The 66104-nt window shown below is 41.1% G+C and overlaps 4 protein-coding genes across 6 annotated transcripts; 1 reads left to right on the top strand and 3 right to left on the bottom strand.

The window, feature by feature from the left end:
- Positions 1 to 18267: 18267 nt before the first annotated feature.
- Positions 18268 to 32125, bottom strand: cacng1b (calcium channel, voltage-dependent, gamma subunit 1b; the record flags this gene model as incomplete). Its single annotated transcript, XM_080488628.1, has 4 exons — positions 18268 to 18500; positions 19518 to 19655; positions 22417 to 22491; positions 31885 to 32125. The coding sequence occupies 4 exons, from the start codon at positions 32123 to 32125 to the stop codon at positions 18268 to 18270; spliced, it is 687 nt and encodes a 228-aa protein (XP_080344754.1).
- Positions 32126 to 37842: 5717 nt separating this feature from the next.
- Positions 37843 to 53076, bottom strand: LOC308125038 (voltage-dependent calcium channel gamma-4 subunit-like). The gene is made up of 4 exons (XM_080488501.1): positions 52465 to 53076; positions 42516 to 42599; positions 41293 to 41433; positions 37843 to 40362 (listed from the first exon to the last, which is right to left on the bottom strand). The coding sequence occupies exons 1-4, from the start codon at positions 52685 to 52687 to the stop codon at positions 39845 to 39847; spliced, it is 966 nt and encodes a 321-aa protein (XP_080344627.1). The 5' UTR covers positions 52688 to 53076; the 3' UTR covers positions 37843 to 39844.
- A 3201-nt stretch (positions 53077 to 56277) lies between these two features.
- On the top strand, positions 56278 to 59130 carry zbedx (zinc finger BED-type containing X). The gene is made up of 2 exons (XM_080488766.1): positions 56278 to 56585; positions 56924 to 59130. Exons 1-2 carry the CDS (start codon positions 56394 to 56396, stop codon positions 58634 to 58636), a joined length of 1905 nt encoding a protein of 634 aa, XP_080344892.1. The 5' UTR covers positions 56278 to 56393; the 3' UTR covers positions 58637 to 59130.
- A 1614-nt stretch (positions 59131 to 60744) lies between these two features.
- Positions 60745 to 65882, bottom strand: aimp2 (aminoacyl tRNA synthetase complex interacting multifunctional protein 2). 3 transcript variants are annotated; one of them, XM_080488754.1, is made up of 5 exons: positions 65744 to 65874; positions 65630 to 65665; positions 63879 to 64097; positions 63220 to 63454; positions 60924 to 62123 (listed from the first exon to the last, which is right to left on the bottom strand). In XM_080488754.1, the coding sequence occupies exons 1-5, from the start codon at positions 65756 to 65758 to the stop codon at positions 61735 to 61737; spliced, it is 894 nt and encodes a 297-aa protein (XP_080344880.1). In that variant the 5' UTR covers positions 65759 to 65874; the 3' UTR covers positions 60924 to 61734. The 3 variants fall into 3 exon arrangements, with proteins under 3 accessions (XP_080344879.1, XP_080344880.1, XP_080344881.1); XM_080488753.1 differs by having other exon boundaries at positions 60745 to 62123; positions 65630 to 65882; XM_080488755.1 differs by lacking the exon at positions 65630 to 65665.
- Between the last annotated feature and the right edge of the window lie 222 nt (positions 65883 to 66104).

Below are 66104 nucleotides of genomic sequence, written 5' to 3'. Positions count from 1 at the left end.
AAATGTAAACACCTTTAAATCTTAGGCACATGTAACAAAATAAGTTTAATAATATAGTAATTGTATATGCGCCCTGAAATTCAACTACAAGATGGCTGCTTGGTGTGAGACAAAAAAAAACGTGTGTGAAATTGCTATTTGAATGGGCGGCGACCTGACTGTCTTACTGGCAGTGACACAAATAATACATGTGTCAATACATAATGAGTAACTCCAGTAATTACTGTTTTGCATGTTGCATCTGGCTCGGCTATGCACAGGTGTTGAATGAAGATCAGCTTTTCAACGACACTGCCGTCTCTGAAATGATAGCAGATATTCTCCACAGTGGCTGGTGATGGTGGGAAAGGGTAGAGGACGAAGCGTCGAAACCTTCCACTGATGAAAAGATCCCGTTTTGTTGTGTGATTCCAAGAAGGATGGGCAGGTTTTTCTTTAATGAAATGCTCTCACATGCCAAACTGACGAAGGCTCAGTGACCACCACAACAAGTATATGTGCGTTTTCTCCCTTGTCCTCTGTTCCTCGTCTTTCTTGTCTCTGCTTGTGTGCCTGCTGCGCAGGTTTTCACAGATCAAATGTTCTTCCTCCGTCACGGTGGCTGCAGAGATTTTTAGGCCCGTTGATCATCTTCTGCTCACAGTCAAACTGCTGCTTCTGTGTCACTATGGAGACACTGGTTGCTATACGTCAGCCAATCAGAGCGGAGCGGAGCAGAGCAGCGGATGTAAAAAAAAAGTAGTCGGTTTAAAGATGCTCTGTGTTTGTTTGTGTTTGTGAAGTTTGTCTCTGTCTGCATCGGTTTGTGTTTCTGCTTGTTCTTCTCATGGACTGGATTTATTGTTATGCTTCAAAACATGAAAAAAATAAATAACTGAAGGCACAAGTTGTGCAAGTTGAATGAATTAATCTCTTTGTGACTATTTAGACATTTCAAAAACATTGACAACTTTGCTGTTAGTTCACAATAAATGATCTGCTTCTTCCCTTTTAACCGTAAGTAAACGGTGAAAGGATTTCACTTGTATAGTGCTTTTACACTGAATCACATTCACCCATTCACACACGCAGTCACACACCAATGGAGGTGACATCCAAAGTTCAGTGAAATAGTGAAAGAGCTGCTCTTTACTGGAGACAACAGCTTTGAAAAACGCTAAGGCCAAAGCCAACAAATGGCTCAGAAAGGTGTACAAAAAAGGGGAGCAGCTCTATAATTGTATTTTTTTCTAGAAAAAAAACCCAAACCTGTTTCAATCGAAAAAAATGCATATAAAAAAACATCCTGTCTATTAATTAATTTATTTGGATAATATCATTTTTAATTTTTTTTTAGCACCTAAAATAGTGTCAGACTTGGGCTTTAAATAGTTAAAGCACCTCCACTTCTCCAAGGTCCTTGGCAGACACGTGGTTTCCAGCATGTTGGAGAACTTTTTGCAGCTCCTCTGTGGATTTTGTATCTTCTGCTTTCTCTTCATGCGATCCCAGACTGACTCCACGATGGCGAGATGAGGGTCTCGGTGGGGGCCCCGCCATCTGCTGCATGACTCCCTGATCTTGGGTGAGTATCGGTCTTTGCGTCTTTATGTGTACGCTCATGGTCAATGCTAAGCTGAAAAAGAAATGGTTCTAAAATTGTGTATGAAAGTAAAAGCTCATACAGGGAAAGGGCATCAGCCAAAGCCCAGATTTTTACACCCACTGCACCCCTGGAGGCTTTCTGGCTCTCGTCTCTCGTCTGAAAACCTAAACTCTCGTTGATCATGTTTTTCTCTCCAACTTTATTCATAGAACAGTTTGAACATTAGAGACGGACAGTGTGAAATACGACAGTGCAAAAAAAAAAAAAAAAAAGAAGTACACATAGATATAGTCACATCTGAATGTCAACCCCCTACCGGCCCACCTGCCACCCCCGACCCACTGTCAGGCCAAACACTTAGGAAAAAGGGATAAATAAATCAATAAATTAATTAATTAAATTAAAAAGAGAAGAAAAATAAATATATAAATAAATAACTAAAGGGGGGGGGGGGGGGGGGGGGGGGGTACTAATTGCACATTTCAATCTTCTAACTCAGAGAAAAAAAGGTCCATAGAAAAGTCTATATAGTTTAGAAGAAAATCCAAAGTAGCATAAAAGTTGCTCATTTTGATGTGGGGTTGTTCTGATAGTTTTGACTAATAATGCTCTCATCTTGACTCTTGTAGTGACATTGTATTGTTTCCCGATTCCCTTGAGTAGCTTCTGTTATTGTAATTATAGTTTTCTGCAAAGAAATTGATTTACTGATATCTACACAAATCCCTGAAAACTAAATTAAAGAAAGGAGGAAGTGTTCCAGCAAGTGGGGGTGTGAGACAAAGAAAAAAAAATGGGAAAAGTTGAGTTAATGATCTTTCAGATCGGGGCTAATGAGTTCATTTGAGGTGCTGTCTAGGCTGTGAGACGCACACACACACACGCGCGCGCACCCCTTTACTCACCCTCCTCCTTCTCACCTGTGGAGTGGGAACAAAGACACACCATGAATTGATGAGTTCCTTCCCTCAGTATTACTGATGTTAACAGCTCGCCTCTAGCTGTTCTGCTCGGGCACAGAGGACTAGCACTCCTCGTTCACTGAATTCCTCTTTGTTTCTAGTTTTCAAACCCATTTCAAAAAAATTTGGGAGGAGAAAATTAATTCTTTGATATTCACATTGAAAACTTTACATATGACCACAACCTTAAAATGTATTTTTTTTCCTCCTTTTCCTCTGCTCTTTTTTTTTCTTTCTATCTTTGACCTATTAGAGCACCAGAATAGCGTTGCATTTTGCATGACTGTTAGTAGCTTTATCCTGACTTAATTGCCACAATGTAATTGATTTATAATTAAAACCCAAGAGAATAACACATTCTTAAGTCCAGGAAATAACATATGACAATTTCCCGCGCCTAACAATTGTAGGCGCAGGAAAGTGGAGGGAGGCTGTCATCTCGTCATTGTGTGTTTGTTGTCAAGTCTCACTCACCTGCGCCTGACCCAAATGTGAGAGGATTAATAATGTCGGCGCCCTGCTCCCTGGAGGAACGCCATTGATTGAATGGAAATCTGCCCCAGCCCTCAAACACATTTACATGCAGACAGGCATGTATGCATAAGTGGGAACGTATAGCGATGTGGAGAAGGCGACGCACACAGTTGCCGAGACACATGCGAATGTCACCGTCTCTGAGGTGTGTCTGTTTCCTCATGGATGTGCTCATCGTTTGTCTGCAGTCTGATAACAAGGCATAGCAGAACTGAGAAGGTCTCATTTGTTACACAATGCCTGCCTGACCCTTTAATTTGATTTTGGAGAAAGTGGTGATAGTGGATAATCGTTGGTCACGCCGGAGAAACTCAACAGATGCATGTAATAACCAACCTTGAGAGAACGTGCATATCAGCATCTTCGTTAGTCCATGTAATTTCTTGTTAACATTGTAAGCAGCGTCCGAAGGCAGCATGACACAATGCAAATACAAGAGCAGTTAATCAGCACAAAATCCCAGAAATCGAGAAACTGTGGATCAGATGCAACTGTAACACAGAGATAACAGAGTAACACACCATCATCAACAAATACACACCTTCAGCCAATTCATTTTAATCCATGAAATAACTTATGCTGCCACATGAATGACATGCAGACTCAACACAGGGAGGTTTAAAGTCTATGTATTGGTCTATTAAATTAAATTTAAAGTGCCTTGTAACATAGAAGTATCTTTGCTTAACTCAGATTTAGTCCGAACTCAGTTATTTCAGTTAATGAACCTCCGGCCCAGAAATAAATCAGGATAGAAGATGAGTTGCATTTATTTTCCCTCACTCATTAGTCAAGTTAACATTAAGTCCTCTTCGTCTTCATCTCAAACTTAAAATGTCTGATTAATATCAAATCAACAACTATTGTTCAGATGATTGGAATATCATAATTGGATGACAATTGGGGTCAAAGCAGCCCTTTATACTGGCAGGTAAGTTGAGGGGCAAACAATACATCACAGCATGCAGACCAATACGATTATCCTCCATGATAGCATTACTAAAAGCAACTACCTTTTGGTAAATTTTGGTAAATTTTGCTGTTGGACTGAAACCAATTGGCTTTTAAGAGTAAAAAAACAACAACCTGATGTCTGCATATGAAATGTGAGTGACTGTACAGAACCGCTCAGTGAAATAACAGAGCTGCATCTACGTGATGTGCTTGAATAAAGTTATTTTTGAACGGCTTTTTTAAATGTCACGAATCTGTAAATTGAAAAAGCCATTTTATGCCCACAGATGGAAATAATTTTTTTTTTTTCCCTTGACAGCCAACATTTAAAATCCCAAAAATGTCATAGCAGTGCTGAGTTTTATTTTTGTTCAAGGTGAGACTTTTCAAATGAATTTCAGCGTAAAAAAGAAAATATAAATAAAAACTAGGAGTGAAAATACAGAAAGCTGGGTGAAAACATAATTCTGACTGCATGCATGCAGACAGAATGAAAGTCATATTAAATGAAGAGGTACATAAAGAGCAGATAATCACACTGTTAAAACAGTGCATTGTCCAAAAAGAAGTAAATAAACGGAATTTAATCTTCAAAACCAAACGGAGGCACATCTTGCCTTTCATTTTTCTAAATAAACTGCTCAAGTTCTTCTCTTGCTGTTGTGTGCTGCTTCGCGTGTTCTCATTGGGGTGACTCATTTCTCCGAAGTTGATTATATATCATTACACTGGGCCATTTTGCACCTACAGTCTGAGACAGGAGCTATGGGGTCAGATATTCATCAAGAAGAAAAATTGGACACAAAAAGATTCTCAAATTTGTCCATTAAGACACGAATTTGTCTATATTCGTCATGACACTCCACCTGGTGGGATTGTTTATTCAGAAGAAAAATTGCCTGAAGGTCTTCATACCAAACATGGCCACCTGCTTCTGTGACGTTACTGAGAGTGGCTTCTAATGGTGCATAATCTAGTTTATGAAAGCTTTTCTCTCTTCAGTTGTTGTCGCTGACAAAATTCATGTAAATGAACATCTCCAATTGTTGTGGGGGGGGGGAAATATGTTACGCCGACTTCTTTTTACTAAGATATTCTGGTTTCACTGTGTGTGACGCACAAACCTCATGCAAATTAGGGCAAAGTAAAAATAAACGAATGTCAAAACAGGATTGATCATGAGTGGGTGGACAACATAGCGGGAAAAAAAAAGCAACCTGATACTGAGACAGCATTAATCTGAGTCACTTTTTTTTTTTTTTTCCCTCCCCTCATTTGACGTTATATAACTAACAACTTTTGTCAAGCCTGAAACAGCTCGGCATGTGACGGAGGAAATGTCCTTTAGCCATGGTTGCCATGGCCTGGCCGTGGCTGTGGGATGGCGAATGGAGGTGAGGGGAAGACGTCGGGCCAAATCAGCATCGGCTCCACTAACTAAATCTGTAATGTTGAAGGCAGGAAGAAGCTGCAGCGTTGACTCTGACCCTGAGAAGAGTTAAGTTTGTGGAAGACCTGAGGTGAATGTGTGGGGAGGAAGTATCTCTCCTTCCCTCTCAGGCACTCAAAACAAAAAAAAAAACAAAAAAAAAAATGCAAATGAATGAGTCTTGTAGTGCTCTCTTAAAGCTCACCCAGCACATTGTCTTCTGCACACAAATTCACAGTTACCAGAGAAACAACATCCCAAGTGTTTATTCCAATATGTTTTCCTTCTTATAATTTATTTTACCAATAAACAGACAAAAGCTGGAGTTTAAAACAAGTGCTTATTTCATTGAAATATGTTTGAATTGAATGTCAAGAAAATCTAATGAAAATGTAATTTATTCATGGAGAAAAATCAAAAGTGTGACAGGTGCCAGAGTTGCTGAATATATATAAGGCAGGGGTATCAAACATAAGGCCCGTTGGCCAAAACCAGCCCACAAGAGGCGCTAATCCAGCTCGACAAAAGCACCAAGCAAAGTGTCCAAATGTCAAAGAAAACAGATTAAAAAAACAAAACAAAAAAAAAAACGTATTTCTTAAGAGTAGCTGACGCAACACGACGAACACGAGATTAGCAATCTTGACGATAAAAACAATAATTTTTAAGCAACATATCTCTATGCTTCTATGTAGAAGTTGTTTCATCCACATAAGTGAGAGAGAGCGGATATATTTCCCTCGTGATAATAAGTATCCAGGTGAAGAAGGGATGCAACATTAAGATTGGAGGCTATATCTTCACCTCGTGTTTCCCCCCCAAACAAAACCCGTACGAATAAGCAAACGTGTACTGTATACCGAGGACGACTGAAATGAAGACTGAGATAACTTTGGCTGTACTTGCCTGCTCTCTTCCCACGTTGTCCGCGAGTGAGTCACCGAACCGCTCGATGGAAATGAAAGCTTTTACTGAGCAGCAAGTGAGAAAAAAATTGTCACTCTGCGTCATTCAAAGGTGCAATTAGTTGTGTGTCTCTGCGTGCAGTTTTCTAGTGCACTGTGTGTTGGTTGTGTCTCATTATGTATAATTTCTAGAGTATACATATACAAATAACAGCTGAACTAATCTTGACTATAAAAACTACATTTGAAAAGTCATACAGGCGATCAAATAGCACAGTTCTGTTGGTACAAAGCACAAGGCTTTAAAATAGAAAAGAAAAAAAAAAAGAATACAGTCGTTTCTTTCATGTCCCACCTGTGTCTTTATGCACAATGGTCACAAACTTTTCGCAAATCCTCTGAGGTTTTGGCAATGACACGCTTTCTTGCTTTTAAGACAAGAGATAACAGGAGTGACACACTGTAAATAGTGAATTCCCAAAAGAAAGACACTGGCAGAGTGAGCGAGGACACCTTTGTTTCATTCCTAATATTCTCACAGAGTCCTCCATCAACACACACACACACTATCAAAAGGCTCCCATCATTGCTTTTGTTTATGAGGTGCCGCCTGTTATGAATCTTCATTTTCCAGATGTTTTCAATCTCATCCTGGTTCCTTAAGAGCAACAGAAAGACAGAAACTGTGTGGGATTGTTGAAGCAAGAAGTCAATGAGAATGTAAATGACAACAGTTGGAGGAAAATTAAAAACGTACAAAAAAATACTAATCATATAGCGAGGAAAAATAGTCGCTGACACACTGTTATTGTCTGGAAAAGTGTTCGTCGGGATATTTTGGCAAACATGTTGTTGTGTGTGTTGATTACCCGTGGCTTGCTTTGTCACGCTGTTCATTTTCCCTCTTCTTGTCATTGCTATTCTCTTACATAACAGGGAAAAAAACCCAAAAAACATAATGAAAGTACTCAAATCTATTTTTCCCACAAGGGTCGGACTGAATAAAAACGCCTCCATGCTCATCAGTCTTAACAACTGTTTCCTGTTGTGTGTGTGTATGTCTGTGTGTGTGTGTGTGTGTTTGGGCAATTATTGCCTGACCTTTTCTTCCTCCTCTCCTCCCTATTGATTGTGAAAACAGACCTGGATTAATAAGCCGCCCCCCCCACCAAAAAAGAAATATATATATATATATATATATATATATATATATATATATATATATATAAATAAAAGAGAGACTCCTCGTTGCCTGTGGCAGTAAAAGCCTGTAATTTCACGTCTGGAAACATGAGTGTATCTGTTTATCTGGGTTGCGGTGTGTGTGCTTGTTTTTCACTCTATACTTCACAGCTCCTCCAGTTACTGTTATCACAGTTTCTTCTGTTTTTTTTTTTTTTGTTTTTGTTTTTTTTTAATGCGATCTGCAGTTTAAAATAAAAATTTTGAATTGAAAAGTTTATTTTGGACATGTGGGCACAAGTGAAATTATTCAAAACAACAAAAACATAAATAAAAACACACCAAATATAAGTGAATAGATAATGCCCCAATATATCTTTTTATAATCATACATAGTGGCATGGAAGTTTGAGAATGCAAAATTATTTTGGGGGGTTTTCTTTAATCACCTTTGCATCTTTTTTTTTTCTTTTTTTTTTTAGCTTAATTGATGATCACAAGCTGTTCATCAATTTGAATGAGTGTGTTTAAGATGGTCTGTCTCAGTGTTTTCCCTGTGATGTAATCTAGTGACCTGTCCACGACATACCCTGCATTTACACAACTTTGTGGGCTAGGATAATTTAGATAAAGTAGAATATTCTCTGGGTTCTCTAACTTCATCCTCCTGTCTAGACTTGCTTTTCGGGTTTAATGGTATGATTATCCAATCAGAAGAGTGGAGCTCAAGCTATATGTAAATAAGTTCAAAAGTAGCTTTGATGACTTTAAATGCGTATTCAATTTTGTTATGTTTGTATGCAAAGTGCTTAAATATAAAAAATTTTCTTCTTGTCCACATGGACACTAAAACATCCATTAATCCATTAATGCATACATCCATTATTACATTCATTCATCCATCCATTCACTGTCAATAAAGTAACCATATTTTATATGTTGACTATTTACTGTAGTTCCTATATACAGTATATATACGAAATCTTTTTTTTATTTATTTTTTAAACATTTTTCTTTTTATTCAATCTCATCCTGTTGTTTGAGTTGTATTGTGGTGTGTTATTTTATGTGGCTGGCATCGGCCTGCCAAGGGACTGAAGATGGAAATACACTCTGGCAGTAACCTTGCATATTTACGTGTGTATAGTCATTACTATGCTCTTTTATTTTTATAAATAAAGTAATGTAAATACGAATCTAAGTATCAAGATTTCTGTTCCAGGTGTGCGCCCGTAAAAAAAGTACGTTAATCCAGTGTGGAGGAGAATGTAGTCATGTTGGTTAAATTACTGGTGGTGAGTTTAAATCACATCATATCAAAGTGAGAATCCATCAGTGTGACAGTTAAGTCAACGTCATGATCAAAATATATTCACAGTCTTGGAGTATGCTTTGGATTCCAAACGTACTTTAATTGGTCATTTAACTGCTTACAGATCACAGAAAGGGCTAAATAATAAAACAGTGACATGTTTTAGATTAAGGCAGACTAAAAAGGTAGTGAGGCATGAAAACCTGCACAAACATGAAGACTATTTGACATCAGATATTTCCTCTGCATCTCCTTTCTCCTCAAAGCTGCTCACAAGTGAGCCCTCCTCTGTCCTTCAGTGCTGGAATCATATAACTGACCCTGAAAAGAAAAGAGGGCGATCAAAGAAGTAAACACATGTCATTTAGTAAAGCACTCTCAAGCCAGAGGACCCTTCATTTCTACATACAGTACATGCTCTGTCAGCTCCTCTTCCTCCAGGCTGCCACTACGCCAGAGTGCGGCGTAAAGTAAAGTACAGATGAAGCACGGGTACTGCTTTGCACTCCGGCACCGGGTTGGATTGCCTTATTACAGGTCTATCTCCTCTCAACAGTCACTACCGATCCAAGTCATTAGACAGCAGAGTGGCTGCTTGAGAGAGCACTGGAGCAGAAAGATAGGGGGAAGGGGGGGGGCTGATAAAAAGGAGGAGGAGATGAACCAATGCCTCACTGTCACCACTCACCGAGGAAAGTGTCGGAGAAGGGAAAAGAAACATGAGTGGATGGGGGTGGGGTTTGGGGTGGGGGTGGGGGGTCGACGCCAGTTCAGCGGAAGAAAAACAAAGGAAAAGGGTGATTAATGAGAGAAATACAGAGGAGAAAAGGGGCACCTTATCCTGCTGCCATACAGCGAGGAGGCACAAAGAGATAGAGATGAAGAAGATCAGGCAAAATATTAGGAAACAGATTTGACAAGGAGAAAGCAGGAAAAAAATAACTGTGGAGTGTGGGCAGCGGAGGAAAAGAAAAAAAAAAAGTGACATGATGATGAAGAACGATGGCAAACGGTCGTGCGTCAGAAAGAATGAAAGGCAGGTAAGAGGAAAAAGAAAATCCAGTCATGCTTAAGCAGAGTGGAGGAAAACAGAGAACTGAGGTGAAAGTAGTACTTCAGGCTAAACTGGAGTGTTGGTGTCACTGTCTCCCTGAGGTGAAGGCCCCGTAGCTCAGGAGAGTAAATGAGCTCGTATCTTAGTGAAAAAAAAAAAGAAAAAAGAAGAAGCTGCTCTACCTCCAAGTGAAGTGTGCAGTCGCATGTAGCCAAGTAGGAGGAAATTATTCCCATGTCTGAAAGATGCCTGCAGGCAGGCACTGCAGTTATGCCATGTACATGTCACAGGGGATGGGTGGAAAGAAATAAAGAGTTGATGGTGCACACACACATCCGAGCAGGTCGATATAGATGGCAGATAATGTAACATACTCCTGCGTGCTTGGCTGAAACACATATTTCTAGCCGACACGTAAAAGTTAACAAAAGCAGTTACAACCTTGACGACTTCTATATAAGAGCATACATCCTTCATGTGCTGAAAAAAACTTCATTGTGACGGAGTGACAGTTGCCTATAATGGCAGTCTATTGTGGGGAACTCATGGACATATAGTTGAGCAAGACATGTCAAACTCTTTTATTTTATTTTTCTATTTTTAATCCAACCTTTTTAATATAAATAAAGTTTTGACTGCTACTCTTGGGTTTGTGTTTTCAACTCTGCTTATCCCTGGTTCCAATCAGCCTACTGTCATCGAGAGTCCTCGGGCTCCTAAAGCAAGAGTTGTTGACCCTTTGTATCTTTAAAATCTTTTACTCCATTTTAGATATTCTTACACTGTTTTCAAAATGATCGTTTTTAGCCTTATTTAAGGAGCCGACCTGCTGGTCGGACTGGCTGCAGGCCCCACGACCAAGCGGCGCCTGCACATGCCACGGCGCCGTCGACTTTAAACTAATTCTTTTGCCGCATTCTTCCTCACAAGATTGTGCTTGTTACTGTAACTGTGAAGCTCTGCGGATAACTTTGTGGAAATACCCACACATATCGAGTCAGAGACGGAGTGCCTACTTGGGTGATGTATTAGCAGTAATTCCCCCAGCGCGTAAGTGCCTGTTAAGCCTGTGAGATGTGTGGACATCTAGCAGAGCCGACTGAGACAGGGTTGTGTTGATAGGGACAGCTTGTGGCTCCCACTGATACGAATACTGTGCATGACACAATCCTATCGCCGAAGACTGTCTGGGACAAATAAGATGCACAAATATGCAGCTTTACGGTCTCAATCAGGTTACAGTTAAAATCTCATAAGCTGTATCAGATGGAGACTTTAGAAGATTGTATTCAAAAAGGTGGCACAGGCTCCCTTTCTTTTGCATTAACTACTACAAATGTTGTGCAGTCTCATGGACATACAGTGAAATTGTGTACAGAGGAGCTGTGTGGAACTTTATTATGAAGTAATCATGATGAACCCAACAGGTTAAAAACTTAAAACTCCATTAAAAATTTTAGAAATGATGTAATTACCCACACAAAATATATTTTTTTAACTATTTGTTTCTAAAGAGGTCTCAATTCAAATTAAGATTATTTTTTATAATAAAAACCTGCCCAAGGTAACTACCATGTTACAATCACAAGTTTTGGAACAAAGAACTCTGTTACAAATGAAATAATAAAACAGAACGATAGAAAATTACATTAACTTCTTATTTGCATTCCCCTTTCTGCATGATCCTAATGGTTGCTTTGAATGAATTAATACAGATTAGTATTTCGAGCAGGAGATATGAGTATATGAAAGGTGAGAAAAAATATCAAATCATGTCTTAGGACTTCCTCAATGTACCTGCTTTGTACACTCAAGATAGATTGTTAGAGTATTTAATGTGATTTTAATTAACCATTATATTTACCATAAATGTCCACCACACACCCACTTCAGCTTATAATATTGGAACAATGACTGCTGATAACGTCGCTCAGACGATAGTCAGTTTATTCAGCATTGACAACAGATAATCCATGAGTTGCTGTACTCACTCGTCATAAGCCACGTTTCCACAGAGCCCCTTGGTGCCGGTACGGGTCAGGTCGTAACCGGTTGTTGTGCATTTCCACTGACTCAGAACCGTTACCAACCGGTACCATTGGTAACCATTTCTCGCTACCCCTCCACTTGGGGTACCAGGCACAATGTGCCGGATATGAGGGGGAGGAGCTTCAACACTGCCGTCTGCTCATTGGTCCGTGACAACCGCTGTTCTCCCAGCAAGCAGCCATTTCCAATCAGTTCTTCTGCAGCAATCGGGTAACTTTTTTGAAAATGTCCTCCCGTTATGGCGTCACATCCTGCATGATTACGCAACCGTTCATAACCCCGCCTACATTTCAAACCGAACCCCGTGTAATGGAAACGCGGCACTGATATGGGTCTGGTTACGGATAGCCGACCCCACCCGGCCGGCACCGGCACCAAGGGGCACTGTGGAAACGAGGCTAAAGTTTGGCAAACTAACCAGATCACTGCAGAGGCTTTAGTAGCTGCTGAGCTCCATTAATGCTGGCTGGCTTTACTGTGCAGTTCAAGCAAAACAAATGGACTCACAGTGGTTTAGTGGTTAGCATTATCGTCTCAAAGACAGACTATCCTTGATTCCAGCCCAATCTTGAAGTACTTCCTGTGTGGCGGCGAATGTTCTTCCTTGGGAAGTGGCCGGCCTTCACATATCGTCAGCTGGGATTGGCTTCAGCCCCCTGTGATCCTCAGGTCAAACGCAACATATAACATTATTGAAGACAGGCTTAAAACATTTATTTTTGTAAAAGTGGAGCAGCGTTGTGTGATTTAAGAAACTGGTGTTAAACCACTACGCCGCCATGTGGCTCTGCGCCTCCTGTGATATATTCTGAAATTGTGCCTCAGTCTGCTAAAACACTGCTTGCTGAGGGCCCCTGCTGACTCGCGTGGAGTCGTGTTAGTTTGAGATTTGTCTTCACGCTCCGTGTCACTACTGGCAGAGCTTCACGTCTCTTTGGAGATCCACGCCTGCTTCTGCCAGTCAGTTCCTGTTGTCCATCTTGTTCACGTTGTTAAATGTGTCTGTTGCTTGGTGTCATTTTTTCTTTTTCTCCTGCCTCCACCTGACTACTACCCTTGGATTCTAAACCTTTTTGCCAGCTCACAGCCCCTCAGAGGGGGGGGGGGGAGCTGAGCGCTTGTACTGTATGTTGGTGTGTAGGGAATAGTAGCAGCTTGGACAGTGCTCAGTCAGAGGTCAGGAAAGGGACTGACAGCTTTCACATTCACGGCAGCGACTCAAAGGAACATCTGACTCCTGCAAATGTCACATCACCTCTTCAGCAAAGTGAAATAAAGGTGAGACAAACCAGCGGTATTGTTAGAAAACACCTGCCTGTACACTCTTCATTCATTCTGTCCTATGGTAGTTTATAATAATATAATCACATGTAATAATACAGCCAAAGTGAATTAGATGAAATGTTTATACGCATAAACGCAACAAAAAAGCTCAAACTAAATTCTAACAATGCCATCTCAAGCCTCTGTAAATAATAAAGAATATGAAGTGGGTTTTGTTGTGTTTTCTTCACAAACTCATTACCTATACTATCAATACAACTGGCTTTTCTCTGACCTTTTCCTCATGTTAAACAATTACAGATTGGATCGGTAGGAAGTGTGAGACACTGGCAACAAAGTTCATTCCTGCTGGGTAATTGTGTTTTTTTTTTCCAATCAAGTGTTTGTTGTTTTTGCATTTGTTTTTAATCAAGATGGAGTTATTACCAGACTATTCAAATCATGTGTTCAGGTCTGCTTGCACACTCAACGTTCGCTCAAAATCCCTCGCAACCCTCCGGCATATAAAATTGCATTCGTAGCCAATTTCATTCAGCCAACTGTTGTGTTAATCAACAAAAGCCACAAAAAAAATGTGTCATCCATACGCAGAACATTTTGTGTGTTATGAACACATTGTTTCTTTTCTGGATGGAGGCAGCGTTCTTTTAATTTTTTTTGCAAAATCAAAAGAAACAAATCTGGTGGGGGTCTTCCAGAAATCAGTGCTGGTGTAGGCTAGAGAGAGCACATGCATGGCGTGTGTGAGAGCGCCTCCTGCTCTCGCCGCTCCAAGGTAAAGGTCTCATGAATGATTTAAGGAGCTCCATGAATCTATTACAGCCACTCCTGAAAATCCCTGACTCGCTGCGCGTGAGGTCTCCGGAGCGTTTTCAATAGGTTTGTCTTTCAATTTCCACCTGATGGGTTTTCCTGGACTGAAGTGACTCTGAGTGTCATGAGAAATGACATGAAGGCAGAGGAAAGGGTTGGAGGGAGAGAAAAAAACAACGGCTTTTTTGTTTCTAAAGAAATGAGCACTGATGGCCTTTCTCTGGTTAGAAAGAGAACGTCTGTTGTTTTGTATCTGAGTGGGGCGAGAGGAACTTTATGAGTTTATAAGTTTGCATGTTCTCCCTGTGCTTACTCCAATTTCATCCCGCAGTCCAAAACCATACATTTGCGGTTATCTGAGTTCGTGTGTGTGTGTGTCTCTGATTTTGTTTGTCTTCATCATCCATCCATTCTCTCTTTGCAAACTTTGTCAAAAAAAACCAAAAAAAAAACAGTCCAACGACTTCATTCACCTTTCACCAAAATTTATTTAGATTTCATTCGAAAAATGACATTCACAAACATAGTGGACCTTTTACAAATCAAAATGACAAATTATAATGTTTATAGCGATGTTAACGTCTGACCAAATCATGCACACGTCGTGTTGCGTATGTCATGGGTACATTCTTCAGGGGTTTATACGTACATTCTGCAGTCTCGTGTTCAGCTGAATATGCAAACAGGATCCATTGCAGAAGATATCAAAGAGCAAAACAACAAACCATTGAGGTCATATTCCAGTTTTGAAGAACTTGTTTGTGTGTAGTAAGAAAAATGGATATACGAAATGGATTTCTTTCAGAAGGACGTCAGAAGTAAATGTAATTATTTCTTCTTGCCCTGATATAGCGTCATGTAAAAATCTTTCATTTCTCTGCACTTATTGAGAAACTCCAGGCAAAGAGGGACCGACTTGGAAAAATGACATGATATTTGGAGAGCTTGGTCTTGTTAACGGTATGCAACAATTGTGTAAACATCTTCAAAATTACAACTTGCAGGGAAAATCTGCTTTTCGTGTTTTATTTTTTTTTATTGTTTAAAAAGGTCACCTGTGAATTTAGGATGATAAGTCATTTAAAAATCCACTGAAAATGAAAACATTTGTTTTCATCTCACAGCAGCAATACAGACAAGAACAATCTCCTGACTCTAAACTATAATTTCACAATCAAAGGCAACGTAAAATAACAGCTTATTATCGTTACTATTTCAGCTTTAAGCATTTACAGCTCCAAACAAGCAAGAAGTTGAAACAGGTTTTTTTTTTTTTTTGTTCTTTTTTTTTATAGTACTGCAAACAAAGTGACCAAATGTGTTTAGTTTTATTCAAGGTTTGGAAAAAGAAGTCTCTTTACTTTGCATCAACATTATGTGGCAAATATTCCACAAAACCATTCAACTTGCCGTGAATCTGCAACACCAGATCTAAATTTCATTTTAACTAAAAGAAAAAAGGAAAAAAAGTGTGAAGAATGAATCCTGGGGCAACACATCAATACACTCACTTTATTATTATGTTGTGAAAGTGACCATATTTCATAACTGCTGCATTTTGTTTCTTTCCCATTTATTTCAAGGCTTTTTTTTGTTCTCGCCAGTTCATCACATCAATGCATTTAACTTGAAAATATATTACATAAACTATGAAAAACGATGTTTGAGTAAAGCATTGTACTGTACATTTAGAACCAGCACAACTTTTCAAATATGTGCCCGATGCTTTTGGTTCGAAAACCAGGCATACATAAGATAGTATTGAAGCATTACTCAAAGAGACAACCTCACACAGAGACTCTGTGAGAAATGAATCCAATGTCAAGTCTTTTTTAAGGTAGAAATTAAAAAAAAAAAAATTCAATCTTGGTACATATGATGTATCTTCGATGTATTTGAACATGTGTAAATAGCACACGAGAGCGTGACTTTAGAAGATTGAGATATACTTACACAACACTCTAGGGTGTGTCATTTCAATGAATACCACATTGTTCGGATGAAATCATGTTTTGAGAGCATGAAGTTTCCCTTGGTGCTGAGTTTTACGGCACTTGTCACAGCAGGACAAAGCTAGTAACTGTACTTTGCATATATGTTTCAAATGATACCAACAAAACTTGCCGATTGAGAAGCACCATTAATGACAATATTGCTATACCTAATATTTTTGCTTTTTCCTACACATGTATCTCCACATTACACACTTGAACACCCAGACAAATATTTATCTTTTTGATTTTTTTCATCTTGCTCAACAATATCAAGACTATAGTTCCTCAGAAGGGATATTTAACAAATCTTTCAGTTCTTTCAAAATTGTGCTATAATTCAACGTCACCCCCAGATGTAGTAATTATCAATTCGAGACAAAATCATGAATCAGAGTCACTGCGGGTCTTATACAGTGATTCCAAATCGATGGATGGCGGTAGCTTAGGCGCATCAGGCAAGAGGTGTCTCTCAATCAATGACATGAATTCAATGTCGGAAGTCAGAGGAAATAAGAAAAGACCACAGCCCAAAACACTGATTCCTAACTCCAATTAAAGGAATGAGTTATAATGTGATGGCTCACTCATTCTGCCTGGATACATATTCAGTCCAGTAATTCATTTTTGGTCAGTTTTGTCTGGTCCTTTATTCATATTTAATGTTCATTAAGACAAGAAGATGGTTTTCTTTCTTTAACAAACCAGGTTTTTGTAGACAAGAACTAAGAATTGTTTTTTAAAAGTTTCTCATATATTCCATATTTATTCTTGTAAGCCGCTAACAACATATCTGTGGCATAACAGTGTTATTAGCACTGTCTGAAGTCTGGCTGTATGGTGGCTTTTAGCACCCAATGTTGGATTATCACCAGGTCTAGTCCAGGATTAGGAGCCTTTCTGTAGTTTGCATGTTTGTTTGCCAGTGTTTTCTCCTGGTAACCCCAAAACATACGTCTGAGATTAATTTGTGACTCTAAACCTTTGTATTAGGTGTGCATTTGATTGTAAAAACTGTTGGACTGTCCAGAACCTTTTTTCCACATTCAACTGGGACCAACTCCTGTGAGTCTAATGTGTGTCCAGCTGTTGAGAAAATAGATGGATGAGTCCAGGGACAATTATTCTTTGCATGCTTTCCTCTGTATTTTTTCTTCCATATAATACCCTACCTCTCTGAATTGGTTTATTCTTTACTTTCAATTCACAGATTGCACTTGGTTTTAAAATTAGCTCAGTAAAGATGTTTTTTTTTGTTCTTTGTTTTTGGCACCTGGGTGCTGTTTCATCATCATCCCTTAGGGATGCACAAATGAATAATTTATTACAGCATTTTTTTGGGGGGGGGGGGATCTATAGCAACACAGACGCACCACAGATATTCCTGATTTCCAATGAATGCAGAACCATGAAATATACAGTACGTATGGACTACAGATTTATGCCATGGACTCATGCCCCTCTTGACCAATGGCATTTCTGATCATGTCAGTATATATCTGTGATTAAAAAAAAAAAGGAAAAGAAACTCAAGAAAAACGTCCTACATGTAATTGCTTGAAAGAAGCTCCTTGTTGTCGATGAAAATGACTTCAGCAACTTTCATGTTCAGTAAACAAACAAAATGGACAAAACAAAAGAGATTTTAATTCTTTTTGCAGGTGTTTGCTTTTTCTACTTGAACATATAAACAGAGATAATGTAAATTATTCATCCATAATCAACATATTGATAAAATCCAACCGTAATCTAGCAAAAACGTTTTGAAAAAAAAAAAAGTACTGGTCTGGAAGACGACTTGGATTTCTTAATTATTCAACGAGAACATCAGAAAAGAAAAGTTTTCAAAACTGTGATTAAAAGATTGTCCATTCTTTTTTCTGAGGTTTTTCACCATTCTCTGAAAGGCTGTATGAATATCTCTCCAATGGAAACTAATCAGGTTCAAACTTTTCTCTTTTAGCTTTGGAAAACATGGTTGCAGTAACAACAATAATAACACAATCAAAATCAATTGCTTTTGGAGAAATTGCAGCAATTATGCTTGCAATTACAGTTATTAGAAGTATGCTTTTATATTTTTTCTTCACTGATTTCTTTTCAGTTCTCAAAGTGGCAGAATGTAAGACGGTATTTAAAGGGATAAAACACGGAAAACCACTGGCATCATGTGTCATCTTTTTCACCAGATCCGCTCTTTACATCACCTTTGGCTAATCAAGGGTGTCAGGCTCAGCGTCCATGCAAGTCTCCCAGGGGTTGCGGGGCATGTGTGGCATTGAGATGAGGAGCAGGGCGCCTCCACTGAGGATGAGGAGGGTGAAGGAGGCGCAAGCGCAGGTGAAGGACCAGGAGTAGTAGTATTCAATCCAGATGGTCTCGTCACTGTCGATCATGCGCTTGACAGACTGACGCATCACCTCGACAGAGATGATGATGCAAAGACCTGCATGCCCCCCCCAAAAGAAATGGAGAGCGGGTTAGAATGGACATCAAGGACGAGGCCTGTGGCCCAGAAACTGTGAAAATCCTGTACACAAACGGCTATTGTTAGTATTAGAAAATAACTGCAATTGTTTTTGCACCTCAGTTGCACATCATTCTGAATGTATATATATATATATATATATATATAACAGAGCATTGAGATCATAATCATTCCATTAAAAGAATAACAGTATCTGCTGTTCCTATTCTGTCTAACCAAGATAACAAAGCACAAATCTGGTAACTGAAAATTAAGAGAGGTTACAATATTATTATACAGAAAAATACAAACAAATTCAAAACAGAGTGGGAGGAAGTAGAAAGTTGTTAAGTCTCACCTTTTTTTCCCACAATTTATTGAAAAGTAATCTAATTTATTGTGACATATACCCTTGATGTACAGCATCTATTCTGAAAATGTGCAGAGGAAATCAACTTGTGCGACTCCCTATGATGTAAACGTACCTTTATGCTTCGTCTTCAATCATTTCATATTTTAACCGTCACCAAATGGAGCAAAATTACATTTCAGGTTCTTCCTGATTTGTTTAGTACAGATTGAAGTGATTAAACCTGAGATGGAATAAGCTTTCCAAAGCAGACGCTTTGTTTATCGCATTTATGTTTTCAAAAGTGTTTGATTAAATCTGTTTCCAATTCATACGAGATGACAGTTTTTTTTTCAACCTTGTAAAAAAAAAAAGTGGTGCTAGGTTTCAGCTCACACTCATGACAGATATTTTATCACTTCTAGACATTTCAAATCGTCACCCAGCATTAGAACAGCTCTGCTTTGACACCTCAAAACAACACACACAAACACACACACGAAAAAACAGCTTTGTCAGCTCCAGTAAATTAGCCTAACTGCTTTTAATTAATTTTTACTATGAGAAGTGCAAAATGATGATGGTAAAATTCTACTTTGTTTCAGACGAAGCCCGACCTCTACTACTCGTCTTCTGCTAGATCTGACCTGCGAAGGCGAAGAACATCCCAGCAGGCCGTAGCAGGTAGTCCCGCCCCTTCCCGAAGGAGAAGACGACACACAAGGTGCCCAAGATCATGAAGAACAGGCTGAAGATGGCAATGGCTGCAGCTGAGATGTTGTACTCTGAAGGGAGGAACAGGAGAGAAGAAGAGTGAATCAAGAAAAAGAGAGACAGAAAGTGCATGTGATGATTAATTGAGATAGTCGGCGAAAGAGGCATTACGGCTTACGTTGTAATTATTTCAATATTGCACTCAGGCAAGTTATGACACAGACGATCAGCCTCTAAATTAGCGCCACTTTAAAAACAACAGTCATTTATCCAGTCTGGCAATGACGGCGTCTGCATGACAGATAAGATGCTGCAGGCTTATAACGAGATGATGATAATGTGTCTCTCTCCCTTCACCGCCTCCCCTTTTGTCTGCTTTTCAGATAAAGATAATCTAGTCTTTCCCTCTCTGTAACACTCCAGCTGTGACAGAAATGATCCTCAGAATATCCCATTCCATTTCGGCACCCCCGGCGGCGGAATAACGCCGAGTGTAAAATAACCCTACAGTCAGTAGGGTTCAGTACAGTCCTGTGCAGGTCAGACTTATTCTGTTTGAGCACTTTGAGTGTCGGCGTGTCTGAAAATTGTCTGGGAGTGTCCGCGTGGCCTTTACTCGCTCCACTTGTTTCTCTGTCTTGTCCCATCTGCAGATTTACTGGCTTCCCAGGTTTACATATTAATTTCTTGCATTTTATTCTGGAATTTTCATTGCTGCTTGAGATAATTTCTCTTACTGATTTATCTCTTCCCCACTTTTATAAATGAAATGGAACGGTAAATAATTAGCACAAATGAGTTCAAATCCCGGCTGGACCGCTCTGTATGGAGTTCGCCTGTTCTCGATATGGATGGCGAGTATATTCTGGAAGACGGTTAAATTGATGAGGTTCCCTTGTTTGTGTGAAATGTTGCAGTAATGCCAGGATGCCAGCAGATTAAATGATTAAATGAAAAGAACAAAGCCAAGTCAGTGAAGAACAAAATATCATCCTAAACTCAAACAACAGGAGGCAGAACCAAACACTAAGAGAAAAGCAGCTTAACTTATAAAGCTGAAGGCTGGGATACAGCCAGAGGACGAGACAGCAGATGAAACAGACACTCCTTTTGTTTGATTGGAAAGTCACAAGCCAGTGTTGAAGGTGCATGTCGCCAGCGTATCGGAGTGTGTAAAGTAAAAACTTTACAATAAACCCACATCATAGATTAAAAACAAATAATATTGTAGGCGCTGTTGTTTACGGTAAGTGCACAAGCAGAATCATTTGAATCTGTTCCTGATTCTAGCCTAGAAACACTCTGATCTTTGTCATTTATATGCTTCTTTGTGACCGGACTGTCCTTCTCTTTTGTCTTTACTGTAATGCAGACTTACAGCCTCACAGTGACAGGTGGCTGAGACACAGAGGAGGGGACGGGTTAATCGATGAAGGAGCCTTAAACACACACATGCACTCAAACGCATTCACGAAAGAAAACACAAGGGGATGAGACGCAGCTGTGACTCAGGGATATCAGACGAGAGACTGAAGAGAAAATTACTGTAACAGATGCAATTCAAATAAACTCTACACAAGTGGGAAAAACTGGAAACGAGGCGGTAGTATATTACTGAAAATCACAGATTGCCATATTTTTTCAAATTCAGAACAATGAAACAATAAATTTTGCATCCGTGTTGTTTATATTTTTAAAGGTACACTAGGATGTAAACATTACGGGAGGTTGTGGACCAGAAGGAGAAGCCATTTTGCTTACAAATCAACAGGTTTTGCCGTTCAATTCCCACCTTCCCCTGTCACTGTTCTGAAGGGGGAAAGATTGCTCCCAGTGGTGGGCGAGCACCTTGCATTGGAAACTTCACGACACATGGGTGACTGTGCCCAACAGTGTGAAGTGCTTTGAGACTGCTGCAGCAGTAGAAACACACAATATAAGTAAAGTCCATTCACTGTGTCAGGAAGTGTTTTTATTACTGTTGTGGCAACCGATATCTGTTTACACACTGGGATTATAGGGAAATGCCATTCTTGTGGAGACAAAAAAGCAAACCCTTGCGAGAAAAATTGGTCAAAGTTAAAAGTCAGACTAAGGTTATAGGGTTCGATTAAGAATTAGATAACTAGTCGTTGTGACAGACGTTAATGTGTATCAGCAGGAAATGAATTGAAGTCAAAACAATGTCCCTGCAAGGAGTCCTATTGATACTTCCCACAAATACACGTTCCTGTTGACTTTGCACGTGTATGCAAATGACGATATTCACAAAGTTTCCTTCATAGATTTCGCCCGAGCGTGACTGTAAAACTGCAATTCGACTCTTTATCTAAAACTTTGACAGCGATCCGTAACCGTCTGCTTTCATGACAGTGTGACTGTGTGTTCTTCTGTTTCTATCACTAAGCCCAAAGCCTCGGCGAGAAAACATGTGAACAAAGGAGCTGTGTCCTGGAAAATACATCTCCTTTGAAAATCGCTGCCTCACTACAGCAGGGAAGATAAGAAGAGGATAAAATCAGAGGACACAGTCACAGATTAATTTTTTTTCTTATCTGACATGACAAATGGTGTGGGTTCTAGAAGTGTTTATATGAAACTTCACATCATTATTTAAAAGAATAAAGGCGAGTCAGGCTGTCCCCATACTACGTAATCACAATTACCGTTGCCTGCGGGATATGTGAGGATATATCCCCATGTTTTCTTGATTGACGGTACACTTTTGTTCCTTTCACATCGCTAGTTATATATTTTTTCCTCTTGTCACCGACAGGCAGTTGGGTGCTGTTGCAACATATGGTCTATGTTTCGGGGAGATGAGGCACCCACCTTTCTGGGTCTTGACTTCAAAAACTTCGGCTTCCTCCCCCGATGTGAAGTGTTTGAAGTAGGAACAGTTCTTTTCTGTGGAAGAACACAAGAAGGGCGACATGGGGTAAAGACAGAGGGGATAAGAGAGAGAAAGAGAAGGGGGAGATCAAACACAGGCTCAGGTTGCATTCGCGTGTGTCTGCACTATTAAAGAACGTAATTTAAAATCTCCCAGAGGAGCCTGTTGAAACACTCGCACATGTCCATACCGCAAAGAAGCACACATGAAAAACCACATATATTTATTCCAGAATCTATTCAAGACTATAAAAATAATAATGTTAGTATTATATAATTGTTCAAAAAGAAAGCTTGTTTTACATGTAGCATGTAGCATTTAGCATTTAGCAGTCCAAAATTATTTAATCGGCACACTTTCCTTAGCACCTTGCATTTTATGCATGTACAATTCATACGTTTATGACAGAAACTATTGTCAAAAGATGAATCCATGAATTAAGTGAACTCCAAATGAATATCAAATTCACATTTACATTCTATGGCTGTAGCGCCTCATTTGGTTTCATCATTAGTAATGCACACATACGTGTTCTGTCAATGCTAGCTTTGTCTTATCATCGTTACAATTATCGTACTGCATGTACAAGCATCATAATTAGTCGCAGTAATTACTGTTATTATAATTCAAAACCCCTCATAAGCGTATATGTCAAATTCCTAATAATTGCTCCATTACACCAATACAGTGTGTTCAGTTTCATGCATGCTTGATTGTCTTGTCCAGTGATCCTGCACATGTTGTCGGGGTTGCTGTTGCGACGTTGAGCCTAACCGCACACTCAGACGGTGCATAAATAAAAGGAGCTTTTAATGATGGCGTTAAAGTCCAAATAAACAGAACAGAAGGTGAAGCATCCAGAAAGACACACTTCGATTCGATCTTGTGGAACACGGAGTTGCACACAGTCAGGTGTTTGGCAACTTTCAATGCATAAGAGACTTCAGGATGAATTTTCTGTAGTCAGTTTCAGATCGATCTCTCCACAGTCTGGCAGTAAAGTCCAGCCTCCAAGATGACAACGCTTGACTCTAAACATACGAGCCATTTCAGGACTTTAACAAACAAGAGCCTCCGGAGGTAGTCTGTGATAATCCCCGCTCTGTAGAGTTCAAGCATCCAATAGACCAAACAACAGAAAACAGGACAGAAGAAGTTGTTTGCCAGCTTTGCTTCCCATCCCACAAATCCATGTTACTTTGCATGTGGCGCCAATCAGGAGGAAAGTGAACACACTTTGTAAAAGATGAATAAGCTTCACTGACACATTATTATGGCAAAGAGAGAATTTACCAAACAAACATGTCCTGCCCAGTTTTAATTTGAGTGCTTTAAAAGATTTGACTTTACATAAAAACACAAATAACTAGTGAAAAAACACAGACCAGAAGTCTGCAATGACCAAAAGAGCCATTTTTAATCACATTCCACCAAATGAAATCCATTTGGAGCCACAGAACATGTTTAACATTTAAACTGAAGATAACACAGTGCATCAAGTTGTAAAGCTTTGCCATATTTACAAAAAGTGTCTTATCTTATGAATTTCCATGAGTACAATGAAGAAGGGTGAAGATTTTATGAGATTTTTTTTTTTTTGCTGAGTTATTGTGGTTTCACTTCTTTCAATAAATACTCATTTTGTTTGACATGTTTTGACTTTTTTTTTTTGTTATCTTTTCTTAATGCTTAATATTTTAGAAATGTAAACAGTTTTATCTATTCAAGTCATTTTGGTCTTTATTTTTTTTTAGCTATATATTTTTTCTAGGTGTTTTTCCTTTTGGCCCTTTCTGGCAATTTCAGCTAATTTGGATGTTTTTTCTTTACACATGTCTGTTTTAACTTTTTTTTGGTGGGGGTGACAATTTTCTAAAACCTTCAACCTTAAAGATATGAGTCATTTTGAAAATGAGTCTCATGTGTAATCAAAGATGTTTATTTCTACCAAATGTTGCTAAAACCTTTAGGGAGCCACTACAGGAAGGCTGTAGAGTCACATAAACTTAACTTGATATATTTTAAGGATATTTGAATGAAACTGAGTCTTTTTCATAATCTGATCTCTCCTTGGAATGCACTTTGTTGTTTTCATGCTCAAATTAGTTTTACGCAGCTCAGATTGAACATCTTCTAAGTCAAAATTTCATTAGTTATCAGTAACAAAAAAGAAGGAGCCTGATTTAGTCACAATTCTTTTGTACCCACAATCCCTGAAAATGTGTTTGAGATGTGTCACTCGGTCATTAAATCCATGCACATACTGCATCTTTCTCACTTCTACCCTGGAAAAGAACCAGCATGCACAACTGTTGCCGTTCCTCTTTGGCTGTTTAATCACAGTATGCTCAACACCCCCTCCAAATCACAGCAGTGGTCTGTGACTTGCCATCATCTTAAAATAAACTTAATCCAACGTCTTCCACTGTCCTCCACGCCAGCTCTAGTCATGCTTGGGGAATCGGTTTGTTCCCGTTTCCATGCAGGAGCGAGGTTTTTCTGCCCTTTGCTCCCTTAAACTCCTGTCCTTTTGACCACAATCTTCAATATCGCCTCATTGCCGGAGAAAAATGATTTCTGGGTGCCGTCATTTCCCACACATCCGTCTATCTATTTGCTTTTTGTAAAGGCAGCTGGGCAGAGGAGGGGTGGCGAAGACCCAAAGGCCAAGTGTCCCTCACTTTCTCCGCTCACTATTTTCTCCCTGAGATTAAACCCATAAAGCAGACATGCGGGTTTTCTGTCCATGCAGACATGGTGTGTGTGCGTGTGCGTGTGCGTGTGCGTGTGCGTGTGTGTGTGTGTGTATGTGCGCGTGTGTGTGCTCCCAGCAACAGAAGAGCTGTTTGTTACCCAGGAAGAGAAAGAATCACTAAAGAGGTAACCTAGCAACAGGCTGCTGCAGGTCTTGGCCAGTCCTATCTATTTACACATGTAAAAGCATATCAAGAGGATTGCGTGCGTGTGTGTGTGTGTGTGCGTGTGTGTGTGTGTGTGTGCGTGTGGATTGGTACATTTGTGCTAAAGAGAATTGGAGGCAGGGTCATAGTGCAGCGTAGATCTGCAAATATATTATTTTCATTAGTCTTCTCTCATTAGGTCTCTGTACCTCTGGGGCTCTGTTGTTCTCAGCTAATATGTGTTTGGATTCAGCTTCACTCCAGTCTCTGTAAAGACTTGCATTTTCCAACCACCGAGACAAAAAATATCCGCAGTTTAAACATGCTTGGAAAGGCTTTGTTTACTCCGTCATGGTTAATTAAGGGGAAAAGATCTCGGAAGTGGTAAAAGCAGTTCAAACCTTAGATATTGACTGATTAAGTCATTAATTCGACATAGTAGTTTTCACAGCTCGGGTACAATAAGCTTTGTAACGTGGCTGATTTTTACAGACTACAAAGAGCAATCCAGATAAAAGCTAATGATTCATGCAAACGTCAATAAAATGATTTAGTTTGATTTAGTATTTTTCTTGATGCAGTGCAATGGTAGTTATCCTTTAAACAAGAATGTATATAATCAAGGAAATGCATTAAAAAAAATTATTTATAAAAATCAATCGTTGATTAATTAGATGTCTTAATATTTGTATTCTTGTCTTATCTACTCACTAATTCAAAAATGGAGAGGGAAAAAGTTGAGCCGGGCTGCCAATTCTTATGGATTTAACAATGAAACGATGCCTTCAAACAACACATCCTTTTTTCATAAGGTGAGCATCAAGTTTGACCTGAATGCTGAACTTCACATATAAATATAGTTTAGACTGTTCCTTTTATAGGCCATAATCCACAGACTAGGATCTTAACCACTCTGTTGCTTCTTCTTCTTCTTTTTTTTTTAGGTTGCTCGAATAGCTTGGATCAATATGAATTTCACGGTTTCCTCGTAGGCGGTGACTGTCACTCTACTGCTTGAAAGAATATATATTGTTGTGACAAGTGCACGAAATAGCATGAATACAACGTAAACACCCTTATTTAATGACGAGAGTGAAACACGGTGCCGGGAAAAGGTTAGAAACAGCTCTGGCGTGATGGCAGCTCTGACCAGTGAACATCCAGCGAGGAGGAGAACATCTGGGTGCGTGTCATTGACCTTGCAGTCCAGCTAATGGGGAGATTTAGTTCCAGGGGAAGAGTGATTAGAACGCGGTATCGCCTGTCATCTTAGTTTCACCTCTTTCCATTAAACTCAGCTTCTGCTGCCTTTGCTCTTTGATGTGCGGCTCTTGATTTGCCCTTTCCCCATTCTCTATCCTCCTCGTTTCACCTGTCGTTATTTCAGTTTCTCTTATTCTCCTCTGTCTTTTTTTCATTTCCTTTAACAACCCTTCTTGTGTGTCCAGTCCTCCGCCCACTCATTATTTCAAAGTTCAGAAGAAAGCTAGCTCATTTGTTGCTGTATTTCCATCTTTATTGAAGCATGTTAATCCTTTTTTTTTTTTTTTAAAGGATTGTTGTCTTTTTGAGCCGCACAGAATGTCCAAACAATTTTTGGGTGAATGTGAATAGGATGCGTGGTGGTGGTATTCGAGTAGCTCTGATAACTAGGACACAACAGCACCGCGCGGGTGAGTCCTCATGAGCCCTTGTGATTCTGCCTCCTCCCCGTGAAAAAATGGAAAACAGAAAAGTTCCTCAGCCGGTAACCGATAGCGGCCGTTTGCGATGAGTTTTTATTGCGTATCTTTAATGTACTTATTATGGAATGACTCAGTGCAATTTCAAAGCGCCGGCTTGTATTTTGAATGCCAAAAGTCTTGTGCACAGCGCTGGCTTCGCACTCCAAGAAAGAAGCCGGCAGATCGTCGAGAAAAACAAACTGGGCTGAGAGAAAGTGACAATAGCAGTTCAAGGTGACATCTGTGTTTGAATCGGGGGCACCAGCAAGGCCTTGTGTTGTAGGGGGGGGGGGGGGGGGGGGCAGAAGAAGGTGGTACACTTTGTGGGGTAGAAAATAGGATGCTTGATTACTTGGAGGCTCCGAACCATTTTTAGTAATCATGCTCTCTCTTTTGCACACATACCACATGTGTAGGAACACACACACACACGCACACACACACACGCACACACACACGCACACACACACGCACACACACACACGCAAAAGCACTATCTACGCTCTTTATTTCCCAGCCGAGCTGCATGATGATGTGATCCATAAAGGCTTTGTTTGATTTTTACAGCACTCAAGCTGTCATGCGTCGTTTGTGGGAAGCTAATTTCAAAAGTCATTTGGGTTCACTGCCTTGCAGCCGTTGTTATGAGACCTTTGCACAAAAACAGTGTGATTGTGCTTATATGAAAACGTGGTTGCGTACGATCCTCTTCACGACTGACTCCCCCTCTGTTTGGGAAAATGCAAATTTGAGTTATTAAGTCCAATCACCGCTGCTTGCTCGGGTATAATTGTTCATCACGGATGTAATCTGTTACACCGCACTCACCTGCAACCCACTTTTTTTTTTCTTTATCTTTCTTTTTTTTTTACACCAGTGTGCTTTGCTTACACTCAACACATCCAATTGAGGAACGCATAAAGTGTCTCTGGTGCGGTGGTATCAGCCAGTCAGCCACTCTGTTCAGCTCTAAATTAGTGTGAGAAAATACATTAGAGCCCCGTTTGCCTCCTGAACGTCATCGGCTTTCATCCTACAGTATAAATTAAAATCTGCCCGTGTTGTTGAAGTGTTTGAGACCAGTGCTTTGCTGCTTGCTTCAATGGATTCAAATTGATTAAAGTCTGCATGAAGCTAAATTCATTTCACTTTCTACATAGTTTATCACATGTTGTAAAATGGTTCAAGTTCTGTATTGACAATTAGAATTATATTTGGAACTACTACAAAACTTAGTACAAGACTTTAAGGTTTACTGTGCTCATAGTTTACTTTTGCCCTTCACTTTCTAATTGTACAACATCAGAGCTGCTGTCTCTCTCTCTCTCGCTCTGCCATTTCGCCACTCATGTTTTTATAGTATATTGGTCCCGAATTAACTCCATCAGCAAGTAATATTATTATTATTTGTTTCTATTCACTGTGACAGTGACATATTTGCAGCATGATAATTGTTCATTTCTGGCTGCATGTTTTAAGTTTCTCTCAGAAGTATTTCATCTCTCTTTTTTATTACTGTATAAATCAATGTTAGGGACCACCGAGGACAAGATCAGAGAGCGCTTTTCTTAATTCACAAGAGGAGGCAAGTATTTAAACATTTCTTTTTGTTTTGCTTTATTTTAGTTGGTTATTTTTTCAGGTATTTGGCTATTTATTTCCTTGACCTGAAATCTGTCCTTTTCTAATGCCTCACATATGAAAAACAATGTCTGTACATTATCCACATTACATTTATTAAACTCTCTTTTTACTTGAAGAGGATTCAGAGATCTAATACCTGAATTTTCGTAAACTTTTTGTTTTGCATTGGTAAAATGTGTTTAAATAAAAGTGTAAATAACATGTGATCTGAATTCTGAGGTTGACCCATTTCACAGTTTGTCATTGTTCCGATTCACAAGGTCACGGTTTGAGCATTGCAGCAAAGGTTATAAAATAGCCCTTTGAAGGCCATTCTGGCTGTTTCTGCTGTTTGAGCATCAAACATTTACCTTAAAACAATCCCTGGCAGCGAAAAGAGTCTGGCTGCTTGAAGTCTGTTTTATCATCGGTGTTATCAGGTCACTTTCCTTTTCTTTTCTTTCTTTTTGTTTCCAGTTTTGTGTCTCAAGGTCATCCATTCATCTTGGAATCAGTCAACATGGGAGAAAGCCACTCAGCAATAAAAAAAAGGGCACGGTTAATTTTAATTTATCTAAGAATTTAGAACATTAGAAAATGTAAGAAAATTTTTGTAATAATGGCAATTTAAAATGAAACACACTCATGGAGAAAGGCACTTAAACTACTTAAATACAATAAAAGAACATGTTTATTTTCCTAGACTCAACATCTTACCTGATGTCATGTTCACGTTGCATAAAAAGACAGCACGATGGACGACAACCAAAAAAAAGAAAGTTCACTGAATGCCTCCTGACGGCAGCAGGGTCACAAATGGAGAGAAATGGGCTTGTGTAACTAAACCTATTAAGTTTGATGTGGGAGTAAAAATGGCAGAGCAGCCACGCACAGGAAAAAAACCCAAAACTTTTTATATATAATCATGACAGAATTACTCATATCCTCATTAACCTAATGTGGAAACATCATAGTTCATTTAGAGATGTATTCTTGGGAGTCTTTGAAAGTACAACTGATGCTCCTCTAAAAAGATTGTAAGATTTTAGGAGGTGGAAGCCTGGTACATCAAGCCGAACTCCCATCGCCGCACAGAGAAACAAGCCCTCGACAAGTTCAGTCTGTCAGGAAGGTTCTTTTCTAGTCGATTTTGTCTTCTTTTTTTGAATTTTTTTTATGTTGTGTTGAGTAGCAGAGAAGCGTTTGGGATTCTGCACAGTTACAGTGCTCCTGTCAGGTTATAACGGGATCGTTCATAATACTGGAGTTGTGAAGCTGCCAGCCTTTTCTACAATCCACAGGTGACTGACATGTCCATGAGGAGTAAAATCTCCAGTGCTGTCCATTAAAAAAAAAAAGAAAAAAAAAGAAAAAAGTAGTTTTCTATCCACTAAAAAGCTCTTCTATGACTTGGTTTTGTTCTTTTTCAAAGTGCCACATTCCTTATGACAGACAGCCGTCCCGTCTCACCTCTTGTCTCTCTGTCTCCACCAGAATGTGACACATAAAAGTTTGCATTGTAATGCCTCTCCTCACCATAACCCCTCCTGTCCTTGTTCTTTGGACACCGCCCTCTCTCTTCCTCCTCGTTCCTGCCTGTTCACCCAAGCAAACGTGTGCTTTCTTCTCTCTATCTCCTTCATTCCTCTCGAGTCTCCCAGGTGTACTCTAACTCATGAGCTGGAGCGGGAAGCCACACTTCATTAAGACCTGTACTGATCCTGTGGTGCTGGAGCCGGGGGGCTAACTCAATGACAGAGGCAGAGTGAAATCTCTCAGTCAGGCTGCGAGGCACGCACACACAGCCAGAGGCCAGCGAGACACCGCTCACCCCAAGGCTCGCTCTGTTCAAAGAGTGTCTGTAATTAAAGCTACAAGGCTATTTTGGAGGGAGAGACTTTTAAATGTAAGGCAAAAAAAATGCTTTTCGCTTGATTTTTCAGAATTCCTCTTTATGCAATGTCATGTAAGAATGGAAAACAACTCGAAGATTGAAGATTACCTTTTGCTTTGACGTATTCTGGTCTACAGCTTTTAACCCCCCCACCCCCCACCCCACACACACACTTTCTTATGTATTGCATGCAATTAGGCAACGTCTTTCCATATTGGGTGTTTTTTTTTTCTCATTGTGCAAAACAAGGTCTACCAGTGGCATCAGAAAATGCACTTCATAGGAGATACTTATCGTTTGATCAAAGCCAGTCGCAAATCTGCTTTGACACAGTGGATCAGACGTCACATAAGATGTAGGAGTTAAACAGCACCTTATGATCTTGCAGTTTAGTTTAAAGTGAGTCAGACGGTACAACTGACAACTGATATGACACTTCCTGTTAGATAGAAATACATGGGTTTTTTGTTGTGAGGTAAAATATTAATTTCTTACTGTACACTGGGAGCTGATAAGCCCAGTCAGCGCAGATTTGTGTTTTTTTGTCATTCGAGCTGTGAAGTATAGTACATATACTTATATATATATATAAGTATATATACTCCTCCATTACGCACTTGACTTCTGCTGCTTGAGCATCTTTAATTGGCAGTCTGTTCAGTGACTTCCTCAGTTGGAGATAATGATAGTTCACTGAGAAACTGGTCATAGAACTGTCAAGCATTCACTCCAAACACGAGCCGACACGAGTTCTATTGGTGCGAAGGCACACGCATTTGCCATCACATGCCAACATATGTGCTGCCATGTGCCGCTGTGTGTGCGAGGGGACAAAACACAGCGACGCAAATGTGGAAACCGCTGACCAGCGCTGCCGCACACTGACAATGGAGCTTCATTCCTTCTTTGACTTCATTAGTTCCACCGAGATTGTTTTTAAAAGATTCTTTTTTCCAAATGTTAATCCATTGATATTTCAGCTTTTGATGTAGGATAAACGGGGGAAAAGAACAACTTTCAAAGCTAATTAAAAATGCACTTTGATTTTCTATGCTTTGTCTGTTTTTTTTTTGTCTCGCAACAGACAATACTTTTCTTGTAAGGAGAAGAAAATAGAAACTGTTGCTGCACATCCAGGAATTTTTTTTTCTCCCCCCAGCCTGTTCGCACCAGAATATATGGCGTAATCAACCAACGCATGCTTTTCACCTTGACATGCGCCAAGCACAAAAACAGTTTCATATCCAAGAGGAAAAGGCTCCATACCTCCAGGTAGGTTGATGGGGCCGCAACCTTTGCCCTGGGGGTCCTCCTCCACAATGAAGATGGTCTTCTTGCAGAGCCTCCAGAGGCCAAAGTGAGCCGCCTCACAGGTGGCGTTGAGCTTCTCCACTCGGGGGCTGAGCACAGCCCAGTGGTCGGTCACCACCGCCGCCAGCATCGCCGACATGCCGACCACAATGACAACGGATGTGATCTTGACCTTCGTTGCTTGCTCCTCAAACATGTTCCTGCTTGATGAGTGTGTGTGTGTGTGTGTGTGTGTGTGTCCACGCGCACGTGCACGTGTTTGCACGCGTGTGTATATGCGTGGGACCCCAGCAAGTCCTTGACGTCGGATGCTGACTCCGGAGGTTCCTCTCCTCTCGTCTCGTCTAAAGCTTTGCGCTGGTAGCCTCTCCTCTCCTGCTCTCCTGTCCAAAGCTCTTTCTTCCTCTGCCTTTTGCCTGGTGGTTGGTAAAAAAAAAAAGGGGGCCAGATAACAGTGCCCTAGATTCTACCTCGCTCCTCTCTTCCTCTCCCGCCCAAGTTGCCTTTGGTGAGCTGAGGCCATTCAGCCTCAAGATGAAGTCGTTCTAGGGTTTGTTTACATCTTATACACGTCTTCCTACACCACTGCCATGTTTACTGGAGTCGGCTCAAGCTTGGACACTTTCATTTAAAGTTTATATAAAGTCCATTCGCTGTGCATATTCCACTCGGACACGACTGACTACAGCATCAAAAGCGATCTAATCAAGTCCTCCAGCAAAGTTCTGACACAAGCTATTCAATATTTTAAAGTCGTGCCAAACGCTGATCAAGCTGTCATTTAACTGGAACGTTCTCTGTCGGATCTCTCTCATATTCTTATTCAGTCCAATCCATTCGAAGCTCAATTGTCTCAGGCGCGTGCCAGGGGACTCCTGGGTGGGGAGATTTCCTTTATTAGTTGTCATCTGATTGAGCTGATCTACTTATTCAGCCAATCAGCAGTCACGGTTTAGGACAAGGGTCCCACCTGATGCCGGCAGATGATCCAGATTCAGATGGATAGAAAAAGGCTTGAGACATGACATCTCTAACCACAAAGATTTACTCCTCTCGTAAAGCTGAAACATGTCAGTTTTTGGCAGTATTTATGATTTGTTATTGATATTATGTTGCATTTCAGAACTGTATGCATTTTTGTATATCAATTAGTTTTAAGGCTCATTTTATTTAATCAACTTGGGTATAAAAATCGAAGATCTAGAAAACCCACAGGTGGCTGACGTACTGCATGGAAAAATATTTACATCAGTCTTTTTTTTTTTTTTTTTACTATTCATGCGCTAACACATTAAAAGAGATCTATTTTTAGGCACAATTCTGATGCTCTTAATCAAATAAGATCACCTATCATCCAGCTTGAGGAGAGAAAAGAAACCTTGTCGAACTTAATGCATCTCAAAGGTACAATGAACCATTTCCCTATGAAATGCTTGAGTAAATGGACATGCTTTTTATAAACCAGTGCGCCCCACTTTAGACGGGACTCTGGCCCATTTTCAGCCTTGACAACACACACAGCTCTGACACACGTAAATGGCAAGGCGTTTAAAGTGAGAGTACGACGCCTTTCAAAAAGATGCAGGACACAAAGAGTGGACAGGCGTATTTATGTAAGAGTGTAATATGATTTGCATCCAAGTGTAGATGTGACAAAATGAGAGAGGCTGATGTAAAAGGACCTGCTGTATCCCATCGATGACTGCAACGTGTGACGACCACGGTACTCCGTATGAAAATCACCAGCAACTATCTGAACCAAGAAATTGATCATCATTTCAAGATAAATTATTTCACACTGCTTAAAAAGCCCCACAGTGGGGGGGTCTGAGAGGAGATGAGAAACACTTGTGTTCATTATCACATTCCACCTGAATGCATTTGCAACAAAACTGCTTTTCTTTCCCAGAAGGCATGTCCCTTTCCAAGGCTGTGAGTGCAAGCACTCTCCTCTAAGAGTGTAATAATAGTGGCTTTTGAAGCTACCTGTCTTACTGGTTAACCCTCCGACCCGTTTCATTTGCTCACAGTTCCCAGGTGACAGTGTTGAGACCAAACACCTACCTATTGTGTGATCTCTATACTGCAGCTGTCAGTGTGGACAACAGTGGCGTCGCCTCACCAGAATACAGTGTGTCACAGTGTGGGGATGAGAAAAAAAACATTCAGAACCGATAAATGCATCCGGTAAGAAAGCGAGTGTAAATTTCAAAATCGTTATAAATCGTAGGCGAGAGTGCAAACTATTTCACCTACATCACCACCAAACTGGACAAAACCAATAATAAATGTATTATTCAATCAATCGGGGTGTCTGTCATGCCTTGAGTGTTTGGTGGTTTATCTTTAATCAATATTGGAGTATATCAACTTGAAGGTTGTGCTTTGTCTCCACTGTTTGTGATCTTGATAAATGATGTAGAGACACAACACAGGTCAGGAGGGGAACATGTGGTTTGTATTGAAGTATGACGTGTTTGGGGCATGGCTCAACACCTCCAGGTTTGACCAAACTGTTTTCCATGGATAACCATAATGAATGGAATCATGGATACAAATAATATAAACGAGTTTTCTCCACATTGTGACCTCATTCTTACACATGTAGTGACAGGCTTAACTGGGTGAAACTTAAAATAGAACTACTTCAAATTAAGAAAAAGCCTATTGAGGTGATTTGGGCATCATTTTGTCATTAAGATGCCTACCATTGAAGCTATACCTATTCAAACATGGTGATGCAAAAATCTCCATGAAGTGGAATTCAGAGATATCAAAGTCACAATTTAAAAAAACGTCTCCTGATGAAGGACGTGGAGCTTTTAGGTTGTGGCTCTTTCAAGAACAAAACAGCGAAACTAGCTGGCAGAAACAAAAAAACAAGAATGGCAGCAGGGTTCCATAAGAGACATAACCAGACATAACCAGGGACTAGACAGGCAATAAGGAACTGAAACTAAATGGAGGAGCCGATAAGACCTGGAGGGCAGACTGGTGTCTTGATATCGCTCATGGGGTGAATTGTGAGTGTGTGACTGGCCTTAAGTGTCCAGTGGCGCAGTGGTTATGTTGTTGGACTGTGGGAGGAAACTGGAGTACCTGGAGGAAACCCATGCACGCACACAGAGAACATGCAAACACAAAGCAAGGCCCGGTAGGAGCTTTGACCACTGCACCACCATTGGCCCCATCAAAAGATAATAATAGAAGGATATGAAAAGTAATAAAACACTATAAAACAAAGAATGATTGGGGAATCAATCACAAAATGAAGCAATACACCGTTCTTTTTGTCATTATGAAAAATTACACACAGCTATTTACTTTGCAAATGACAACTTGACACCCAGACAGAACCAGAGAAAATCGTTCTTTCATTTATCTTTTATGCATGCTTGGTCCAAGTTTGAATTGTCGGAATGGGGGGGCGGAGGTTGGCCCTCATTGCACTGAACGACACACTGGGCGGACCTCCCGTTCATCCACAGACTAACACAGAGAGACAGACAATTACTGACGATCAATCCTTCAGTCAATTTAAAGTCTGCAGTTAACTAAACAAGCATGTCTGGACCATTGGAAGAAGGCAACAGAGAGAACATGCAAATCTACACAGAGAGGCGAGAATTAAACTTGCGTCTTCTTGCTGTGAGGTGACATTCCTAACCACTGCTCCGCCCAGCTACCCTCTGCTCAAAGCAGGATAGACGCCTCCAAACTCAGCAGTGATTAACTCCAATTACGGCTGCCAGCTTCCTTGTTGGAAATTTTATTCCAGGATGAAAAACAAGTTTAATTGGTGGCTAATTTTACCCATCGCTGACAAGATTGCAGCCTTCAGAGGGACCCTACTGTATTCATTTGCTAATGACAGGCAACATTACTCAAGCTAAATTAGATTACCCACACCCCGGGGCCATTCCTATGAGGGTCATGTTAATATTCCTCTCTAAAACAACAGGATGAGTTACAACAACCGCTCGCCTCGCCGGCGCCATCAACACTCGTTTGACCCGGTCTAGGAAACGCTTTGGTCATAAATCCATGTGAAGTGGAGGTCACGTGATGTGGGATTGTCAGTTGTGACTTAATGAGCACAGATTCCAGAAAAAATTTAATTTTCTGAGATTGATGTAGCTGCTGTGCTGCAACATCCGATAATTATATCAAAGGATCAAACCTAATAAGGGTTATTTCCACGTAAGCACTTAAGCGTGGCACCCACCTTTGTTGTGGCACTTTTGGTGTAGGTATGTATTTGATGCAATAATGTTGAGCTCTGCCTCACAGCCTGTGACCTGAATGGAAGGCCTTTAAAGAAAAGAACACATGACTGTAGTACATAAAGGCTTCTATTTTTTTTTAACAGAAAGACTGCAACTGCAGTACTGTATTTCTTTGTCCACAATCTAGTCATTTGTTTGGTATGAACACATGTTTGTCATTCACTATGAAAAGCACAGCTTTAATTCCTTCACAGATTGAATCTGGACAGCAAAAATGAAAAAAAAAATAAAAATGGCTACTTTCAGTCAGGTTGTTTGACTCTGAATGACTCTGATGCCTTTTCTGATACTTTGATTGAAGAGCTACGTCGTGTAATGCCAACTGATTTATTTCTTTGTCAAACAATGAGGAGACTCCAGGACTGAAGTGGCTCATCGCTCATTCGGAGCTGACAGTGATTCAGTCTTACGTGAAGAGGCATTCAGGACTCAGAAGGACAGACACAAAAATAGGAACTGAAGGACTGCAATCGAAGATCTTTAAAAGACAACCTCCGCTGCGATGATTATGCGTGGCTGCAATTATTTAGCCGAAGTCCTATACATAATCGGAGTGAGGCTACGCTGCTGTTCATAGATAATAGGTAGGTTGAGAACCAATGGTGAGAGCCCTGCAGATGGTTTATGAGAAACAAGACATTCATGATTCCCAGACGATGAACCTTTCTGACATTGGCAGCTAAGTTTTGCTCCTTGTGCCTTTATATGAGTTTGAAATCTGTTTGCGAGTTCATTTTTTTCGTTTCTCTTTTTCTTTCGGGTGCTAAATATAGACATACAAGTTAGCATATCTGTAACGTGAATTAATGGAGGGCGTCTCCACAAGTCCAGGACACAAGATAAAACATCCAAAATCAAGAAGAGTTACCAATGGCTGGAAAATGCTGGACTGACTGACAACCCAGAGTCACTAATCATGCTGATTCACATGTTGGAGACTGAAAAAAAAACTGACCGTTCTCTAACCGTGAACCGAAGTGAGTAAAACTGTAGTGGGAATCAACACTACAGCACAAACGACATAACCCTGATTCTGTTTATTTCTCTATAGACAGTATATCCGGGGGCAATATTTTAAAAAAAGTGATGAAGGCAAACACAGTGTGAGCAAATTCAATGAAAAAAAAAAAAAAAAAAGATTAATTTGATTGGAGCAACCCAAGAAGGAAATGCAATAAATCAGGAAGCAAAGGCACTGAAAACACATTTACGAAAGTGCTAATTATTTGGCTTTTTTTTTTTTTTTTTTTTTTTTTGTCTTGAATCACTTTGTAGAAAATTACTAAAATTTTTTTGGTCTTTTTCTTATTAAAGACTGAACAAATGAGTGTCTTCATTTCTAAAACTCCAAGTTCAAAACTGAATCAGTGCTCACCTTAAAACAACAGTAAGCCATTCATTATTTAAGCACATATAATAAAGTACATCTGCACATAAATTCTAAAATAATGTCTAATAAACATAAATACTGTACTCCACTAAATATTTCATAATTCTTTTTTTTTCATGACATATCAAGTTCCGTGTTTATCTGAATTTAAAAAGTTAATGGAATTGAATGTCTAGTGTCAGTTTTAACAAGGCATTATGTTTTAAACAACTGTTCATTAAAAGGATGCTTTGAATTCTCTGTTCACATCTTTTCACATTCATTGTTTTTTGTTTTTTTTATTATATTTATGTACAATTTTACAGCTTTACCTTACATACAAACGGCTTTTTCCACACATATAAAAAGTGAAAGCTCTACACTCCGAGTGAATCACACCGATGGCTTTCCCCTCATATGTGCTCAGCTGGATACATAAAGTATTATCTGGAGGGGAATATCAGACACTCCAAATACAATCAAATATTATTCGGTGGTTGATTGAGCTCACCTCTTCAGAAACACATCTCGGGGTGGTCCGCAGAGCAAGCTCAAGCAAACACACAGCTTTTAATATGTACGATAACAGCCTCTCTTTTCTTTTTCTCTCCCAAAACATTTTTCACCAGGTTGATCTTCATCACCGATCCAAAGCGAGGTGTGGACCTCAAAAGTGTGTCAACCTGCCTCCTGTATTTCCTGAGAGAACTAAAAGAAAGAGCAGTGAGGGATGAGCGGCAGGACGGAGCCATATTCTTGTACAGGAGGAGGAGGAGGTGGAGGAGGTGGAGGAGGAGGAGGAGGAGGAGGAATTCCTGCCAGATGAGCTCCCAGGCCGTGTGACAGACAGACGTTGCATTCTCCGCCTGGCTCCGATCCTTATCAGCCAATACACTGGATGTTGAGGCTCTTTTCAGAGCACAAGGAAGTCCTCACCTGTGTAGTTTTCACAAATGGAAACCTTTTTTTTTTTTTGTTCTTTTCAAGTCAGCTGCTCTTCTCTTGTGACAGGCACATACACAATGTCACATCCATCGGGGGTTGTGATGGAAGAATGGCAGACTGATACGGAAGTGAATAAATAAAAAAATAAAAAAAAACTTCGAGCAGCGGCGCTCTCGCGACACAACAGACATTTTGTTCCATTGACAAATGTCAGAGAGGAAAAGGATTAAGGACGAGGCAGCAAGGGAGACAGAAACCTTTCATATTGTTTAGAGCAGTAGTTTCCAAAGTGCAGGACGTGCCTCCCCTAGGGAGCGACAGAAAATCTTGGGGGCTTTGGTGGGGTGTGTTTTGCTGCTTCATTCCCAAAGTGTGATATTTGGAAAGAATTGCCAGCAAATGAAAGTACAGTCAAGATGTTTTGACGGTGACCAAATGTCCTCTTTCGCTGTTTCATGTCCTATTATGATGTCCTGTCTGGGCCTCCCATGCTTTTTGTCATGAGAATTTCAAGTTTCCATTGGATTTGAAAGTATTGTTAAGCAGCTATACAGAATATTACAGTACTTTCTTGCATGTGATGTAAGAGAAACATGGTATTTAACAGGTGTGAGGGGGATTGACAGGATGGACACTTTGATCATTGTTAGGACTGAAAAAATGTCCTCTTCACTACCTGAGGGCCTAATTTGTGACTAAACACAAACCTGATGAGTTAGAAAAGTTATGGCAGCTAATTTATTGAAAAAGACTAATTATTTAAAATTAATTTCAATCAACAAGCATGCATTTGATATTTTGAGAGAGCGAGAGAGCAAGAGAGAGAGAGAGAGAGAGAGAATAGTGTAAGGCAACATCAAAAATGAGTACATGATTAAACATTTGGAGTTCACACTTCAACTTCACACACAAATGGAGCACTTTCAAGTTGTTGTTTCGGATGTCATTTAGCACCTTGATATAAATACACAGGTAGAATACTGTTGTTTAACAAAACTTCAATGCATCACTCTCAAAGTTTTACCCACAAAGTGCGATGACTGCTGCACAGACACGGGTTGCGATCAGCACACTGTTCCTTTAAGCATTTTGGCACGAGTTGAAGGATAACACTGAATTTGTATTGGCTACAGCAAGGACCATTTAAAAACTCCTGCTTTGACGATCTCTAAAACAGATGCTTACATCTGATTTTGTTTGCTTGCTCTGTATCCAGCTGAGGGTCAGCTTGTCTCCGTTTGGTTCTGCCCCGGTCCCTCTGTAAGCAGGCAGGTTGTCAGAAGCACAGTCAGTTTCTTCCAGGTGAACCTTCACCTCACACCGGCGTCGTCCTGCGATTCACCCCATCCTTTAAATCGTTGGGGAAACAATTATGGACCTGGAGAAACTCCTCATGCTCTGGACTGTACGCGTTGTCTGTCACACTGTCTCTCGCTAGAGCGTACATGGAGAGCTCATCCAGGGGTCCACTGGAAGATGGCGCGCCCTTCATACCAGCCACCGGTGAGTTCTCCCGGGAAGCCTCTGTGGAGTGGGAGCTGGCGTGCGACGCCCGCCGCCGGTAGCGGAAGCTCGGTATCCTCGAGTACGGGGAGGAGGAAGAGAGAGAGCGGATGAACTCGCGCCGTGCCCTCCAACGTACTTCCTTATTTCTTTCGATGTAGATGTTGATGGCCAGGACGGCCACAGTTTCAGCGACAATGAAGGACAGGGCGCCAAAGTAGAAGGACCACCCGTAGGAGTAAGTGTACTTCTTGTCGTCATCACGTTTGTCATTGGGGTCCCCGGCGTTGCTGGAGATGTAGACGATGATGCCAATGATGTTGCTCAGACCTAACGGGAAACAGGGAGAAAATATTTTGATGCTTTAACCAAATAAAGAAAAACACAGCAGTCTGTCACATGGGTTCTCAAGCTCTTGAGGCTCCGGCTTACGCATGCTGTACAAATGGATTGTGTGATTTTCGGGTTCACTGTAATATTTTGGCAAATCAGAAATCAGAGAGGGGGGTCCATAGTCTTTCTTGGAGAAAATTCAGCGGCCTCCGCATGAATCGTTCAACACAACTGATGAGTCTAAACACTCAATCTGTAAAAAGCCAATAAACTATTTAGTAGTGGGTAAAATGAAGATACTGATTGGATGAACTGGAGCTTCTTGGGCAAATGATTCTATTGTGGTGGTCTTCTAAAGGTGTGGGCAAATGGGGCCTGTCAGGAGGTCACTTCAAGAAACTTTAAGATTATGTGCAGATCACCTCAGTCAAATATCATGGAGTTGCAAAATGGCAAGATTAAAATCTTAATATCAATCTTGAATAATGATTGATATTAGCACCAGGTGGCTGCTTTTGGAACCTTGAAACTGCTTAATGTGTTTATAAATTCTTTATTGATAAAATTTTCTTTTAAATAAATAGGTTACACCACTGAAATACGATAAAACTATGAACATAGACTCACTTTACCTGTGACTTTATTCCTAACAGTGATGAAACCTATGAATCCTCTCTGTACATCGGTCAGTGATGACATATATCCTCATCACTTGTGTGTGAGGTGTGTGATGATGAATAGAGAAGCCAACCTTCATCAGGAGACAAAGGAGCTCATTTTTGTGATTGCACCCTTGTTGCAGTACGATACGGTACCACAGGTGCATGATGGAGCCTCTTTTTTTCTCTTTTTGAGACCCCAGCCCACACGATCGCTCCTCGCCGGGAGCTCCCACAAGCTGACAGGCTGCGCTTCATCCTGACTCACCTGCAGCAACAAACAGGATGCCGGCGCTGAGGAGGACGTTGTTCGTCTTGTTGTAGACTCGACCCACCCCGACGCACAGCCCGCCGAGCATCAGCAGAATGGTGCTGAGGATGGGGAACACGCTGGAGGCACGAACTATACCTGCGGGGGACATGGGAGGAAACGCTCTTGTAAATAGGTTCAGTACAACTCTATAGGCCATATTTGATTTCCCCAAAAATTATAAGTCGACTTAATAAAAGATAAAAAAAAAATTTTTTTTTTAAGTAAATAGAAAGGAACAGAAGAATCCAGCAATCAATACTGCGTGAATTGATAACAGTGCAGTTTTTGAAATTTTTTTCATCAACCTCACGAGACCTCTCCTATCCAGCCGGATCTCCTCTTTCATCCATTTTTGAGATCTCCATTATCATTTCTACTTTGAGGGTTTGTTGTAACAAAGCTTCGCTAATCAGCTGTGGGTTGCAACAAGAGCTCTGGCTGGCTACCACCACCCCCCCAAAAGATGAATCACTGCACCATTTTACAACTTTCCAAGGGAGGCTGAGCTTATTCAGCTGTAAAGTCTTTTATTAAGCCGCCCTTTCATTTAGTCTGGCTAATGGGCTGAGTTTGAACTTTGTCCAAAAGTCTGATAAGTCTTCTTTGTTCTTCTTTGCATATTAGAGAGATACAGCATCGGCTGTGCTTTGGATGACAGTTCGCTGCTCACTGAATATCTATTGTGTAACACACCAATCACAGTTCATGCATAAGCTCGTTTTTCACTTTTCTATACCTAGAATTTTAATAGAAATTGACCACTTAGGTCAGTTTTACGAAGACCGATTCCAGGCAGATTAAAGTCAGGAGTTTGTTTTTGATTGCACGCAATGTTCTTCCTCGCTACACATCATTTTCATTTTACATTGTGTGAAATGCAAAATATAATTTCCTATTCTTCTTTTTATTTATTTTTTTGCTCATTAAAAGAGAAATCACCAAGTATGATCGTAGTTTAATGATGCTCATAATGCGTCACCATTGCCATCGTCACTTCACTCACTCCAAGCTTTTGTTCTCTATTTCAAAGTAGCCTCCGTATAAAAAAGCATTGTCTATTTTTGAAAAGCAAATACAAAAGGCGCTGATGGTCGGCAGTCTTCCTGGTTCACCTGCACAGCAAAGGATCGACAGTCACGGCAATGCCACAGGAAAAATTATGAGCGAGGGGCACTTACGTAGCAGGTATTCAGAGCTGTCCGTGTCGTAGTCATTGTCATCAGGGAAATGGTTGATTCTGTAACAGCTGCCTTGATTGATGCCTGCAGGACAAAAGAGACTGTTTGGGTGGAGGTGGCTGAAGGATGTTGTGGGTGTGCAGTCGGAGTCACTGCTTCACCCCAATGAGGAGTCGGTTTAACTACAAGAGTGAGACAGCCCAGTCTTCATATCGTAACCCTTTTAATAACTAAGACACCTGAGTTTATGTTGTTCAACAAATGCCACGAGTGAGTGCCTCTTCTATTTTTTTCAAAGATAAATTCCACTTTCATTATCTTCCAGTCTTTTCACAGTACTGATAGGACAATGTTAAAAATGTGTGTACCATAGGTCAACTGATGTTTTGTGATTGGATGGTCCTACGTCAGACGTTGTGGCAGACACCTAATGAGTAACATATTGGCAAAATGATTTATTTCTCTGTTTTGTGGAAGTTTCTGAATTTTCTAGTTATGCGACATACGCAAGCAACTGTTGAGAGTAAAAGGGGTAAACAGGGCTTATAAAGAAGAAGCAGCAGGGCGAAAACAGATTTTGTTTCTCTCCTATTAATATTTCAGGTTTGTTCGGTCAAATTTCAGCTGGGTGTTACTTATACTGGTTGACAATCTGCTGAACACAATGCTGAAGTCGTTGTTCTTCCCTCTATTTTCAGCGTTCAGCAAACACATTAGAATGAATCAAGTGGGAAAACTCTACATAAACTAATTACCCTTTCTTATTTTTAGCCATGGTTGAGACTTTCACCTTTGACCCAAACTATTGTTGAGAGCTCAATGAGCCAAAGCACGGATCCTACAAACTGAAGATCACAGCTCAGTACACACATATTTGAAGCAGGAAGATTGGTGGAACTATACGGTGGTATGATTAAGATTGCATTGCCTTCAGAGATTTGATGGGTTGTGGTGCGTGTCCAAATCCTGCTCAGGTGGATTCCTGAGTGCTCCAAGGAACAAGAAGTCTATTTGAACAACAAAAGACAGTATGCGCTGGAAGCTTTTAATGCCAACGTGTGAGAGGGAGATAGAGTGAGTGAGGAAGAGGTTAAAGCTCAGAAAAGCCTGTAGCTGTAATTGAGCCGGAGTATAAACAACACCTTGTCTAGAGAGAAAGGGGTGAGGGGTGAGGTTAATGGATGTGCTCATTGCAGTAGTGGTGATGCTGCTGGGAGCTTTTTGGTTATTCATTGACCATTTGAGTGTTGCGTATTTTTAATACGCTCATTTAGAAAACAATATATGAGGTATTAAATGTTGTTTTCTTTTCCTTTTTTTTTTTTTTTTTTTTTTTTTTGCAGAGGCCAAGTTTAAAGATTTTTTTTTTTCATGAACATTTCCACTTCATGCAATGTTTTCCTGTTTGTGTGTCAGATCCAAGATATTGAACGCTTGCAAACACTAAAACACTGAGAGTTACTGTCAACACATCAGTGTGTTTCTTTATTTGGGGAACTGACAATGGCAAGTGTATACTTTTTCAGGTTTTTACAGCGGAGGGTGGGACAATGTTGATTTATTTCCAATTTTTTAATTACACATAACTTAAACAGTGTGCGAAACTTAAATGTACCTTACAACTATCAGTAGTGTTTTCAAGGCTAAAATGCAATCCTTGAAAATAGCATTGCAAAAAGATCTAGGTTTGAATCTGCGTGAGGTTTGTGTGATCTTATGGGCCTGTTTTCTCAGAAAAACTAAAACATGCTTGTCAGCTCATTTGGTGGCTGTGAATGTGGACGGATGGATGGATGGATGGATGGATGGATGGATGGATGGATGGATGGATGGATGGATGGATGGATGTCTCAACCCAACTTATTAGCAAAATTGGTTAATTAGGAGCATTTTCTTTTATCCTCTCTGTCTCCCTAAGTTCCTTCAGTGAATGGTAGAGATTTCAGCCTCTGATTTGGCAAATAATAAATGGACCTTCAAAATCCAGGATAGTCTATTATTTCTTAAATGATATTGCGATTTTATAATGGCATCCCACATTAACACTGGATAAAATAAGACAGCTCAGTAGATAAAAGCAAATCAGTCACAATGGATGTGAGAAGATAAAAGCAAGGGAATGAGATAAATGTATAAAATATTCATGTATAAAGAAGGCATCTTATTTAAAAAAAGAATATTGCACTTGAGTGTATGAGATACAATTACTGCATGGAGGTTTACTGCTTCAATCATCAATCCACCCATTCACTCACTCATACGATGCATCTCAGGGAAGAAGCGTCTCACTTGTCTTCTCTGATAACCCCGGAGAGTTGACCTCTAAGAAAAGCTGCAGATCCACCTCCACTCCATCATTTGTCAAAACTTGACAGCGACGCTAAACGCTCTCCATCACACCAACTCTCACAAACACTCACAACACGATGAGTTCCTTAGACAGGTACAGATTGGATTTTCAAAATCTTGTAACAAAGTCACAAAAAAAACCATAATAAACATGAACGCACCAATATTCCCTTCATGTAATATTAACAGAAATCAGTGCCTAATTACATTACCACATGAAACTGATATACAGAATACTTGTTACCTGGTCATTATGTTTTGCATCTGTAGTGAGAATGATCATCTCTGAGAAAACTATAAAACCAAAGACTGATGTTCAAAAAAAAGGCCTGTGACCTCGATTCCACTGCAATACATAACATTAAATAAATGACACAGAGACTAGTTGAAAACTCTCTGCCACACTCATTAAATTATGTTAAATGCTGGGTATCTCCCAACGTTGTGATTCCTATTCTCAGGTTAAACTTGAAACCAATTTTGTTAATTATAGGATTCTTCATTTACACTGTAATTAGCCACATGTGCTAACAAATCCCAAAATAGAGGAGGTAAACATGGTTTAATCTTTTCCTCTGTTATCTATATTTCGGTTTTGAAAAAGGCCACACAACGAGACTTATCTTTAAAACATGTCAAGCTTTCGATCTCTCTTTTGAGCCACTGCACATTACTTTTGCATGTGAGGAAAATCAAAGTTTAGTAAAGGTTAAGAGGTGGAGGTCATTTCTTTATGAGTGGAATAATTACCGTTCAGGTTACTGAACGGTCAATTGGATGAGCCACAGTTGATCTTCTCTTCCCTGTAGAAGCAATGAACTTTTATTTTTACGCAGACCAAAAATGCACCCCTCTTTTATCTCTAATAACTTAATAAGCAGCAGGGATTAAAGCTGACCTATTGTATAAGCGGCATCCCTCCCATTACCAGAGTACAGACAGATACCTGTCAACTCCATTTCCCAGGTGCCAAAAGGTGAGTCACGCAACCAGCGCTGTCTGCTGCGTAGCTTTTAAGGCCAAACTTGCTTCCATTAACGAGGTCTGCTGCTTAATAAGGGACATCAAATTAATTAGTGTCAAATCAGTCAGTGGATATGGAGGGCAAGTTTCTGTGTCTAGTCACTGATGGAAAAAAAAAAAAAGAAAAAAGAGAAGGGAGCTTTGGACTATTTTCAGCCGCGATGTGAGACTTTGTACCTCGTAACTCACGTGGTTCGATGAGAAAAATACAGACACCTTTAATGCTCTGTTAAATGCCATGTAAACACCAAACCATGCTGCAGCGCTCGGGTTGTGTGCTATCATTTTACAACTAAAGCAAAATGTACATGCCTCTGTCGCGATATGAGTGCACAAAAGGTGGAGAAATGGTTCAACGTTGAAGCTGATTGGAAATGTAATTATAAGTGGCCGCCTCGAGCCTTGTGATTTATGAGTGACAGTTATCAGCTCAGTGTCTACGTGTGTGTTTCTGTGCATGTCCATGTGCGTCTCAGTGTGTTTGCGTGTGTGCGAGTGTTGAGCTGGACCCTTCATACAAAGCCTGAATAGTGACAAGAAGGGAGGGAGGGAGGGAGGGAGCAGAGATTAAACAACTGAAGAAGGTACGAGGAAATGAAAGAACAAAAGGACTGAGAGCGGAGGAATGGTGGGGATGGAGAAAAAGATTGCAGCAGACCACATTAAAGGGGGAGCCAGTTGGCTGAGGCGGGAACGGAAACAGCAGGAAAAGGAAATCAGGAAGAGTAGAGATTGCATTGAAGGCCAAAGTGTGAGAAAGTGGGATGAAAGCTGCATAGATTCGTCAGGCGACAAATGATATATCAAGAAATTAGCAGGATGTTTGAATGTTGTGACAAACTGGTAATTAATCGTACACAGTGAACACATTACATGGGAAATGATGGGTTCCCTGGGCTGACTGGAGATGTAAAGCCCCATGCTGTGCATCTCCTCTTTTTCTCCATGGCAACCCCTGTTAGGCTTTGATAAGCTCATTTACATAAACCATCTCCAAGGAGCCTTTTTGGCATTTTCATTGTATTTTCATACCCGTTAAATAAAAGACGGCTCGTCCCCAACACACCCACTTCCCCTTAACGGATCTGTCACTCCTTACCAGACGTGTGCCCTTGTAGGCACACAAACAGGAGAACGTGGAAATGTGTACACACATGCGGCACTAAAATCAGCTGTCACAGCTGCGGTGCCACTGGCAACAGGATGATGCACGTCGTCATTACTTTGAATTAACGCAGCTCAGCCAATAGCCAATGAGGGCAAAGCCTCCGTGGAATACATCCAATAACGTTGTCTCATCAAGTCGCCTCTGCCTCTGTCTGGTGTCTCCAGGAGTACAGTGTGTAATGGCAATAAGCTCCGTGTGACACATGGCCTCTCTTCCTCATTTTCGCACTTCAGTTGCTCTGCAAACAGATTGATGAATAAATCAATCAAAAGTGACATTAATATTACATTTCAGCGGAGCTGTGGAGCCTCCAGTGGGTGATTTACTCCATAGTTATGTTACACATAACAGCCATACAATAAACAGGAGTTGCGGCGTACTGTCTTGCTTTCTTTTTAACTTTTATCCTCATTTGCTTTAGATCTGCAGAGACTGTGCACACTGAGCTCTGAGGTTTACAGCAGGTGGGATGATTAAGCTTCAAAAAGCTTCAAATTGCAAGAGCTTTGTTACTGTGGCTTGGTATCAAATGCAGACATGAACGCGCTTCTCAGCCAGACTGAGCGGCGCATACATTTATTATTACTCTGGAAGCAGGGAATGCCAGAGTATGAAAGCATCTGTGTAATCAAACAAATTCCTCCATTTATTTATTTATTTTTTTCCCAATCCAAGTGAGGATGAAAGAAAAGCAATTTGGTGAATACATCAGTGATTCACTGTTGATATGACTGACAGTTGGTTAATTAAATTGTCACCAGGCTGCAGTTGCTTCAAACACAGCTCTGCTAGGGTTCGACTGTGAGTGCGTAGCCAAGTTGCCGGATGAGGGCTGAGATCTGTCGTCAGTTGTGGCGGTTGTTATGCATTACAATTTACTTAAAATATATAATGGGTTCTCAACATGACGCTTAAGACAGTGTCATCGAGGTGTGAAATAAATCGCAAAAACATTCAGACAATTAGGGGGTTTTCACACATGGTAGGACACTCGTCATGTCATACATTCACTTTCCCCTGATTAGGACTTTCATCATTCTTTTCAATCTTTTCCTTTTTTATTCATCAAGTCCCACAGATATTTCTGAAGTCTTTAGAGTTACCAATTGCACAGACGTTCAGTCCTTCCATCTTCTATACTGCTTTATCCAACTTGAAGTGGCATGTTGGATGAGGAACATGACAGGTCTCCACCACATCACTGGGTAAACATAGTGAAACAGACTGCTACACACATTTTTGAGTCAAAAGTTTACGTCAAACAAATGTTTTTTTTGGACTATGGCAGTGAACTAGAGTCATCCAAGGAAGCAAACACTCTGAAGTTAAAGATCATCTCACTGTGAAGTGAAAGTGTTTCAATATCTGTAATATCTCCCCATGATACAAATTAAATCTGAATGTTGGGATAATGAAAAAAGATCGTCTCAGCCATGACCTCAACAGTGGGTGTGCAGCTTGTCAAAAAGGGAAGATTAAGGAGGTGGTAATTTAACAGGGGCACTGCTTTGATAGAAAAATCTGCATCACTTTGGGGTCTGCACATAAAATATGATACTACCTTCAACAACAGCTATTCTAGCTCAGAGCAAAAACTACAAAATGGGTTGTGGAACAAAAAGAAGAAGCTTGGATTGCTGAGGCAAAAGAAGAAGAAAAAATCTTGACGCTGGCACCACTAAAGTCTACTAATTGAAAGACAAGTTTGGAGGCTTTAGTGGCATTCGGTTGGTTGCAGATTGCAGCCACATGGATCCCACTCAGGTCACCCTCTTCAATCGTTGCATGCAAGAGATTCCACAGCGGCCACCAAATTCAGAAAAACTGGCAAAAGCTCTGTATTCTGCAGAGCCAATGCTGATTTAATCCATTCTGGGACTCTGTAGAAACATGATGGGATTTGGGGAGGAAGGCCAGCTCCCTGGGTAGATGAGACAAGCTCACTCTATATTGCTATTATTTGTATTAGTCCTCATACCCTCTTCATTCTGTTGTCTCTCTCTGTGGAGTTTGCACGTTTCCATTTGGGTGTGTCGGTTTACGCTGGGTATTCCAACCTTCCCAAAATCCTGCATATGAAGTGAAGTGGTTAAATCAAGTGTCTCTAAATTGTTAAACTTTGTATATGATGTTTGTACTGTTTGTCCCTCAGTGATGGCCCTGAGATGGACCTTTGACCTCTCTAGAGTGTATCCTGCTTTTGGCATAATGTCGGCTAGAATTGGTAGGATCTAAGTTGGATAGTTGTGTATAGAACATTGGTAGATGGATGGACATTCAAACTATCAATAAAATGTAATTTTTTTAATCATAAAATTTTCACATTTTAGAGTTGTTGTGTTTTTTTGTGTGACAAAATTACCCGAACAGTTGATCTACTGGCCATTACAGTGAGTCATCACTGGCCCAACAACATTTTTTTCCCCGCCACAGATTCACGTGGCCCTCATGACACATCATCAGTTCAAAACATACCAGCTGAAAGATAATATGACAATAAAGGATTCGCATCTATTGCACCAGAGGGAGAGAGCGCATCAAACAGAATGAGAGAATGGACTGACCGCTGTGGAAATGTGGAGCCTGTTGGCTAATTAGTGCCCCCACATGGCTCTTCAGTTGTTACATTTTAATTACAGACTCCTGGTGCATAGAGAGAACAGTAAAGCCACCCCCAACCCCCACCTACCCCCACCCCCCAAACATAACATCATAAGAACACATCCTTGCTAAACACACGCATCTATTGACCTCAAGAACAAGAGATGCCCCCGTACTCACACCAAACTAACACCAGCTTGAACATTTACTGTAATATGTAACCGCTAATTGGGTTGTTAAGATTGTTCCTCACTCTCAGAGCTGTATTTATTTTCCAGTGTCATGTACTTCCCATGCACTTCCAATTCTGATGCAAATTATAGTTGTGGGTGCTGCCCTTGTTTAACAATATTCGAGTGAGGAAAACAAATGCTGAAGCAAAATGAAATAAAAACAAAAAATCTGTTCTAAAATGCACAGAAGCCAGCACATGAGAGGAATGTTGAACTTGTGCATAAGAAGCCTGGGTTGGATAAATTCCTGTCTGCTCTGTAATTGCCATTCAGGCCTGCTTGAGAAGAGGTGATGATGCTTGATGAACAAGGTAGCGAGAAACACTAAGTGCATTCATTACTGGGTTCTGGGAAGAGGAGGAAAAACGGGGCGGTAGAGTGCTGAATGGTCGCCACGTGTGTGTCAGTAATGTCATGTCACTGAAAGACATGTTGGTGTAATCTGTTGAACAAAATGTGATGATGGTTCCCCCTGTAGCTGTGATACACACAGAACCGGCCCTGTCAATAACCTGTGTATTTGTCATCATGACCGGAGGGTGGGTGTGTGTGTGTGTGTGTGTGTGTGTGTGTGTGTGTGTGTGTGTGTGTGTGTGTGTGTGTGTGTGTGTGTGTGTGTGTGTGTGCGCGCGTGGGGTGGTGGGGGGCCTTCTTCGCTTGTCTTCTCCTCTACACTTATGAGTCTCCATGACAACAGAGCCACATGCACCAGCTTGTGGTTTTAGAGACACAGAAGTGAAACTATCTCACAACGCACCAGGACGCTCTTCACATTTGTCTGACGTGTCCACCTTCACCACGGGACGAGTCCAGAACAATGTCATCATAGGCACCAGCCCCATCTCTCACTTGTGTCTATAGGCACCGGTGAAAAGGTTGAAAATGTGAATCAAAACCAAGCTCACAGACCCACAAGACACAGCAAACACAGGAATGATCCAACACAAACAAATTTCACAAAGCAAAGAAAGGCAATAAAATGCCATATTTTTCTATATACGGTGAAAACAAAAGCCTCAAAACAGAAAAAAAAATATCCAAAGCCTTTCAGTGTATTCCATACAAATGTGTTAACATAAGCAACAAAACAGTTAAAGGGAAACTGCAAACGAATATTTCTGCATACATTTGTCTGGATTTGAATAATAATGACTTAACAAATAAGAAAAAAAGGTTTCAGTTTTCTTCTTGTAATTGCACTGCCTATAGGTCGATCTATTCCTTTCTATCTTTTTCTTTATATGAAAAAATGCTACAACACATGTGAGGTTTCAGGGCTGCTCTGCTGCTCCTGCTTGGAACACAATGTGCTTAGTTTTGGGTGGACTCCTCATCCTGTCAATTTTACATTTCACAGAACTGCCTGCCTGGGTTTTGATGAAATATTATTTTCATCACGACTTAAAATAACAGCACAGACATTGTGGATTAAAACTGTAGAACCAGTTGCCATGCAGATTATATGCAGAATACCTCACCTAATTGATGCCAGCTGTGCATTTGGAGAAACACTGAACTATATTCTAACATTTTTTCTCCTGTCAATAACACCAGTTGCCTACTTCATATCGGTAAAAATATGCGAGCTTTATTAATGTGTTAGTAAATTTTTACTTTGCTGTTAAAGCACATGTTTAAAACTGTCACTGTCAGCTTGTGCGTCATGACACGTTTGGTTCTTTGCACATATCCATGCAATCACATCGACTCTCACTGGTAGCGGTGGCGAGAAGTCAAGGGGTGGTCGGAAGGAAGATTGGTCAATGAATGGCTGTCTGTCTGCCTCTGAAAAAAGACGTCACTACCAGCGCACCTCCTTTCCAAAGCCGTAAAATGCCTCAGAAAGACTTTCTAAACCAACGACACTAAAATAAGGAATATTGATATGATGTCCTGTAACGACAAAATATTTTTTTCTATATTACTTGGACATGACGTGAACTCTGAGTCATCTATTTTTAAATCACCGGGCATGTTTCCATAGCAATTTCAGAGATGTTGCCAAGCAACAGCATCGGATACAATAAAGACATGAATGAAAGTAGACTAATAGCGCGCGCATTTCCTGGCAGCCACCGGCTTAAAAGTGAATGGGCTGGGACGCGCCGGCTTGGCATCACTTTTCCTTCGTAGACAATAAGGGTGAATTCACTGTGTATGCATGTGTGTGTGTTGGGTATGCTAGACGAATGCGACGTAACAGTTGGCCGGCAGCTGGAGATGAGCATCCAGCAGGACGCCGTGCGTATATTTAACATGTTAATATGCCACCTAAATCTCCACATGGGTACTCTTACACTTCCAACATCTGACTTTGCTCCCTTGAAAGTTGTTTTACAAGTATAATCTCTTTTCTTACAGTGCACTCTTCACTAGACGGAGACGCTTATCGTGCGTAAAGGGAGTGCGCCCTTTTGTGCGCTCATACGACTGTGCGCACCGAGGAACAGACTTTCTGAGAAAACTGTTTTCCCTTAAACTAACAAAAAAATATATATGTATAACACAATATAGTGCAATATTTCACATGCAAATTGCATTCCAAAAAGTGAAGCTAAACTTGGATGTGGCTCACCTTCGATACAGCAGATCCTCCACAGCCCGGAATGGGTGAGATCGCCCTTCTTACTTTTGGGTTGTGGCTGGGATTCGTCTGTAGTAGCATTGGTGCCGTTGCAGATGTGTGCCCTCGAATAGAGCCAGTAGTCCGTTCCGATGGCTATGGTCATCAGGCTGAAGGCAGCGAAAGCCCCCGCTGTTGCCAGCAGCGTTTGAACCCCGCGATCACACCAACCCATGGCGCTTCATACTAGTCCACTCAATCACCGGTCCAACATTCACGCACCGGAGCGCATCAGGGCGCGGGTCCTTGGGTCATACTTGTCAAGGTGCACCCAGTTGCTCTGCTCCTGTGGTCAAAGTGAAGTGAGCAACCAAGTAGAAAAAGTAAAGACAGAGTCTGACACGTTCAGCCGATGCTTAAAACCAACTGGTTGCTTCTGTGAATATTAAAGGACACCAATTGTGCCCACTCCGGATGCTGCACACAGATTTGAAGCGCGCAGAGAAGCACGACATCATCGCACCTTTTCAAAAGATTAAAAACCTTATCAACATTTGATTCATTTGCTTCTGCTCCTTTATCTTTGTCTCAAAGTACTTTTCTCCCTTCCCACACAGACTGTCTGTTAAAACCCATGTCCAACAGGGCTACGTCAGCGACTCATAAATGAGACCCCACCCTCATCAAATCTAACCAATAGAGGAAGTGTGCTTTTGAATAAATAAGGGAAACTCACTAGGGCATTACAATTTATAATAGAAACATTTACTCCTGAAAAACATGTGGGATATTTGGGGTGGCATTAAGCAAACAATATGTCATCTTAGACATCTCCTAACTGATTCAGGTTCCATATGATCAAAGTCATTGTGCGCTATGACGGCAGTGAGACTGGCAGTTGGGGGCAGGGGTGGGGTTGGGGGCGGGGGAGGGGCGGGGGGTGTAATAATGAAAGGCTTTGGCAAAACGGGGCATCTCTGTGGTGCACAAAAGCCAAATTCCCTGTGGAACCAACCATTAAAAACGCAATTAGAAACTTGGTCAGACCGGGTTACCAACAAAGACACATTCAATTACTCAGGTTATCTCACTGCAGGAAAGAAAAAAGAGAATGTAGATAGATAGATAGATAGATAGATAGATAGATAGATAGATAGATAGATAGATAGATAGATAGATAGATAGATAGATAGATAGATAGATAGATAGATAGATAGATAGATAGATATGAGTAATAAAGACAAACTGGCATGACAAATGATGAATAAAAAATTAAGAAATGATTGTCCTCTTTCAGATGCACAGTCTGCTCTCTGTCGCTTCTGATTGATCATGCAGTTAACAAACTGGCTTATTAAACATGCAAGAAAAGCCATTCAGCTCATGTGAACACCAGATTAAGGGAGACATGTTTAATGCATCTCTAAACCAAATGGAAGATTTTCATCGTTAGCGTTTCAGGAGAACAGTGCCTGGAAAGCTTAAGCTGGCAAGGTGCCATAAAATCAACTCTTGATACCACTTCTGTGGAAATGTGGTCAGCAGAGCTTTTTTCCCCTGCTTAGAAAAACTTTACGTTTTATAGTTTTGAATAAAAAATTGTTTTTTACAGTCACTGTAAAAAAAAAAAAAACTGAAGTACACTAGCTATTGGCTATCCTGAGTCATCTTTATAATTATTCAACAAGCAATCACACAGTCTGTCACACTTGATTTTACTTGCTGTTGTGTTTAGAACCATTTCTTATCTTAGTATCAGGAAATCAATCTTTTTTTTTACTTTGGGGCAGGTTTCTTTTAAAGGACACTGCAAGTAAAAAAGCACCAATTATATACCAATATTAACTTGGAAAACAATTGGAATATTGACTTAATATATACCTTCAGTAACACTTGATTTTATGCTGAACAAATTGGATGTTTTATCAACAACTCAATCTTGTGTTGAAGTAAATTCAAAAGCTTAGTCATCCCAAACATGACTGGACTGATTAAGCCCCAGGATGATAGCAATGGTGTCTAGTGGGAAATTGGATAACTTGGTTCAAAGATCACTGAAGAGAAAAGTCACGGCAAGAAAAGGAGAAAAGCATGAGAGGGGTTGAAAAGGAACAATACTGAGATTTTCATTGTGAGGGACTCCAGAATTTAAAATGGACAGATGAAAGGGACAGCCAAGGCTGAGCATTTCGGAGTTACAAAGACCTGGATGAGATGTTTCGCTCTGGTACTGAGGAGAGATACTAGATAAAATGAAGACAGGATTTTGGAGATTTCGGGGCCACGCAAGAAGAGAATAAGATCTCAGAGTAGATTCACGGCTAGTGAAGGAGGTCATGGCCGATTTTCTTTTTTTTTTGGGGGGGGGTAACAGTAAAGGAAGCAGGGATGGACCCAGGCGGACGCACATGAAATGTGGTGAACCCTGGAGAGAGCAGCCAAAAAACAAAGAGGAGGATGTTTTGGTTGTAGCTCTCAGAGAAGTATAAATCAACTGGCTACAGTTTGTGGCGCTGCTATGGTGTATTGCCAGGATGGGCACTCCATGTTTTCAATGTCGCTCTGCTCCAACACGCCTGAGTTTAATGAATGTATCATTGCAAAGCTCTGCAGAAAGACTGATAATGAGCCAATCATTGCGATCAATCAGATGTAATGAAATTAAGGCACATTGAAACCATGCAGGTCTGTGGCTCTCCGGCACCAGCAGTGACCTGTCCATTGCATTACACTAGTGCAATATCCTGGTATTTAACCTGCCCTTGCTATTATGATCCATATAGACAAAATTATGAAAACAGTAGTCTGTGACACGTAAGTTCATCTTCTTTAATCCATCATCATCTAATTCAGGGGGCAGGGGTTGGGAGTAATAACAGCTGAATGTGAGCTAATGCAGGGTACAGAGATGATCAGTCCATTGCAAGGCCAGACACATTTATTTGCATAGCTCCATGCAGACATGAGGCATTTCACAGTGCTTTAGAATTAAAGAAAGAAAGAAAACACATCCAAAAAAGGCAATTGCTGGGTCAAGCAGAGACAGACAGACTGTTTGTCTGTCTGTCTGTCTGTCATCCTACTAAATCAAAAGATAGTATTACACCTAACAAACTTGTAAAACATTGTATTGTGTGCCTGTCTTCTATATATCAACTCAGCATACCTGTAAATACTACTTTAAAATGTATAGTTGCAAATCCTCCAGACTCAATTGATTGTGCAATTTAGCACACAGACTAGAGAAAGATAAAGACTATCCACTAAGGGAAAAAAAGTTATGAATATATTTTGGTTGTCAAACTATAATGACTAATTGGTAAAACACATTTTCAGGGTTTGAGGGGTTACTTTAACATCTCAAAAATACAAAAAGATGCAGCTCACACTATTCAGCAGATCATTATGGGATCAAATACATTGATGGGTTTCATGAAAATGCGCAGTTTTGATACTCTCTTAAACTGTGCTTTATTTACCTTTTGAATACGTTGTTTAGATGGAAAGGGGATTTATTTTTTTTTAATCTTTGAGACACCAGGATTAAACCGCAGTACTTCTGCTTCCTGGTGGGAGCGCTAATTCGCCAAAACTCCGGAGGAAATGAGGGTCCCGTTTAAAGCGCTGCCGACAATGCTAGAAAAGATTCTAAGGATAAAACTACTACGTCACCATTAAGGCACCCGATGTGTTTCTGCGCATGCGTATTACTCTTTTGAATGGCGGACGGTCACTAGTGGGCATGCGTAGAAATTGACGGACAGCATCATTGTCTATTCCTTGTTTAGTTCGCAGCCCAGCATCCAGACAAAGGCCTGCCCCTTTTTCATGAGGATCTCGGTACCGCCATCGTTACTTTACGTGTAATCACGATTACTAAATCTGATTACGCTACTTTTTCATATTTCAAGACGTCGATTACAGTGGAGGTAACGTCCGGCATGGATGTGGATCACCACGAGCCCATTGGCGAGACAAAATCGGCCATTAATACTTGGCGTTATCGCCACCATTTCACGTACAAGGCAGATCAAGGAAAAAATATCATCGTCCAGTGTAATCTGTGTTTGCCGAGGGTCAACCTGCTGTCCACGTCGAAAACATCCACATCAAACCTTAAGAAGCATTTAGACGTAAGTTAGAGAGGGTGATGTCCATGTGGGGGGTTTTTTCCTGTGCGCGGTGTGTGTTAATGTTGGAAAGAGTGGATGAATGAACAACGACCCTCGTGATTAATAACGATACATTATAGCTGCATGCTGTTTGCCAAGTCGCGGCGCTGGAGGCTCCCTTCTGCACAAGTCAGGCTGCACTAAAGCACGAGCCCGCTATGCACCGTGTCTGACTTATTCCGAGTTTTGTTTGTCTTGTTGTGGAAGTTTGCAAAACTGGTGGGAAGCCAGAACATCCAAATGGCACACCTCCAGAAAGTGACATGAAGTCTCTCTGGCGCTTTTCTTGTCTTTTTCAGAGAACACACTTGGGTTGTGAAGCCAGGCCTGACGCCAAGAGAGGGAGAAAGCGGGAGGAATTCAATGGCGAGGAAAGCAGGCACTTCCAGCTCAAGAAGCTTAAAGCAGAAATCATCTCCAAATGCCTGACCCAGTCCAAGATTGACGATCTAATCTTTAACTTCATCGTGGAGGATTGCCAGTCGTTTTATTTGCTGGAGCAGCCCGGCTTCAAGAAGCTGGTCTTGGGTTTAACTGAAGGGCTGAAGTGCATGGACAGGGTGACGTTGTTTACCAAGGTGGACCAGAGTTTCTCCAGGATGCGCGAGGAGCTGATGGCAAAGCTGAGTAACATCCAGTACGTGTGCACCACGGCCGACATCTGGTCGGCCAACAACAGAAGCTTCTTCGGGATGACCTGCCACTGGATCGATCAGGATTCCTTGGAGAGGAAATCCGCTGCGTTGGGGTTCTCGCGGCTGCAGGGCCGACTCACGTACGACACCATTGCCTCGCGGATACACGACATCCATGTGGCGTACAACATTGAAAGCAAAGTTCAGACCACAGTCACTGACAATGGCAGCCCCTTTACGAGCGTTTTCAAAGAGTTTGTTGTGGACATCCAGGAGAGCGACGATGACATTGGGTACTATGAGAACGTGAGCAGCGTTCTTGAGGGTGAACCCGAGCAGGACATGCTCTTATTTTTGCCCACCGTCCAGCGCTGCGCGTCACACACCTTGGAGCAAATCATCACGGAGGACTTTTGGCAGTCTGTATCGCAGGGGCCCATGTGCCAGCTGCATTACAGCGCCATGGCGAAGGTCTTCTCCATCTGGAACAAATGTCACCACCTCCAGGTGGGAATGGACGCTGCGGAGGAGATCGGCAAAATGGCACTTTTTGTCCCCGCTGTCATACGCTGGAATGTGGAGTACTGTGCTATGCAGAAGGTCGTCTCTCTCAGCGAGCGGGAGCTGACGGAGCTCTGCGCCCGCCTGGAGGTCCCTCGCTTGCAGCCGGAGGAGATGGCCTTCCTTAAGGAATATGTGACTGTTTTCCACCCACTCGCTTTTGCACTCGAACTTTTCCAGGCGGAGCAGAAATGCTACCTGGGCCTGGTTATCCCGACGGTGCTCAGTCTGAAGAACAAACTCAATGAGCAGAAAGATGCGGCAAACTACTTCGGGGAGGTCATCAATGCCATCGTGACGGCGATCGACGTGCGTTTCCAGGAGCTTTTTACGAGCACGGAAGCAAAGATCGCCACTGCAACGACTCCTCAGTTTCGTCTGTGGTGGATGGTTGCTTCTGAGAGAGAGGACATGTGCTCCCTGCTGGCCACGGAGGCGTCTCAGGTGGATCCCTGTAGTGAGACCGAGGCGAATACCAGCCGGAACCTGTCAACCATCGTGTCTGAGGATGACTTCTTCAGCTACGGGTCTGTGAAGCCCACCACGCAGATCAAGCAGCGGGGAGTGATGGAGGAGATCCGCAAGTATGTGGAAGGAACCGGGAAAAGCCTGGAGTGTCTGCAGGATTTCCCGAGAGTGAAGCAGCTTTTCCTTAAATACAACACTACCCTGCCGTCCACGGCCCCCGTCCAGCGTCTTTTCAGTCAGAAAGGCAACCTGGTCACGTCGCAGAGAAACTTTCTGACTGACGACTACTTTGAACGGATTCAGCTTCTGCGATATAACAGCAGCGTGTGCTCTTTGGTCTCCGAGTGAAGGCCACACTGGTGACCCTTAATCTGCCTTTTGATTGATGCAGAATCAAACCACGTTGTGCTAAAAAAAATCATCACAGGACAGCCATGAGTTCGATCTCGCATTAGGCACTTTAGCCCAGACATGTTTTCTAATGTTCCTCTTCTACCCGTTTGATTGGAATAGTGTTCATCCTCCACTCCAGAATGGCTTGTTGACATGAAGGAAAAAAACTAAATAAAGGAAAAGAAAAAAAAAAAAGAACAAACTCAAATTGACAATCACAGTTGATGACATTCAGACTGAATGAACTGAGAAAAGCATCTCTCTCTATCCGTGCTATTTGTTGTGATTTGCCGTAGCCACAGGGTTCAACTGATGTGATCTTTGTTTTCCAGTTCTGCCAGTGTCTTTTTCTACAGCTGTTCAATGAGAATGCATTTCCTGTCTGTATGTTTTATATCATATATATAAAGAGACCAGGAAAAGAACCTCCTTGGTCTGTGTCTAACTCCTATTTTATTTCATTTTTTTTTATGAAAGCTGATCAAAACCAGAAGTAATCCGTTTAGTGACTGCGTTGGATCAGCTGTTTTATTTGGAATGCGCCGCCGACTGCATCAACAGATTGCGACTGTGCTGTTTTCGCTACGTTGTGGGCTTGTGTTAGTGAAGACGAGCAAGAGCCCGCAAACACCAAAACTCCTGTGCTGCAAGCGTCCCTCGTGTGTTCCTTGCCATGTGCCCAGATGTCAGCCTACGGGCTTTCGTCTTGTCAGACAGCTGCCTGGAGACCAACAGGAGGCTGTCACAGAATACAAACACACAGCAATGCACACACTCTGTCTCCGTCCGTGCTGTCAAAAAACATGGCACTCGTGAAAATGAAAAAACCTACCTAGAGAGAACATCAAAAACCTTGAGATTCTTTTTTTTCCCCCACACGTGTGACTCAGAAAGTAGGTTCTAGCTATGTGCTTCTCGGGTGATTTAGCCTTCAGCAGTCAAAGGATTATACAGACATTTAAAACCCGGCCAGCGGTGGACTGCTGTGTAAATCCACTGCTCCAGAGTCTATTCTCTGCGGTAGACAGGGAGTCGGGATGCTATTCAACCACACACCAGCTGATAAGAGGGGAACATGCAGCTTGAACAACTGATTGCAGGAAAAGAACACAGCGAATGTCTAGAGGTAAAAGATTGCAGCGGGGGGAAAAAAATAAGCGTATTGTAGTTTATAGAGATGCAGCTGAATTTAGATTTTTATACAGAAATTGTTGAATAAGTGTAGTGTGTTGACGAAGTTTCTTTCACACACTACAAGAGACATGTGAGGTTGGCGTAAAACAAAACACACTGCATGAGCATTTGAATTCTTGTAGAACCAGTTAGATTAGATAACAGATTAGATTTTCCTTCAGTAGTCTCACAGCAGGGAAACTCCGGTCCTCACTCTGAGGGAGGCTTACACAGTCTGTACTGTAAGATTAGGCTTAAAATTGTGCTATTAGATCAAGCTTATAGTTAGGGCTCGCTCAGGTCACATTAAACACTATTATGAAAGGTTTAGAATGCTTTCCCCACTCGGCCAACATTCACACGTCCAGCGTGTCTCTCCTGGAGTCTTTGTTCTCTACTTTCTGTACCGTCCAGTAGACAGTCTGACAGAGGAACTAGAAGTGTGTGATATGTGCCTCCAGCACCCATCCAACCTCCAGTGAGTGGATTAGCCTGCTGAGTTCACCTTGTTCGGTGGTTTTGTCTGTATTGCCCCCCCCCCCCCACTCTCAAACCCACTGCTGCCATCTCTACTTCTGGTTCTGCAGAGGTTAGTGCAAAATAGGTGCTACAGAATGCAATAAGACTGAATTCAATTGAACGAGATGAAATCTAGAGCCATTAGTTAATGTGTTTATCCTGACGAGGTGATTTTCTCTGACACATAAGGGGCGAATCACCATGCATGAGTTTGAGCGTAATCAATATCAATTCAATATCTGTGTCCACATTTTTTTGCTTTGAGGGATTTAGAAGCAAAAAGATATCGTTCACTACTTCTCCATGTGTCACTATGTTGAGAAATGCACATCTGTAAAAACTGCATGACACAACGCAAAGTGACACATCTTCAGTGATGCAGGATTTTAATTGCTATTCATAGTTCCTCTTCCAAATCCTGCAGTGTGAATGAGTGAATGACTGACTGACAATCAGTAAAAGAGACACTTCCTGGTGCTTCTAACCTTTCACTTTGTGTGGAGTTCAAAGAGTGGCAGTTCCATGTAACTGCAATAAAGTTAATCAATGTCAGGGTGTGCAAAACGTTTAATCAAGAAATGTCAATCCTGCCACCTGTTGGACAAAGACGTGCATTTCCATAAAGGTGGAGTTCACCTACTTTCCACCATCCTAACAGTTGATAACTAATAGAAGCTGGTTAGTGCTCCAGCCTTCTGCTGAGAAGGTTGAGGGTTCAAATCTGTGCCTTTCAAGGTGAAGTTTGCAAGCAGATTCTCCAGATTAATCCTAGTCTAAAAATGTTGAGATCGACTCTAAACTGCCCCGTGGGGGAAAGTAAACGAGGTTTTCAGTCCCTCTGTCTGATTTAAAAAAAAAAAAAAAAAAAGGCCAAAGTTCCATTGTTGAACAAAGTATAAGTTTTTTTTTTTAATGATTTCAGAAAAATGAATGGTACAAAGTATTACTTCTTTTTTTTTTTTTTTAAAACACATTGTAATACCCATCACCATACATTGACACACACGCGCTTATTTCTTATAGGATCGTGTTAGGCACAAAGTGGGTGGAAGGTGTACAGTGTGTGTTTGTCTCAAACTGTCAGTATAGTTGAGTTAATCCATCACACAGCCTGTCTTACAGTTCCCGTCATGCTTCCTCCCTCACAAAATATAGTGTTGAAATCTGTTGTATAAAAGCAGCATGGCGAGGATAAATTACGCTACTTGGATGGTCACGTCGCTTCTACTGAGCCAGTTTGGTAGAAAGTTACCGTAAGGGAGGAAGCATCACAGTGAGTTCCAGACAAGGCCAGGATATTAAGTTATTCTAATGCCCTCCTCTCACTTTGCCTCTGGTGTTCGCTCCCTGAATAGCCCTTGTCATTGCACAAGCAGTTTGGCGGGGCTGAAGTGGCCTAGGTTCTCGCAGGACTTGATCCAGCGCTGGACGTTAGCTGGAGCCGCGGAGGCCGGGCCGCTTCGCAGCACGCAGCAGTAGCAGGCGATGTCCGCCAGGGTGAACTCCGAGCCCGACAGCCAGGGGGTGCGGCCCAGGGCGGAGTTGAGGGCCCGCAGGACGGCGGCGCGCTCCTTGGCGCTGCCCTCGGCCAGCTGGAAGAAAGCCGTGTCCACCCAGCTGTCCACCAGCGTGGCCACGGCGGGGTCGCTGGGGTAAGGAGCCAGCAGCTTGAAGAGGAAGCGTGCCACGCTGGCCTCACCCTCGATGGGACACATGTTCTGGACGCTGAACTTCATCTGCAGTTTTGGAACTGAGGATGGAAAAAACCGACGTCACAAACCAGGTAAGAAGTTGGATGGCATTTGTAAAGGTTAGAAAGCAAACGCTTAATCAGAAGTTTGCTTGTTTGAATCCCACAGCCCATCTATTGCACTTAACCCCCAACTGCTTTGTGTCTGTCAGCGCAACCAGTGTACCACTGGTTACAAATCCACTGTGGTAAAATGCTCTCTCCTTCTGTGATGGTTAGATAGTTCCTAACACATGATGTGAGAGAAGCACAGTGAAATATTGTAACTGTTTCAAAAACATAAATGTTCTTTATATAATTTAAGAGCATACTTTAAAAACGGAGTCTCAGAAGTGCAAAATGTACCTTAATTTGGAAGAAAATAAAGTTTAACTTCAGTTTCAAGTGTTTCTACAGTGTTGAAAGAACTGAACTGAAGAATTCTTTTTTTTTCCCTGTTGAAATTTAAAACTATCTTGTGAGAGCATACTCAGGCTTAAGAATCTCTCTGTGCAGATTGGATGTTCTCTCTGTGTTTGCTTTTTTTAAAGGTTCTCTTGATTCCTCGCACAGTCTAAAAACAAGCATGCAACTGAGAAATGAAGTTTAAGACCTGAAACTAATTTCATAGATGAATCGTAGTGATCTCATCAAACATACCATTACAAAAATATTTTTGTTTATTTCATGACCTTAAGCACTCTATTTTACATCTTTAGTTTGGAAAAAGCATCTCTGTTGCTCTGATTTTTGTTCCTCTGTGCTTGATAATGAAATTAAAATCATAATTTGACAAGGTTGCCCTTTTAATCACACAGTAAAGTAGTCAAACACCTACTCAAATGGGTCCATGTCTGATTACAGTTGTGATTGCTTGCTCTAATTAGTTTGACAAAGTGAATGGCGTGGTAATTGGTTTCATAATATTTGGAAAAACAGAGCAAAAGGAGACACCTACACACTTTTGCATGCTATTAAACAGCAAAGTCATTACACATCAACCCTATTGTGTGGTTCACTGTGAATGTGTCATTTGATCTGTTCTCAACAGATCTGCAGAAATCCGGGTGTTTATGATAGATACACGTTAAGTGCGATATAAATGAAGTTGGATTACCATCTTTCCATATGAGGGTGAAGCCCAGCTGGAACATGTGACGGGCGAAGCTGTCTGGGTGACGTGGGCCGAGACAAGACAGGAGCTGTGGTGGCACGTTGGAGACGGAGGAGTGGACGTGGACGGTGGACAACACTCGGTAACGCTGACACAGCAGACTGTGGAGCACCAGCAGGGTCAGGGGAGGCTGAGCCGGGTTGGCGTTTATGACGATGTCGCGGAGGGCACCGAGGTCCTTGTGACACGAGAAAGTAAACAATGCATTACGTTTGTTTGCTATAACTTTTACCATCACAGTCAACAAAAACAGGCGGCGATCTGAACACACCCCTACATTGTTTTCAAACAAATTCCAATATGAGCAGGTTCTGCATTCATAGCACAGTTTTTTACGACTTCAAACAACAGGCACATTCAGGGCGTGATCAGAACAGCATGAGCAGTATTGAAGTTTGGCAGCTTGCACTTCAGCAAAAGCACGCTATGTCAGGTAAGATACTATCATGTTCAAGGACCCTTCAACATTAAGACAGATTAGTGGATCAAACCTGTAATGGTCCAACTGAGAGACAACCCGCTCTACCACCTGAGCCATGGCTGCCACCTTCAGCCTTACTGGCTGGATGCCGAGAACAAGACAACAGTCCTCTGTGCCTCACCTTGCCCAGTTGCGTGTCCAGGTCTGTGGTGCCTTTGAAGTCTGAGGAACAGGAGCTTGGGGAGGAGAGGCTGCTGCTGACCGTCAGGTCCAGGTCAGCATCGGGGGTCGTCACCGTCTTGGCCAGGCCTTCCACAGCAGCCATGAGCTCATAGAGCTTCCTCATAATCTCATCCTGCCGGTCCTCCAGAGCTTTGACTGCCGAGTCCACCTCGCCATTCTGTGGAGATAGAGGGGAAAATACTGAATGTACAATGAAAATTTCACTGGGCGATAACAATTTGAGCAAAAACGTGCGGCAGTTTTACAGTGTATGAAAGAATGACTGTCTCTAAATGTAATTTGTCCTGCACAATGCACATCTTAGGTAACACTTATCCACATAGAAACTGTAAATGGATAAAATATTAGAAAGACAATATGCAGTAAGTCCTGTGAGAGTGAAAAGTGTTTTAGCGCCACTAAAGCAGGTATTGCCAAACCAGCCTTACTTCTAATAATGATGACGAGACTTTCTCTGTTGTGACATTGACAGTTGGAATGGGAATTCAGGTATGTGCAGAAGTGTCTGCATTCTTCCTCCAACAAAGCCGCCAAACTTCAATACTTAGTTATGCATTAACTCATAGTGACTTTTAACCTGGGCGAATAACTTCCATCACAAGCAATGACAAGACAATTCTCAGGCTTAATAAACTCACTAATATCCCTCAACAACATTTTCTATCAAGCTGAATGGATATAATGAAATTGACCTCACACTCACGAGAAAGCAAGAAAACTTATCAAAATATACTTAAAACTTACATTGTTTATACAATCATTGTGACCAAGTGTACTACTAAATGAAAACTGAATCTTGGTAATCAAGATAAAGCCACCATAAAACTTCACAATCTTCAGAAAAGAAAGGCAAAGCCACTTCTGTGACTGCAAAGGAGGTGCAGTTTTTAGTTGACAATGCAGTGGTGATGGAAGCATCTTGAGTAGCAGATCTTACCCGTGACCTCATGTTTATGTATAAGAGCATGGCATGTAACTTCTGGATTAACCAAACATATTTTGGAAATGGAAAGTGCTGAGCGCAAACCACATTCTTAAAAGGGCTTGGGTGCAGTCCATTATGACAACACACTTAATATAGAACACTCAAATATTAATGGGAATATCTTATTTAATAAGTGAGCTGAGCTGATCTATTCCTCAAAGCAATATGACTGCATTGAAAAGTTAACGTATACTATACATATTGCAAGGTATGTTACAAATCTGAACATCTATGTGGAGTTGATTTTCATCTAAATCGACGTTTTTTAATAACGTTTTTGAAATATTAGCTTGGGTTTTTAATATTGAGAAAATAAAATGACATGAGACTGTAAAGAGGCTTAAGAATGCACAGCTGGAGTCTTCACACATCAGGATACAGAATAATAGAAATGTTAACTCTATCACAAGGTCGTCTTATCAGTGCTGGAGGTTTATATAGTTATATAGTATAATTCAGATTTTCTTTGTGGAATTTAAAGCTGTGACTGTTGCATCAGCCACAAATGAAACTGCACATTGTTAGCGGAGACAGCTAGCTTAGCTGAAGACAGCTCGAGCTCAACGCGTTGTGTGAATTATACACAAAGATTGTAAACAAAACGAATGGGGAACAGCAACAACACACAAATACCAGCTAACCAACTGAAAAGAAAAGTATTTATGCCACAGAATAGTGTCGAAATGAGGTTAGTTAGCAGTTACCTGGAGCGCGTGCTCGGAGCTGCAGCCATTCCCCTGCTGCGCGTGGATATTTGGTAACTTGTACATGCACGTAGGCAAATCAATCTTTGTGTCACTCCCACAGACGGGCTTTACCTGGTACATGGGCATGGTGGGGGACAGTCAGTGCGCTGTCAGAATTACTGATTAAAGTCCCGGAACGCAAGTGATTTCTGCGGCTCAGATGTGTTGACAGGCGGCAACAGCGGCCAGCTCCCACGTCACGCAGAGAGAGGCCGCGCTGACGTCACTTCCTCGATCTTAAAAAAATAAAATAAACACAAATCACATCTTTTTCTCTTAAAAGAAACATCATAATATTCACAACAATATCCGTAAAAACGATGCTTAAAATAAAACAATAAAAAAAACGAGTTCTTATTTTCATTGTTTGCATTTGCAGATGTTCAGTTTACTTTATTTGAGAGAGAGTAAGCTTTGGTGGTGTCCCACAGGG

This window comes from Lipophrys pholis, assembly GCF_963383615.2.
Source record: "Lipophrys pholis genome assembly, chromosome: 19".
NCBI classification, from domain to species: domain Eukaryota; kingdom Metazoa; phylum Chordata; class Actinopteri; order Blenniiformes; family Blenniidae; genus Lipophrys; species Lipophrys pholis.
This window is presented reverse-complemented; position numbering and strand designations above follow the sequence as displayed.

Bases quoted from the DNA above. Each gene is read 5' to 3' on its own strand.
- LOC308125038 (XM_080488501.1), bottom strand. From the start codon at position 52,687: ATGGGTTGGTGTGATCGCGGGGTTCAAACGCTGCTGGCAACAGCGGGG. The intron at 42,600-52,464 runs GTGAGCCACATC...TTTGTCCTGCAG, and splicing joins GAGGATCTGCTGTATCGAAG to GCATCAATCAAGGCAGCTGT. The intron at 41,434-42,515 runs GTAAGTGCCCCT...TGTCCCCCGCAG, and splicing joins CAGCTCTGAATACCTGCTAC to GTATAGTTCGTGCCTCCAGC.
- zbedx (XM_080488766.1), top strand. From the start codon at position 56,394: ATGGATGTGGATCACCACGAGCCCATTGGCGAGACAAAATCGGCCATT. The intron at 56,586-56,923 runs GTAAGTTAGAGA...TGTCTTTTTCAG, and splicing joins ACCTTAAGAAGCATTTAGAC to AGAACACACTTGGGTTGTGA.
- aimp2 (XM_080488753.1), bottom strand. From the start codon at position 65,758: ATGCCCATGTACCAGGTAAAGCCCGTCTGTGGGAGTGACACAAAGATT. The intron at 63,455-63,878 runs GTGAGGCACAGA...TCGTGTCACAAG, and splicing joins TGGACACGCAACTGGGCAAG to GACCTCGGTGCCCTCCGCGA. The intron at 62,124-63,219 runs GTAATCCAACTT...TTCCATCCTCAG, and splicing joins CACCCTCATATGGAAAGATG to TTCCAAAACTGCAGATGAAG.